The 72,089-nt window shown below is 45.3% G+C and overlaps 1 protein-coding gene across 2 annotated transcripts; it reads left to right on the forward strand.

Moving 5' to 3' along the window:
• The first annotated feature begins 36,430 nt into the window (after positions 1-36,430).
• Positions 36,431-46,531, forward strand: LOC125553257 (protein EXPORTIN 1A-like). Of its 2 annotated transcripts, none has more exons than XM_048717062.1 (31): positions 36,431-36,631; positions 37,109-37,225; positions 38,592-38,684; positions 38,792-38,863; positions 38,963-39,070; positions 39,144-39,226; positions 39,380-39,518; positions 39,609-39,677; positions 39,861-39,938; positions 40,036-40,140; positions 40,427-40,534; positions 40,607-40,705; positions 41,098-41,298; positions 41,384-41,443; positions 41,766-41,876; positions 41,967-42,064; positions 42,143-42,251; positions 42,541-42,606; positions 42,798-42,896; positions 43,030-43,110; positions 43,198-43,287; positions 43,820-43,905; positions 44,229-44,309; positions 44,385-44,567; positions 44,758-44,824; positions 44,902-45,012; positions 45,123-45,230; positions 45,309-45,446; positions 45,530-45,655; positions 45,732-45,836; positions 45,948-46,531. In XM_048717062.1, the coding sequence occupies exons 1-31, from the start codon at positions 36,536-36,538 to the stop codon at positions 46,068-46,070; spliced, it is 3,210 nt and encodes a 1,069-aa protein (XP_048573019.1). In that variant the 5' UTR covers positions 36,431-36,535; the 3' UTR covers positions 46,071-46,531. The 2 variants fall into 2 exon arrangements, with proteins under 2 accessions (XP_048573019.1, XP_048573020.1); XM_048717063.1 differs by having other exon boundaries at positions 36,432-36,631; positions 40,607-40,684.
• The last annotated feature ends 25,558 nt before the right edge of the window (positions 46,532-72,089 follow it).

The raw sequence follows: 72,089 nt of genomic DNA on the forward strand, positions 1-72,089 counted from the left end.
GAGGCCAGGCTAGTCGATAGAACATACAGAACAACAATCATACGATAGGCTAGCTTCTAGGGTTTAGCCTTTCTGATCTCGTGGTAGATCTACTCTTGTACTACCCATATCATCAATATTAATCAAGCAGGACGTAGGGTTTTACCTCCATCAAGAGGGCCCGAACCTGGGTAAAACATCGTGTCCCCTGCCTCCTGTTACCATCTGCCTAGACGCACAGTTCGGGACCCCCTACCTGAGATCCGCCAGTTTTGGCACCGACATTGGTGCTTTCATTGAGAGTTCCGCTGTGTGATCGACAAAAGGATCGATGGCTCGCCTGCAGATCAACTGCGACTTCGGCATCTTCGTCACCAGCTCGATTGGTCACCTTGGTTCGACCAAGGACTACGCCATATCTCCGATCATCATGTTCGGATGAGGGCCTTCATCAACGTCAACTCCGATCTCTATCAAGATCATGGAGGAATCATCCAGGGATCCCGAGGGCTCAACGTCAACATTTCCCTCGGGCGACCGTGCTGTTTTTCTGGACAGCGAACTTGTATCCGCCGCCACCGCCTCCTCAAGTGTCGTTTTAACGATTGCTTTGGTGGATTGTGCGGAATTGGGTCTACAACAACCTTGGAAAATTTCGTAGAGTTCCGATGGAGGAATCTCTGGCAATCCGCGATATACCGGAGCCCTGTCAAATCTGGATGGGAATCTGGACGAGTTTAGGGCGTGGTGTCCAGCTTCTAGCTCGGACGTCCTTTGGAAGATCCAACCATTGATCGGCTCCGGAATTCCTATATCTACCACCCCTCTGAATTTCAGCTCGATCCGACCGCCCAAACTCCGGGAACCTTCCGATTAGTGCATCACTTTTCGGATCTGTTTTCTGCGCGAAAATGAATCCGACCCGAGTTCGTCTTTTTTATGAACGGGATTTCGGACATCCTTTTTGAAGGATGGTTTGTATGGGGTATTGTGTTTTGTTCCCGAACATATCCCACTAACTTTAAAATCTTTTGAAGATGATCTTCAATATCATGCTGGTGTCAAACCAGTCCGGCAATATTGCTCCACGGTTGCCGACCTGCACTAGACACGTCGTCACTTTATTGAGCCGAGCTCAACTTCTTCGGATCATCACCTCGGCAAGCTGAACAACAGTTTGGCATCGCAAAGAATAAATCATCACCAACATCGCCGCCCCAGGGGTTACACGAAACGGGCACACCGGCATCGCCGCACGGTCACTTCATCAAGCCGGCATTGACCACTTCACGACCTGCATCGGCAGGGCCGCACTATTGCTCCTCCGAGCCGGTGTCCATCACGCCGACCTACTTCGACATCTCGGCTGGACCGGGGGCTTCATCATCTCTTCATCAACCTACTCCGGTAACGGGTATGCGGATCGAGTCCCAATTTTGGGAATCACCTTCCTTCGGATTGCTACAACAAATAAACCAGGTGCTATTAATCCTAGTATTTTTTGCTTGTTTGGGTTCAATTTTTCCCAAGGAATTATCACTCTGGTTTGTCCATCATATGTACACAGGTCTATCAAATGGTGGCCGCATTAACGACGGTCGCATGGTGGTCCGGTCAGTCTCCGTACATAGTCCGGCGAATGCCGCATCCGGAACTCGGACCGACTTGTAAATTTAGGCTTTGCCACGCCCTTACCGCATCACGCCGACGCCCTGCATCGACATTGACTTCGGCGCCCCGCATCATAATTGCACCCTATTGGATATGATGCATACCATGATGTCTCTTATCGAATTACCACAATAGTTTATGGGTTAGGCATTAGAGACAACCACATTCACTTTAAAAGGGGCACCACGTAATTCCGATGAGATGACACCGTATGAACTATGGTTTAGAGAAACCTAAGCTGTCATTTCTTAAAAGTTTGGGGCTGCAACGCTTATGTGAAAAAAGTTTCAAGCTAATAAGCTCGAACCCAAAGCGGATAAATGCATCTTCATAGGACACCCAAAATAGTTGGGTATACCTCCTGTCTCAGATCCGAAAGCAATAAGGGATTGTTTCTAGAATCGGGTCCTTTCTCGAGAAAAAGTTTCTCTCGAAGGAATCGGGTGGGAGGATGGTGGAGACTTGATGAGGTTATTGAACCGTCACTTCAACTAGTGTATAGCAGGGCACAAAGAGTTGTACCTGTGGCACCTACACCAATTGAAGTGGAAGCTTATGATATTGATCATGAGACTTCGGATCATGTCACTCCCAAACCTCGTAGGACGACAAGGATGCATACTACTTCAGAGCGGTACGTAATCCTGTCTTGGAAGACATGTTGCTAGACAACAATGAACCTACGAGCTATGGAGAAGCGATGGTGGGCCCGGATTCTGATAAATGGCTCGAGGCCATAAAATCCGAGAGAGGATCCATGTATGAAAACAAAGTGTAGATTTTGGCAGAACGGCTCGATGGTCGTAAGACTGTTGAGTACAGATGGATTTTTTAAAAGGAAGACGGACAATGATGGTAAGTATCACCATTAAGAAAGCTCGACTTGTCGTTAAGATTTTTTCCGACAAGTTCAAGGAGTTGACTATGATGAGACTTTCTCACTCATAGCGATGCTAAGAGTCTATTGGAATTATATTAGCGATTACTGCATTATTTATGAAATCTTGCAGATAGGATGTCAAAACATTGTTTCCTCGACGATTTTCTTGAGGTAAGGTTGTATGTGATACAGCCAGAAGGTTTTGTAAATCCTGAAAGACGCTAATAAGTATGCAAAGCTCCAGCAATCCTTCTAAGGACTGGAGTAAGCATCTCGGAGTTGGAATGTACGCTTTGATGAGATGATCAAAGATTTTGGGTTTGTACATAGTTTATGAGAAACTTGTATTTCCAAAGAAGTGAGTGGGAGCACTATAGAATTTCTGATGAGTATATGTTGTTGACATATTGTGGATCAGAAATGATGTAGAATTTCTGGAAAGCATATAGGGTTATTTGAAAAGTGTTTTTCAATAGAAAACCTGGATTAGGCTACTTGAACATTGAGCATCTAGATCTATGAGGATAGATCAAAAACGCTAAATGGTACTTTCAAATGAGCACATACCTTGACATGATCTTGAAAGTGTTCAAGATGGATCAGTCAAAGAAGGAGTTCTTGCCTGAGTTGTAAGGTATGAAGTTAAGACTTAAAGCTCGACCACGGCAGAAGAAAGAGAAAGGATGAATGTCGTCCCCTATGCTTTTGTCATAGGCTCTATACGGTATGCCATGCTGAGTACCGCACCTGATGTGTGCCTTGCCACATGTCTGGCAAGAGGGTACAAAGGTGATCCAGGAGTGGATCACTAGATAGCGGTCAAAATTGTCCTTGGGGTAATAAGGACATGTTTCTCGATTATGGAGGTGATAAAGAGTTCGGCGTAAAGGGTTACATCGATGCAAGCTTTAACACCTATCCGAATGACTCTGAGTAGCAAACCGGATACGTATAGTGGAGCAACCATTTGGAATAGCTCCAAGTGGAGCGTGGAAGCAGCATTTATAATATGACCTAGAGATTTGCGAAGTACATACGGATCTGAATGTTGCAGACCCGTTGACTAAAACCTCTCTCACAAGCAAAACATGATCAAACCCAGAACTCATTGAGTCTTAATCACATGATGATGTGAACTAGTTTAGCGACACTAGTAAACTCTTGGATGTTGGTCACATGGCCATGTGACCTGTGAGTGTTAATCACATGACGATGTGAACTAGATTATTGACTCTAGTGCAAGTGGGAGACTGTTGGAAATATGCCCTAGAGGCAATAATAAATTAGTTATTATTATATTTCCTTGTTCATGATAATCATCTATTATCCATGCTAGAATTGTATTGATAAGAAACTCAGATACATGTGTGGATACATAGACAACACCATGTCCCTAGTAAGCCTCTAGTTGACTAGCTCGTTGATCAATAGATGGTTACGGTTTCCTGACCATGGACATTGGATGTCGTTGATAACGGGATCACATCATTGGGAGAATGATGTGATGGACAAGACCCAATCCTAAGCCTAGCACAAAGATCGTGTAGTTCGTATGCTAAAGCTTTTCTAATGTCAAGTATCATTTCCTTAGACCATGAGATTGTGCAACTCCCGGATACCGTAGGAATACTTTGGGTGTGCCAAAGGTCACAACGTAACTGGGTGGCTATAAAGGTACACTACAGGTATCTCCGAAAGTGTCTGTTGGGTTGGCACGAATCGAGACTGGGATTTGTCACTCCGTGTAAACGGAGAGGTATCTCTGGGCCCACTCGGTAGGACATCATCATAATGTGCACAATGTGACCAAGGAGTTGATCACGGGATGATGTGTTACGGAACAAGTAAAAGAGACTTGCCGGTAACGAGATTGAACAAGGTATCGGGATACCGACGATCGAATCTCGGGCAAGTACGAATCTCGGGCAAGTACAATACCGCTAGACAAAGGGAATTGTATACGGGATTGATCGAATCCTCGACATCGTGGTTCATCCGATGAGATCATCGTGGAACATGTGGGAACACATGGGTATCCAGATCCCGCTGTTGGTTATTGATCGGAGAACGTCTCGGTCATGTCTGCATGGTTCCCGAACCCGTAGGGTCTACACACTTAAGGTTCGATGACGCTAGGGTTATAGGGAATAGATATACGTGGTTACCGAATGTTGTTAGGAGTCCCGGATGAGATCCCGGACATCACGAGGAGTTCCGGAATGGTCCGGAGGTAAAGATTTATATATGGGAAGTCCTGTTTTGGTCACCGGAAAAGTTTTGGGTTTTATCGGTAACGTACCGGGACCACCGGGAGGGTCCCGGGGGTCCACCAAGTGGGGCCACCAGCCCCGGAGGGCTGCATGGGCCAAGTGTGGGAGGGGACCAGCCCCAGGTGGGCTGGTGCGCCCCCCCACCAAGGCCCAAGGCGCAAGGGAGAGTGGAAGGGGGCAAACCCTAGGCTCAGATGGGCCTAAGGCCCACCTAGTGGTGCGCCTCCCTCTCTCCCCCCTCTTGGCCGCCCCCTATGGGACTCTAGGGCTGCCGCCCCCTAGGGGTGGGAACCCTAGAGGGGTGCACCCTCCCCTCCTCCTATATATACTTGAGGTTTGGGCTGCCCAAACACAGACGATTTGATCTCTTGGCGCAGCCCTACCTCTCTCCTCCTCGTCTCTTGCGGTGCTTGGCAAAGCCCTGCTGGAGTACCACGCTCCTCCACCACCACCACGCCGTTGTGCTGCTGCTGGATGGAGTCTTCCTCAACCTCTCCCTCTCTCCTTGCTGGATCAAGGCATGGGAGACGTCACCAGGGCTGTACGTGTGTTGAACGCGGAGGTGCCGTCCGTTCGGCACTAGGATCTCCGGTGATTTGGATCACGACGAGTACGACTCCTTCAACCCCGTTCTCTTGAACGCTTCCGCATAGCGATCTACAAGGGTATGTAGATGCACTCTCCTTCCCCTCGTTGCTGGTTCTCCATAGATAGATCTTGGTGACACGTAGGAAAATTTGAATTTCTGCTACGTTCCCCAACAGTATACGTTCCCCAACAGTATCATGTTAAAACACGACAGAAGCACTTCTTTTGCTAAGGCCAATTTTCGGATTGGCACCGAACACTTGATCTTGTTCGGACGTCAAGTTTTTACTGACGTTTCTTGGTTTTCGAAGCTTTTTGGCACTTTTAAACTATTTGTGCTTTTCCAGCATTAGTCTCGCAGTGCAACGCCGGACACCTTTAGGGATTCGGCAAAAACATTCTCAGATATTGCTATATATGCATCGGTTTTGAATTGTGTCTTCGGTCAATAGTTGGGTTGCCCGGCTCCTGCACTTGCTTCCTACGTTCCATTTTGTTCGGCTAGGCGTGCAAAGGGAGAACCATTGCGATTGTGCTTCCAGCTCACATGGTTAAGCACCTCAGTGGAGAAAGCCGAAAACTGACTGTCACAATAAGCGTAAACTGGTCAGCGATCCGATGACTATGTTAAATGACGGGCCGTTCATAACATTGGCTGAAGTGTTTACGGCTTGACCCCGAGTGTCGCCGAACACTACCGGGGGCTATTAACTGGCCTCCCAAACTAAATCCTCAATATTTTGCTCTTACATTAGAGCTGAGGTTTAATGATCATGCTTAGCATGACAACCCAAAGAAAGGAACCGATAGCGGGACTATTTTCTTTGGAAGACATTTCTTCTGTTAAACAGTAATATAACTCTCTGTGTACCTTTATTTATAAAACCGTATGGCCATATTGCCTTGTTTGTTGTAAATCTTTGCCCTCATAAAGGCTTTATAAAGTAGGACAAACACTCCTCGGCTACTGGCCGAGGAAGTGGAAGCCGATGGTCGGTCAACAAAGTTTTGTACAATGCGGATCCGAGCATTAATGACGTAAAGTACTTGGATACATAGAGTCATTACACATAATTTGTGATTTTACTATGGATATTGATCCTTAATTCGGCCACTCGTGCCCGCATTAAGGCTCGGGGGCTACTGGGCTTCGGGCTTATTATTTACAAATATTAAAGGGGCACATCGATCCCCTGATCTGGTGTTACCACCCGACCAGTGTCTCGGGGGCTACTACATTGCTTGTCCAATGCAGAAAATTTTATGTGCAATATAGTTTCCGAGGAGATTTTAATCCTCAGGTTGGTCGGCCGCACACAACCTGAGTCTCGAAGACTGAGAACGCCGCTTTTAGTGTCCTGAAGTATTCTGCCGAGCTTGGACTTGATCCTCAGGCCGATTTTGCAAATCAACCTGAGTCTCAGCGGCTACTGGGATCAGCGGTCTTACGTCATCCTTCAGGTGCATCTCAGGTTTTAGATCGATACACACCTTGAGGGATACTGGCTATATATCTCGGCAGAGAATAAATTGCACCAATAAAAAATATTCACAAAAATCGGCCCACATTCGGGGTGGTGCACCACCTCGGAAGCAGTCCGGCATAAAGCTCGGGCGCTAGTGGCTGGCTCCGTAGAGGGCATTTCCGGCGTTAAGCTCGGCTAAACTCCTTCAAACTTTTTTGAACCAAGGTGATATGACACCTCGGATATAGTCCGGCGTTGGAGCTCGGATACATAGTCCGGCGTTGGAGCTCGGATACATTCCGGCGTTAGAGCTGGGAAGCAGTCCGGCATTGGTGCTCGGCTGTAAAAGATACCTCGAATACAGTCCGACGTTAGAGCTCGAACGCAAGAGGACACTGCCTCCCGGGAACAACTTCAAACTTCTTTGAACCCGAGGTGTGGCATAAAAATAACAAGGCATTGATAAAGGCCGGAAACTTAAAGGGGCTCCTCGGATACCCGATGTGTAAACTCGCCGAATGCATTTCGGCGATCCTCAAGATCGAAGATGAGAAGATTTGTTGAACCAGTTTTCAAGACCGTCAACCGAAGATGAAGAACAGTTCGGAAGAATAAAGGAGCGTCCCTAACTTGAAGACCGGTTCAGGGGGCTACTGACGGTGTCCTGGACTAGGGGGTACTCATCACATCGTCTCCCGATCAGTTGGATTGGGCCGAGGACCCCCATGGCCGCATACTCATGGGCCAGTTCGGATAGCTGCCGCATACAAGGAAGATTCCACAAGACTTGGCGATCAAGACAAGGACTCCACCCCACCGGCGTATTCGGCTAGGACTCTTGTTATCCTAGGCCTCTGGTGCATTATATAAACCGAGGCCAGGCTAGTCGATAGAACATACAGAACAACAATCATACGATAGGCTAGCTTCTAGGGTTTAGCCTCTCTGATCTCGTGGTAGATCTACTCTTGTACTACCCATATCATCAATATTAATCAAGCAGGACGTAGGGTTTTACCTCCATCAAGAGGGCCCGAACCTGGATAAAACATCGTGTCCCCTGCCTCCTGTTACCATCCGCCTAGACGCACAGTTCGGGACCCCCTACCCGAGATCCGCCGGTTTTGATACCGACACCCGTCATCCATGGACCGTACTGATAGGCCGTCGTGGGCACAGGACTCCGCCCACTGTTGCTGATGTCAGGGATGGCATGGCAACAGTGCCGTGCCAGACGGAGATCTCCGTTGGTACAGCGCACTGTGGCCTAGCCATCTCCTGGAAAAGAGGAGGGAGTGGGCTTCACTGTTGCCACTCCTTGTCCCATCCCCCCTGACGAGGACATGGGCTTTGTTGATGCTGTGGGCCGTCTCCCCGTGGCCGGCTTCTCTGGAAGCCGCCAGGCGGGAGTCGGTTGGTCTTGACCTCGCCTCTAGGACTCGGCTGCATGCGGGCAGCCGACTGTTCCTTCGGCCGTCCTCCAGAAGGCGGCTCTTCATCTGGCGTCTCGAGGGGCACAGTCAGCCTTGATGTCTAGAAAGGTTTTGGGCCTCGGGTTAGCCTACCCGTGGCCCATTACTCTGACACTTGGCGGCTGTGGTAACGACGCAGATCTTACTGGTAAATCGCCGAACGAGCCGCCGCAAGGTCACGCTCCTCATCCAACAGGTCCAGTGCATGCTGGCGTGCTTTTTCATTATCAGCTTCAACATAAACCGCCACTCGGGGCGAGTCATGACGGATGTCACTAGGGAGAACCACCTCTGCCCCGTAAACCATGAAGAAAGGCGTGTAACCCGTCGATCTGTTGGGGGTAGTATTGGTACTCCATAACACCGATCTTGTCGGCGGGATCCGCCTCTCCGACGAGCCCGCATCTGACGTGGGCACAGGCGGCCCCGAGAGCCTCCTCGCGGGCCTCCTCGATCAACTCCACGTCGCCAGCGAGCCAGCTGGGGACTTGGAGTCTGTAGGCTCCACCGATCCGATGTTGGTCGACTCCGACACCGCATCGCTTGACACGTTCCTGATAACCCACAAGTATAGGGGATCGCCACAGTTTTCGATAAGTAAGAGTGTCGAACCCAACGAGGAGCTAAAGGTAGAACAAATATTCCCTCAAGTTCTATCGACCACCGATACAACTCTACGCACGCTTGACGTTCGCTTTACCTAGAACAAGTATGAAACTAGAAGTACTTTATAGGTGTTGTTGGATAGGTTTGCAAGATAATACAGAGTACGTAAATAAAAAGTAGGGGCTGTTTAGATAAAGAAACGATAAAGTAAATATAGCGAGTGTGGAAAAGTGGTGGTAGGAGTTGCGAAATTGTCCCTTAAGCAATTGACTACTTTACTAGACCGATAGCAAGTATCATGTGGGAGAGGCCACTGCTAGCATGTCATCCCTTACTTGGAATTCTATGCACTTATGATTGGAACTATTAGCAAGCATCTGCAACTACTAATGTTCATTAAGGTAAAACCCAACCATAGCATTAAGATATATTGGTCCCCCTTCAATCTCGTATGCATCAATTTCTATGCTAGGTTGAAGCTTCTGTCACTCTTGCCCTCCAATACATAGTCCAATCAACATACAACTAACCCTATGGTGTGATCCACGCGCGCGCTCATATGATGGGCACCAAAGGACAGCAACATAACCACAAGCAAATTAAATCAATCATAGCAATTCATCAACCACCGATAGGACAATGAAAATCTACTCAGACATCATAGGATGGCAATACATCACTGGATAATAATATGTAGCATAAAGCAGCATGTTCAAGTAGAGGGTACAGCGGGTTGCGGGAGAGTGGACCGCTGTAGATAGAGGGGGGAAGGTGATGGAGATGTTGGTGAAGATGGCGGAGGTGTTGGTGAAGATTGCGGTGATGATGATGATGGCCACGGCGGCGTTCCGGCGCCACCGGAGGAGAGGGGGAGAGGGGCCCCTTCTTCCTCTTCTTCCTTGACCTCCTCCCTAGATGGGAGAAGGGTTTCCCCTCTGGTCCTTGGCCTCCATGGCATGGGAGGGGCGAGAGCCCCTCCGAGATTGGATCTATATCTCTGTTTCTCTCTGGTTCTGCGTTCTGTTCTGGCTCTGTTTCACCGTTTCGTATATATATATATATAATATATATATATATATGGAGATCCGTAACTCCGATTGGCCAGAAACCTTCGCCGTGATTTTTTTTTCCGAATATTAGCTTTCTTGCGGCAAAAGAAGAGCGTCAACCGCCTTACGGTGGGCTCATGAGGGTAGGGGGCGCGCCCCCCTGCCTCGTGACCACCTCGGGCACTGGTTCGCGTTGATTTTCCTTCCGAATTTTCCATATTTTCCAAAAATAAGCTCCGTCCATTTTTATCCCGTTTGGACTCCGTTTGATATGGATATTCTGCGAAACCAAAAACATGCAACAGACAGGAACTGGCACTGGGCACTGGATCAATATGTTAGTCCCAAAAATAATATAAAAAGTTGCCAAAAAGTATATGAAAGTTGAATAATATTGGCATGGAACAATCAAAAATTATAGATACGACGGAGACGTATCAGCATCCCCAAGCTTAATTCCTGCTCGTCCTCGAGTAGGTAAATGATAAAAAAGATAATTTTTGATGTGGAATGCTACCTAGCATAATCTTGATCATATGTCTAATCATGGCATGAATATTAAGACACGAGTGATTCAAAGCAATAGTCTATCCTTTGATATTAAGACAATAATACTTCAAGCATACTAATAAAGCAATCATGTATTTTCAAAATAACATGGCCAGAGAAAGTTATCCCTACAAAATCATATAGTCTGGCTATGCTCCATCTTCACCACACAAAATATTCAAATCATGCACAACCCCGATGACAAGCCAAGCAATTGTTTCATACTTTTGACGTTCTCAAACCTTTTCAACTTTCACGCAATACATGAGCGTGAGCCATGGACATAGCACTATAGGTGGAATAGAATATGATGGTGGAGGAGACAAAAAGGAGAAGATAGTCTCACATCAACTAGGCGTATCAACGGGCTATGGAGATGCCCATTAATAGATATCAATGTGAGTGAGTAGGGATTGCCATGCGACGGATGCACTAGAGCTATAAGTGTATGAAAGCTCTAACTGAAACTAAGTGGGTGTGCATCCAACTTGCTTGCTCATGAAGACCTCGGGCATTTGAGGAAGCCCATCATCTGAATATACAAGCCAAGTTCTATAATGAATATTCCCACTAGTATATGAAAGTGATAACTCAAGAGACTCTCTATATGAAGAACATGGTGCTACTTTGAAGCACAAGTGTGGGAAAAGGATAGTAGCACTGCCCCTTCTCTCTTTTTCTCTCATTTTTTTGTTTTTATTTTTTTGGGTGGGCTTCTTTGGCCTCTTTTATTTTTTTGTAAAGTCCGGAGTCTCATCCCGACTTATGGGGGAATCATAGTCTCCATCATCCTTTCCTCACTGGGGCAATGCTCTAATAATGATGATCATCACACTTTTATTTACTTACAACTCAATATTACAACTCGATATCCAGAACAAAGATATGACTCTATATGAATGCCTCCGGCGGTGTACCGGGATGTGCAATGATCTAGCGTAGCAATGACATCAAAAACGGACAAGCCATGAAAACATCATGCTAGCTATCTTACGATCATGCAAAGCAATATGACGATGAATGCTCAAGTCATGAATATGATGATGATGGAAGTTGCATGGCAATATATCTCAGAATGGCTATGGAAATGTCATGATAGGTAGGTATGGTGGCTGTTTTGAGGAAGGTATATGGTGGGTTTATGGTACCGGCGAAAGTTGCGCGGTACTAGAGAGGCTAGCAATGGTGGAAGGGTGAGAGTGCGTATAATCCATGGACTCAACATTAGTCATAAAGAACTCACATACTTATTGCAAAAATCTATTAGTCATCGAAACAAAGTACTACGCGCATGCTCCTAGGGGATAGATTGGTAGGAAAAGACCATCGCTCGTCCCCGACCGCCATTCATAAGGAAGACAATCAATAAATAAATCATGCTCCGACTTCATCACATAACGGTTCACCATACGTGCATGCTACGGGAATCACAAACCTCAACCCAAGTATTTCTACAATCCACAACTACCCACTAGCATGACTCTAATATCACCATCTTTATATCGCAAAACTATTGCAAGGAATCAAACATATCATATTCAGTGATCTACAAGTTTTATTTAGGATTTTATGACTAACCATGTGAATGACCAGTTCCTGTCATCTCTCTAAATAGATATAAGTGAAGCAAGAGAGTTTAATTCTTTCTACAAAAGATATGCCCACGCTCTAACAAATATAAGTGAAGCAAAAGAGCATTCTACAAATGGCGGTTGTCTGTGTAAAGAGAAACAGGCAATCCAAACTTCAAATGATATAAGTGAAGCACATGAAGCATTCTATAAAGCCATACTCAAAAGATATAAGTGAAGTGTAAAGAGCATTCTATAAATCAACCAAGGACTATCTCATACCAGCATGGTGCATAAAAAGAAAAATAAAAACCTAAATGCAAAAGACACTCCCAGACTTGCACATATCGCATGAACGAAACGAATCCGAAAACATACCGATATTTGTTGAAGAAAGAGGGGATGCCTCCCCAGCATCCCCAAGCTTAGACGCTTGAGTCTCCTTGAATATTTACTTGGGGTGCCTCTGGCATCCCCAAGCTTGAGCTCTTGCCTCTCTTCCTTCTTCTCACATCGAGACCTTCTCAATCATCGTACACTTCATCCACACAAAACCTCAACAGAAAACTCGGTAAGATCCGTTAGTATAATAAAGCAAATCACTACTCTAAGTACTATTGAAAACCAATTCATATTTTGTTTTTGCACTGTGTCTACTTTAATATAACTTTTTCATGGCTTAATCCACTGATATCAATTGATAGTTTCATCAAAACAAGCAAACTATGCATCAAAAACAGAATCTGTCTAAAGCAAAACAGTCTGTAGTAATCTGAACATTCACCATACTTCTGATAGTTGAAAATTCTGCCAAAATTTGGAAAAATAAAAAATTTGTACAGCAAGACAGTGCAAAAAGAATCAGAACCATTTGACGTTCCAGCTAAAAATGTAAAATCGCGCACTACAGCCAAAGTTTTTGTCCTGCACCATACAAACCATCAAGCAAATGTAAACATCCTAAAGGCAAACCTTGGCACATTATTTTTATAATACAATGGAATTGTACAAGGGGATAATTATTTTTGTTGAAAAGTTTCTGTAATCAAGATTCACAAAGTTGCCGTGAGCATGAACAAAGTTCAAGGAGCTCTCCCACTTCAACAATGCTTGTCTTTCTCACTTTCGCTTTTCTTTTTGAAAAGTTTTGGGTTCCCCTCTTTATTTTTGTTGTTTTTAAACTATATGAAAGCACTCAACAGAAATAAATGACTCTCTAAAACTTCCGGGTTGTCTCCCTGGTAGCGCTTTCTTTAAAGCCATTAAGCTAGGCATATAGTGCTCAAGTAGTGAATCCACCCGGATCCCAAGGTATATCAAAGCCAATTTTAATTAACAATGATTTGTAATTTAGTAGTGAGCACAAAGCAACATATATCAAGCAATGACGAAGTCTAACTCTCTTCCTATGCATCGGCATGTCATAAAAGAACAATTCATGCACACCTAGTAAAGGCCAATGCATAGTATAAACAGTTTCTTGCAATTTTATCATGTTGGAAACATAGAGAGGTGGAGATATAGTTCCTCTCTCATAATAATTGCAAGTAGGAGCAGCAAGCACATGCATATTATATCTATCAAAATCATCATGTGTAATAGTAAAACGCAACCCATCAATGTAATCCTTAATAAGGGCAAACTTCTCCGATATAGTGTAGTCGGGAGAATTCAAAAAGATAATAGGACTTTCATGTGTGGGTGCAATAGCAACAATTTCATGTTTAACATAAGGAACTATAGCAAGTTCATCTCCATAAGCATAATTCATATTGGCATCTTGGCCACAAGCATAGCAAGCATCATCAAAAAGGGATATTTCAACAGAATCAATGGGATCATAACAGTCATCATAGCAATCATCCTTCAGTAAGCACGAAGGGGAATTAAACAATGTATGAGTTGAAGAGTTACTCTCATTAGAAGGTGGGCACGGGTGATCAATCTGTTCTTCCTCCCGCTCTCCTCCTCATCTTTTTCATCCAATGAGCTCACAGTTTCATCAATTTCTTCTTCCATAGACTCCTGCAAAATATTAGTCTCTTCTTTGATAGCGGAGTATTCCTCAAATATATTGTTTAACATAGGTATTAGAAGCAATAATTATCATAACAATATTTAAATATAGCAAAATTTTCAGATTTGTGAAAAGTAGCATCATACTTTTCAATCAAAGAATCAATTTCAAAAGCACCTAAAAGCAACAAATTCTTCAATTTGTTGAACATCATAGTAACTTATAAACACCCTTAGCATAGAAGATAAGATTCCATTATCAATAAACTCACATTGATAGGAAGGTGTTTCTTAGGGTTTTCAGAACAACAAGTAAAATCATATAATTTCACATTAATTCCAAGCATAGCATTGCAAACGTTGAATTTGATCCATAAAAGTTTCCCTTTTTCACATATTACGGTCTCACACATAACAAGCATGCTCATCTAAAGATTTGCCCTCAACTAAAGCTAGTTGGGTTTCAGGCACGAGCAACATAGGATCGAGATAATCCAAGTTAATAACTTCAGAGCAGTGTGATAAGATTTTGATTGGTCTTCAACATTGGTTCAGTAGGTACAACTAATTTTTTTGTATTTGCGTTCCTACCCATAACTAAAGTAGAAAACAACTAAGAACAACAAATAAAAAATTACTTAGTGAATAAAGCAAACAAAGCACACACGAGAATATTCACCCCACGCTATTGCTCCGGCAACGCGCCAGAAAAAGTCTTTTGATAACCCACAAGTATTAGGGATCGCAACAGTTTTCGATAAGTAAGAGTGTCAAACCCAGCGAGGAGCTAAAGGTAGAACAAATATTCCCTCAAGTTCTATCGACCATCGATACAACTCTACGCACGCTTGACGTTCGCTTTACCTAGAACAAATATGAAACTAGAAGTACTTTGTAGGTGTTGTTGGATAGGTTTGCAAGATAATACAGAGTACGTAAATAAAAAGTAGGGGCTGTTTAGATAAAGAAACGATAAAGTAAATATAGCGAGTGTGGAAAAGTGGTGGTAGGAGTTGCGAAATTGTCCCTTAAGCAATTGACTACTTTACTAGACCGATAGCAAGTATCATGTGGGAGAGGCCACTGCTAGCATGTCATCCCTTACTTGGAATTCTATGCACTTATGATTGGAACTATTAGCAAGCATCCGCAACTACTAATGTTCATTAAGGTAAAACCCAACCATAGCATTAAGATATATTGGTCCCCCTTCAATCCCGTATGCATCAATTTCTATGCTAGGTTGAAGCTTCTGTCACTCTTGCCCTCCAATACATAGTCCAATCAACATACAACTAACCCTATGGTGTGATCCACGCGCGCGCTCATATGATGGGCACCAAAGGACAGCAACATAACCACAAGCAAATTAAATCAATCATAGCAATTCATCAACCACCGATAGGACAACGAAAATCTACTCAGACATCATAGGATGGCAACACATCATTGGATAATAATATGAAGCATAAAGCACCATGTTCAAGTAGAGGGTACAGCGGGTTGCGGGAGAGTGGACCGCTGTAGATAGAGGGGGGAAGGTGATGGAGATGTTGGTGAAGATGGCGGAGGTGTTGGTGAAGATTGCGGTGATGATGATGATGGCCACGACGACGTTCCGGCGCCACCGGAGGAGAGGGGGAGAGGGGCCCCCTTCTTCCTCTTCTTCCTTGACCTCCTCCCTAGATGGGAGAAGGGTTTCCCCTCTGGTCCTTGGCCTCCATGGCATGGGAGGGGCGAGAGCCCCTCCGAGATTGGATCTATATCTCTGTTTCTCTCTAGTTCTGCGTTCTGTTCTGGCTCTGTTTCACCGTTTCGTATATATATGGAGATCCGTAACTCCGATTGGCCTGAAACCTTCGCCGTGATTTTTTTCCGAATATTAGCTTTCTTGCGGCAAAAGAAGAGCATCAACCGCCTTACGGTGGGCTCATGAGGGTAGGGGGCGCGCCCTAGGGGGGCGCCCCCTGCCTCGTGACCACCTCGGGCACTGGTTCGCGTTGATTTTCCTTCCGAATTTTTCATATTTTCCAAAAATAAGCTCCGTTCGTTTTTATCCCGTTTGGACTCCCTTTGATATGGATATTCTGTGAAACCAAAAACATGCAACAGACAGGAACTGGCACTGGGCACTGGATCAATATGTTAGTCCCAAAATAATATAAAAAGTTGCCAAAAAGTATATGAAAGTTTAATAATATTGGCATGGAACAATAAAAAATTATAGATACGACGGAGACGTATCAGTTCCCCACCAACGTGGTGGTCTACGACGAGCCGCTCCCTCGCACGGAGAGCGGCGGAAGCACTGTCACGGAAGTGCTTGTCATTAGTCATGGCAAGCACTCCGGCGGGGGTGATTATGACCCGCTCAGTGCGGCGCTGCAAGACCTGGTAGCGCCCATTCCCGAAGACGCCGACGCCGAGACGCTGGAGGCACGCCGCCTTCAGCTAGTCGAAGGCGCCAAGAAGCTGGCCAGCATGAGACGCATGTCAGAGGCCTACCAGCACGAGATGGACCGTGCTGTGGGCGGCACGCCGACTCTAGCTGGGCCTAGCGACTCCTTGACGTGGCTGTGGACCAGAACGAGGCCGGCTGCCGCGCTAATGCGCCGCATCGGCAGAATAACGACCTGCCTCCCCGCCGAGACCAAGGCGCGACATCTCAGACACCGACTAGTGGCGTCTGCGGAAGAAAGGACAAGGAGCCGGCTACCAGCCGCAGTCGGACTCGCATCACCATAGAGCGCGACCAAGACGGCCACCCAAGAACAGTGGAACGACGGGACGACTGTCCGCCTCCTCCCCCTCGCAGGGAAAGGCGAGTCTCCCCGCCGCCTGTTGATCACCCAACGCTCGTCGACCGCCTTGGCCGCCGAGAGGGAGTCGGAGAGAATGACGCCCGCCATCGGATCGACCTTCTCCACCGATCCTTGGCGCTTGAAGAAGAAGATGAGCTGGGTCTGCCGTGTTTCGGCCCCCACATTCGAGATGAGCCCTTCCCCAAAGGGTTCACGCTCCCCAGAGACACACACAAATACACCGGCTTCGTGAAGCCGGAAGACTGGCTAGTCGACTACTCCACGGCCGTCAGCATAGCAAATGGCAACAAGCGTGTTGCCGTAAAGTACGTTCCGCTCATGCTCCAGGGCACGGCCCGGACATGGCTGAAGAGCTTGAGGCCCCGCAGCATCAATAGTTGGGTCGACTTCACCGACGCCTTCGTCTGCAACTTCACCAGCACATACAAGCAGCCACCCAAACCTCGCCAGCTCTCCTTGTGCGTGCAAGGCCCCAACGAGTCAACTCGCGACTACCTCACGCGCTGGGCCGAGCTCCGCAACTCCTGCAAGGGCGTGCATGAGGTGTAGGCCATTGAGTACTTCACTGCGGGATGCCGAGAGGGCACCCTCCTCAAGCACAGGCTTCTCTGCGATGAGCCAGAGACCCTCGATGAGTTGCTGATCATAGCAGACAAATATGCCACGGCCGACTCCTCCATGAAGACGGAGATCCAAGTTAGTGCGACAGGCAAGGTGGCTCCTCAGGCTCCTCGAACCCCGGTTGGAGACACCAGTCTGCGCCAACAGCAGAACGACCACAAGCGCAAAGCCCACAGCCGGCTTCCACCAGTCGACAGGTGGCGACAGTCAAAGACCAGCAGCCGGAAGGGCAGCTTCCGCCCAAATGCCAGAAGGGCGGCAAGCCCAATTGGCAGCCGGCTTTCTCATATGAGCAGACTTTGGATGGACCCTGCAAATTCCATAGTGGCGCGAAGCCGTCCAACCACACCACTCAGAAGTGCCACTGGCTCACCAAGATCGCCAAGGGAGACGGCCTTTTGCCTCCCCCACCTGCTGGGCAGCCGCCTCCTCCTCCGCCCCAGCAACCGGCGGTCAGACCAGTCGATGCGATACAAGACGAGTACCCAGAAGAGCATGGATCCTATGTTGTGTTCACCAGCGTGGCCGATGATCGACGCAGCAGGCGGCTGCAGCAGCAGGAGGTGAATGCAGTAGCATCTGATACACCAAAGTTCATGCATTGGTCAGAGAAGCCCATCAGCTGGAGCAGAGCTGACCACCCGGAAGTAATGCCCAAACCCGGCTCCTATGCCTTGGTTTTGGACGCCACCTTTGCCATGGACAAGCGAGCTGCTCGCTTCTCCAGAGTCCTGATAGACGGCGGCAGCAGCATCAACATCCTGTACAAGGATACCATGGAGAAATTAGGAATCAGACAGAGGCAGCTTCAGTCCAGCCGGACACTGTTCCATGGCATAGTTCCTGGCCTTTCCTGCTCACCAATCGGCAAGATCTTGATTGACGTCCTCTTTGGAGACAAAGATCACTTCCGCTGAGAGTCAATTTGGTTCGAGGTGGTGGACCTTGAGAGCCCATACCATGCGCTACTTGGCCGGCCTGCCCTGGCCAAGTTCATGGCTGTCCCCCACTATGCCTACCTCAAGATGAAGATGCCGAGTTCCAAGGGGATTCTAACCATAACTGGGGACTACAAGAAGTCGTCCGCCTGCGCAGTAGAGAGCAGTCGGCTGGCCGAGTCCCTCGTGATCACAGCTGAGAAGTGGCTCCTTGACCGGGTTGCGGCGATGGCAAGCAAGTAGCCAGAGATGTCGCCTGATCCCAGGGAGTCAGAAGTTGAGGGCTCGTTCAAGCCGGCCAAAGAAATTAAGAAGATACCCTTGGATCCGGAGCACCTAGAGAGGTACGCTGTCGTAGGTGCCAACCTCGACAGCAAATAGGAAGGCGAGCTCGTCGATTTCCTCCGTGAGAATCGGGATATCTTCGCATGGTCCCCCAAAGACATGCCAGGTCTCCCAACGGATTTCGCCGAGCACAAATTACATGTCCGGTCCGATCCCAAGCCAGTCAGGCAGCCTTTGCGCCGCTTGTCATAAGAGAAAAGAAGAGTTGTTGGAGAAGAGATAGCCCGGCTGCTGGCAGCCGGCTTCATCATGGAAGTGTTCTTTCCAGAATGGCTAGCCAACCCTGTCCTGGTACTGAAGAAGAACAAGCAATGGCGAATGTGTATTGACTACACTAGCCTCAACAAAGCATGCCTCAAGGACCCGTTCGCTTTGTCAAGGATCGACCAAGTGATAGACTCCATAGCCGGATGCGAGCTGTTGAGTTTCTTGGATGCATATTCGGGATATCACCAAATCAAGTTGAACCCGGCTGATAGGTTGAAGACCGCCTTCATCACGCCGTTTGGAGCCTTCTGCTACCTGACCATGACGTTCGGCTTGAGGAACGCCGGCACCACCTTCCAATGTTGCATGCAGAAGTGCCTCCTCAAGCAACTCGGCAGAAATGCCCATGTTTATGTGGACGATGTGGTGGTGAAGACGGAGAAGCGTGGAACACTGCTGGAAGACCTCAAGGAGACCTTTGAGAACTTGCGCCGATTTCAAATCAAGCTCAACCCGGAGAAATGCGTCTTCGGAGTACCAGCCGGCCAGCTTCTTGGCTTCCTGGTCTCTGAATGCGACATAGAGTGCAACCCTATGAAGATCAAGGCCATTGAGAGGATGGAGGTACCCAGCCGACTGCTGGACGTACAAAAGTTCACCGGCTGTTTGGCGTCCATCAGCCGATTCATCAGTCGGCTGGGCGAGAAGGCTCCCCCCTATACCAACTCATGAAGAAGACCCCTTTTTTCGAGTGAAACCACAAGGCGGATGAAGCTTTTCTCCAACTAAAGAAGATGTTGACTACTCCACTTGTCTTGGCGGCTCCGACTCCTAAGGAACCCATGCTCCTCTACATCGCTGCCACCAGCCGAGTAGTCAGCACAGTCATCGTAGTAGAGCGCAAGGAGGAAGGCAAGGCACTACCAGTCCAGAGACCGGTATATTATTTGAGTGAAGTACTGTCGACCTCCAAGCAAAACTACCCCCACTACCAGAAGATGTGCTACGGCGTGCAATTTGCCGCCAAGAAATTGAAGCCTTACTTCCAATAACATCCAATCACTGTGGTTTGCACAGCTCCACTAGTCGAGATCATCGGGAGCCGGGATGCTTCGGGCCGAGTGGCTAAATGGGCCATAGATTTGGCCCCCTACACCATCTACTACCAGCCTCGCACCGCCATCAAGTCGCAAGCGCTGGCCGACTTCCTCGTCGACTGGGCCGAGACCCAGTATCTGCCGCCAGCGCCCGACTCCACCCATTGGCGAATGCATTTCGATGGCTCCAAGATGCGCACTGGCTTGGGAGCCAGCATCGTCCTCACCTCTCCCAAAGGCGACAAGCGCAAACGTGTGCTGCAAATCCATTTTGCCGCCTCCAACAACGTCGCCGAATACGAGGCACTCATTCACGGGCTTCGGCTGGCCAAAGAGCTCGGCATTCGCCGGATCCTGTGCTATGGTGACTCCGACTTGGTGGTCCAGCAGTCGTCAGGCGATTGGGACACCAAAGACGCAAACATGGCGAGCTACCGCTTCCTCATACAGAAACTCAGTGGATATTTTGAGGGGTGCGAGTTTCTCCATGTGCCAAGAAACGACAACGACCAAGCAGACGCCCTGGCACGAATCGGCTCCACCCGTCAAGCAATACCATCCGGCGTTGCCCTTCAGCGCCTCCTCAAGCCGTCTGTCAAGCCATCACCAGATTCAGACTCTATCTTCGTGCCAGCTCCTCCTGAAGCAGTCGGATTTGACTCAAGAGACCCCGCAGACGGCACGAGTATTCTGGTAGGCGGCGCGGGGATCATGGCAGTCGCACCCGGCCCGGGGACTGCGCCAATCGGCCCGGGGACTTCATCGACACAGCAAGCAGCTGCCGACTCCAACCCACCGCCTCCCGGCCCGGCCGCCCTCGTCCAAGTCGCAGTCCCGACGGTTGTAGAAATTGCAGCCCTTCATGGGCCCAGCCCATCCTCAAATTCCTGGTGAACAAAGAGCTGCCAACTGATGAGATCTTAGCTCAACAAGTGCAACGTCGGGCGGCAGCCTACACCATAGTCAACGGAGAGTTTGTAAGGCGCGGTGTCACTGGTGTCTACCAGCGCTGCGTGGAGCCGGAGCAAGGCCAAGCAATTCTCAAAGACATCCATCAAGGCGAGTGTGGCCACCACGCAGCTTCAAGAGCACTCGTCACCAAAGCCTTCCGCCATGGTTTCTTCTGGCCGACTGCTCTTGAAGACGCCAAGGCCTTGGTTCAAAAATGCAAGGGGTGCCAGAAGTTCCACTCCAAGCCACATCAGCTGGCTTCTGCACTCAAGACTATTCCCATTGCCTGGCCTTTTGCTGTTTGGGGCATGGACATGGTGGGACCATTCAAGACGGCACGAGGCGGCTTGACTCACTTACTTGTCGCAGTGGACAAGTTCACCAAGTGGATAGAAGCAAAACCAATCAAGAAGTTGAATGGTCCGACTGTTGTGACCTTCATCTCCGACATCACAATTCGGTACGGCATACCGCATAGCATCATCACCGACAACGACACAAACTTTGCCAAAGGTGCCTTGGCCCGTTTCTGCGCGACGCATGGCATCCGACTGGACTTAGCATTCATTGCCCACCCGCAGTCCAACGGCCAGGTAGAGCGAGCAAACGGCCTAATCATGTCCGGCATCAAGCCTCGACTGGTCGAGCCTCTGGAGCGCTCGGCCGACTGCTGGCTTGACGAGTTGCCAGCCATCCTCTGGAGCCTGCGCACAACTCCAAACAAGTCAACCGGCTTCACGCCCTTCTTCCTCGTCTACGGTGCCGAAGCCGTCATCCCAACGGACATAGAATTCAACTCCCCTCGAATCACCATGTACACCAAAGAGGAAGCAGAAGAAGCACGTCAAGACGGCGTCAATCTGCTAGAAGAGGGCCGGCTGTTGGCACTCAGCCGGTCCAGCATCTACCAGCAGAGCCTGCGCCGATACTACAACCGGAAGGTCAAGCCGAGATCTTTCCAAGAAGGAGACCTTGTGCTCCGGTTGATCCAGCGAACCGCCGGCCAGCACAAGCTCTCGGCACCTTGGGAAGGCCCTTTCATCATCAGCAAAGTGTTGGGCAACGACTCCTACTACCTAATCGACGCTCAGAAGCCCCGGGCACGCAAGAGGGACGACTCCGGCAAAGAGACGGAGCGGCCATGGAATGCAAATCTCCTCCGAAGATTTTACAGTTAATGTAGTATGTACCACGCTACCTTTTGTATTAAAGCACGAAGACTTCGGGGCCCCCGAGAAGAACTCGGGGACTGCCCTCTTTTATCTATATGATAAGAATTATGCCTATGAGTATGTTATTCTTTGTTATGACGTTAGGCACCGGGTTCGACTAGTCGGCCCGGGGACTCGCCGCCTTATACTATGAAATGACTTCCTGCAGCCGGACAAGTAGTGTGTGGCACCTAGGCCGTCTCCTGTCAGAAGCCGCAGCTCGCAGAGCGACTGTCTGGTGGGCAGGAGTAAGGTAGAATGGGTGTCCACATGAAAAATGGCTAAGGACTCAAAAGCATGTACATAGTTTAAGCCGGCTTCCAGCCTTTTACAAACCGACTCTCGAGCAGCCGGTTCGCCGTTTCTAATTAACTTTCTAAAAAACTCTAAATGGCTAAGTACTTGCCTTCCCAAATAAGCTAAGTACTTGATCCAGCAACAGTCCGCGGAGCGGCTGTCCGACTGGCAAGACAGCAACCAAGGGAAGGCGGCAAAGGAAAAAGCCAAAGAGCATTAAGCAAGAAGAAATAGAACACGGAGAAATATTTACATAGAAAAGGCCCTTGGCCGAATCTTCAAAACAGAAGTTCAAGATACACCCCGTGGGTGGAATTGTGCAAATTAACAAGTTCATTGAGACTATTAAGCAGATAAAAACAAAGACGAAGTGGCAGCCTAGGAAACTTCAGACGGATTCGGAGGACCGGAGGGGTCGGCGGTGCCAGTTGCTGGAGTGCCGGCTGGTTGGTCTCCGCTTAGCCACCTCTGGTAGCAGCTGGCTCGGTTGGGCGCGGCTCATTGCTAGAGGCGCGGTCGAGCTGGGGCTGGCCGTCTACTTCGACCTCTGGCGCCTCCTCCTCATCTCCTTCCTCCTCCTCGCCTTCTTCCTCGCCACTGGAGTCAATCACCTCCGCCAAGTCATCGCCGTCGTCTGGGTTCAGCCCGAACCACTCCGGCGGCGCCTCCTCGCCGTTCTCAGCCCGCTCTGGGACGAAGATGCTGGTGTCGGTATATTCGGCGATCGACGTGGCGCGCTTGACGAGATCGTCTTCCACAACCGCCAACTCCGCCTGAGCTTCTAGTCGGAACGTGGCTAGCTGGGCTAGACTCAGCCCAGGATACCATGCCTTGGCGAACTCTAAGGCCCGGCGCGCTCCAGCCCGGGTCGAAGAGCCCTTCCAGGCCTCAAGGCGGCCAGCCGCTACCTCCAGCCAGTCGGCAGTCCGACTGGGGGTGCGCGGCGCCTGCATATCCGGCCATAGGGCGGCGATTGCCTGGGCGCCGACACGTTGAAGCCGACACAGCATCCGGTGAGCCGGCCGAAGGCGGGCCTCGATGCTCAGGATCTGCTCGCCAAGAGTTCGGGGGGCGTCGGCAGCGATCTGTGCCCCATCCGCCCTCCGCCCTTCGCGATCCGCTTTGATGGCTTGGTTGGCACCGACCGAGTGGCCAGGGAAGAAGTCTGCCAAGGCAGAAGAACGAAGAACAAGATTAAAGACTAGAGGTCGAGTCAACTAGCAGTCAGCGGTTTAGAAAGGAAAATGAGGGGAAGCTCATCGTCGACGAGATCTTCGATCGCATGGAAGCCGGAAACCAGCGTCGTCTCCGTGTCGGTCCAGGAGGAGCGCTCGAACGCGAATTCGGCAAGGAGGGCGGTCTCCTTGTCCTCCGCCTCCTTCTGGGCCTTCTTGAGCAGCTCCTTCTGCTCTGCCAGCTGCGTAGCCAGCCGGTCACGCTCCTCCGCCAGCCGGCCGCACTCCTCCTCCTTGACACACAGCGCAGTGTTGGCCTCGCCCAGCTGCTGCTGCAGGGCGGCGTTGGCTTCTGAAGAAGGAGAAGAGAAGGTGTCAGTCGTCAACTAGGAAGAAAGGTCGCCGGGGAGATCCGGCCCGACTGCTCAGCAGTCGGCCCGAATCTCGGGGACTACAGCCCACGGGTGCGCCAGCGCGCCCCCGCAAAGAAAGGAATCATCAACAAAGAAGAATAGTCGCCGGAGAGATCCGGCCTGACTGCTCAGCAGTCGGCCCAAATCTCGGCGACTATAAAGAAGAAGACTCACCCCGGCTGTCCGACAAGTCGGCGGTCCGCTTGGCCAGCTCCTCAATGTTGGCGTTGAAGGCGGTCACGCGAAGATTGTGGTAATCCTGCAACAAAATTTCAGACAAAGTGTTGGTACTTGGAACTCGCCGATTAGAGTTCCGAGCCGCCTGCTCAGCAGCCGGCCCGAAACTCGGGGACTACACCCAGTGGGTGCGCTGGCGCGCCCCCACGAAGAAGAACAAGAAACAGAAACAAAGAAGGAAGGACGCGTACCCGGATGGCTGTTCGCGACGCCAGATACGCCTTGGTGCATTCCTTGATGGTGTCACCCTCGGCTCGGAGCTTGGCTTGGACGTCCAGAAGCGCCCGGTTCAACGGGCCCGTCCCACCTCCCCGCACCCACCCAGTGGGCGCGGTGCTCGTCGCCTCGGTGTCCGGGATCGTGGAGCTCGTGGCACCGGTCTCCAGAGGGCACGGCGCCGAGGCGTGCCAACCTCGAGAGCCAGGCCCGTCTCCACCACGTCTTCAGATGGCGACACCGGCAGGTCCGCCGGCTGCCCGCCTGGCGTGCTCCCGGAAAACGGCGGTGGATGCACAATTACGTCCGACGCGGCGACGTCGTCGCCGTCCCTCTCCATGATCGGGTTCTCGTCGTCGGCTTCCCCAGTCTGCGCCGTGAACTCCGGTGGTGGTGGCACAGAGTTCAAAGGGACAACGAACACCGTCGACTGGCGGTGCGCGGCTTCTTCAGCACGCTTCTTCTCCGCGTCGGTGGCCTCGGCTTCCGCCAGCTTCTTCAGGGCGGCAGCCTCCGCCTTGTCAGCTTTCGCCTTCTTCAAGCGGGTGGCTTCCCGCTTCTCGCACGCCTCCCGCGCGTTCCGCTCCGTCGCCTCCCGCAGGTCGGCGGCCGGATCAATCCGCCGGGTGGTGGAGGAGGTCAAAACGGAAAGTTTTTTCAAGATGTCGCTCAGAAGAGTGGGCGCTTGATTGGTTGGGGAGATAGTGGCTAGCGTGCGCTGAGCTTAAGTATATAGCTATTCAACAAGCGTGTATACGGCTTTGAGCTTCACAAGCATATCTTGACCAAGGTTACTGCTCCTAGGACATGTGTAACAGTTAAGGATCGATCAGAGACGGTTTGCAACATGAAAGATAAGACTCGGTTATGATACTGGCAATGTTACTTACCAAATATAGCAGAGACCATCTAGGATATATGGCGTTTTAAGCCGGTAAGCTCGGTGGTCATCTCTTGGAGAGAAGCTTCAGCTTTTTTAGCCCGCTGTATAAGAGCAGTTCTCTCTTCAGCCCAGGCGGTTCTTTCAGTGTTGAAACTGGTCTTCAGTTTTCCTATTTCATCCAGGCTAAATTTGAATTTTGAGTCAGCCATCCGGGTCTCAGATTCTTGATGCTCCAGTCAGGTTTTCACATCGGCCAATTGCGATTGAAGTTGAGCAGTGGCGTCCTGTATATGAACAGATTTGAATACATCTTCACAGTCGAGTCACAGGAATATAAGTCCCAAGTCCTTTGCAAGCAATAGCACTTGGCACTGGGGGCCAATGCATATTGCTCGTGTTTCACTACAACTCTATGATGACCCGGCTATGCTAAAGATGACCACAGCCGGTTCATGGGGCTACACAAGTAAGTTTTGATTTATGAACAATGATGAGCAGTCCCGGTTCATTCATGCTGATTAAACCGGCCCTTGGGGGCTACAGCTGCAATGTTAATCACTAGTAAGTTGAAGACCTAGTTTAACCCTGATAGTGAAAGCCGGCCCTTGAGGGATTTTACCAAGGATGCTCATTATATTCATGGCTATTCTAAGTCTACAACATATTCAGTTCTATTATACACAGTAGACTTGGGGGCTGACGGGATATGCATAACTTATCAAGCAGGAGTTCATACCTCATATTTTTTATGCATCTGTTTCACCATGTCAATTTCAAGATCGTGGCTGGTATGCACTTGGTTGAGATAACTAGAGAGTACTTCACTGATGCTTAGTTGAGAATAGTTGCGATGTCAAATCTAACTTTTCGCCTTTCAATAAGTTCCTCTTTGGCAAAGTGCTTGGCCAAGATAGTAGGATTTCCTGGTTCTCGGAAGCTAGTGCCAATAATCACAACATCTTCAGCATGTGTTTCTGATGGTTTAATTGGGCTTGGCAATTCAGTGTTCAAAGGGTTGACGTTTGTATGATCAGTGGAGAGGTCAGTAGTTTCTGGTGGCAGATCATTGACAAGTTCTTCTGGGTGTTGCACAGAGGCTTCAAGCACCGGTTTTTGTTGCTCCGGTTCATGGACTTTGGGGTCTTCAGCCATCTTGGTCACCTTTGCTTTCTTACTAGGCTTTGCCTTCCCACTGCAAGAATTGTGGGAGGTTAGTAAAAGTATAAAGGTACAAACTAGTAGGAAATAAAGATTGTTACCCAGGAGCAGTCTTGAAAGTCGGCAGTTGGGTTTACGATGAGACCAGAAGAGGAATGAGAAGTCCCCTGATAGTTTGAATCAGAAGAATTAAGTAGCTTGCGAATAAGATCCGACAGAGGATAAAAAGAGTTTAAATTTGGAGGGACCTCGTTTCGACGTTTCCGTGGTGCTGGAGTATTTGGTAAGCCGGAGGATAGTTTTCCACCTCCGCTGGTCCGAGTTTATCACCGGGTCTCATGCTGTTGTTGCTTCAAAAGAAAGTTGGGATCCAAATAAGCTAATGGGTGAGAAAATCTTACTTTCCGGGTTACTCGTCGAATTTTCTGTCTGGGCAAGGGCTCTGAGTCGGAGGAAATGATAGTTACCTCTTCATCGCCCGCTTGACTGGCTCCCATGTCATCTGTGTCAATAAGATAGTTGAAAAAAGAGCCAAGGGAATCAAGGGCTACCTCCGACTCAACGTCATCATACAATTCAAACAGTTCAGAAGTGCTTGATTTCGTCCTATTCTTCTTGGCGGCCTTGGCCTTGGCCCTGGCCTTCTTAGCAGCTTCGTAGTCGTACTTTTTCCAAAAAGCGGATCCAGCCTGCGAAGATTGTCAAGGTTAAGTTAATAGAACATACGAGTAATAAGGTAAAATGAATGGTTTGGAGACTCACAACCGGTGGCGGGTTAAGTGTGCAGAAGGGGTTTAACCCCACTTTGCTGCAACTTTCCAGGCTCTCATTGAGAAGGGTCTTTGTCATCTCATTAATTGCGTTATCAGTTAAACGCGTGGAGCAGTAGCATAATGGATCTTTTGTATCACTCGTATAAGTACACATTAAGCCGGACCGGTGGCTCAAGGGTATGATTCTCCAGGCTACCCAGCACCAGACCAAGTCAATTCTGGTTAACCCATTTCCTAGCAGGGCCCTAACTTTGGAAAAGGCAGGTGCAAGCTTTGCGCGTTTAGCAGTGGTAAGCCGTTCGGGAAGATGGCGTTTCGAGTTGAGCCGTTGGGTGCGATAACCCGGCAGTGGATTCTCGTTAGCCGGAGAAGTGTCTTGACAGTAGAACCATGTTTGATTCCAATCTTTGGGGTGACTTGGCAGGAGAGCATAGGGGAAGATAGCATCTCTTCTCCGTTGAATTGAGATCCCACCAAGTTCTAAGTTGGGCCCATCAGTAAACTCATTATGTTGATTCAGATAAAAATATTCCCTGAAGAGCTAAACACTAGGCTCCTCTTGAAGGTTTACTTCACAGAAGACTTGAAAATTGCAGATATTTGACACAGAATTGGGTTCGATGTCTTGAGGATGAAGTTGAAAGAAATGCAGAATGTCTCAGAAAAATTTGGATCCAGGTGGTGAGAAGCCCTGATTCATGTGATCAGTAAAAACAATAACCTCACCAATCTGTGGCTGAGGTCTTTCTTCGTTTGGTTTGGGAGCGCGCTAGTGCATGATGTTCTTTGCTGGTAAAAAGCCGACTTTGACAAAGTCCTCGAGCATTGTTTCGGTGACAATGGAGGGAACCCAATTACATGTGGTAACCGTCTTCGGCATCGTAAGGGAGAAAGCCTAAAAGGGGAGAAATATTGTCGGTTTAAGTTAATTTGTTAAGCCGGAGATGAATGTTGCAACATATATTCACATCGGCGGCTTAAAACGGGGCCTAATGTCATATGACTAGTTATAACTGGTGATATAAGCCGCCATGACAATACTAGTATTTAAGATCTATCAAGGGCGAATTCTGCTAAGTATTAGATAAACGGGTTTTATAGATTGATGAAGTCAATTCTGGATCTGACCCTATTCAGAAAAGAAAGTAAACTCAAAACCTAGTACCGCAACGGCTAAGGAACTAGCATATTGGCAAGATCTCTGCATCCAAGAAGCATATTCAGTGATTGAGGAAAAGTATAGAAACAGATTCCGCATGTTTTACACACTATCTTCGGATCAAAATAAGGATTATACAAAGGTATGGTGAAGAACGATGACGAACTCCTAAAAACTCTAGGAAACCCTAATGGAGATCTACAGTGGGGAAGATAAGGTACTTACCGGTCCTGCAGAGTAGCGGAGGTGTGCCGCAGTTTTCTGGTTCGCTCAGGTCGATGCAGCGGCCGGAGTTGAGGAAGTTGACGAGGACGGAGGCGGCGGCGCTCAAGCAGATGCGTTGCGAGAGAGAGAGAGAGAGAGAGAGAGAGAGAGGATGAAGACGAGAAGGCAAAGGGGGGAAATAGGAAAGACTTCCTGACCCTATTTATAAGGAAATGGATAACAGGCGCGCACGAGAATCGAGGAGGCCGAAAAATTATTATATAGCAGCTCGGACGCCTTGATTTTCGGGATGGTTATTAAAGATAAGGATCTGTGAAGATGCACTGGGCACCGTGCAAAATTAATGCGAGGTGACGTCACGATGGTTTAAAAGGATTCTGCGAGCTGACGTCATGGCGGTTTACAACGAATGTTTATCAAACAAAGAGAGGCGGGATTTTGACAAGTCAGGTATTGAAGATTGACATGAACAAGTTCAAATCAACCTGGGGCCTAATGTTGGAGATATAACTACTGGGTATGAACCGCCCAGGAGGGGCCGGGTCATACCACTGGCGACTTGTCAATGAAGATGGTAGGTCATTATAAGCCCATTGGCGGCCCAAGACTTAGAAGGGATTTGAGGCCTAAGAGGATGAACCGCCGCATGTATGACTTGTATTCTAAGGCAATAGTAGTTAGTCACCGAGCCGGACACGTTTGTATGAGCCGGCCGGGACTCTTTAAACTGTCGAGTGTCAACCTGTGTATATAAAGGGACGACCCAGCGGCGGTTCAAGGGCAAGAAACAACAGATCGAGAACTGGGTCAAGTGTATTCGCTCCCTGGTAATTGAAGCCCTAGTAATACAATCACAAACTGGAGTAGGCCTTTACCTTCATAGTAAGGGGCCGAACCATTATAAACTCTCTTCGTCCTTTGTCCCGTTTAACCCCTTTAAGCTAACCTAGTTGCGATGGCCCTGCGACTAAGTCCTTCCACTAGGGCATCCGCCGTGACAATTCCACGACACATTGTATGTGAACGTAGAGTCTATCACACCCGATCATCACGTGGTGTCTCCACGTGACGAACTGTCGCAATGGTGCATACTCAGGGAGAACACTTATACCTTGAAATTTAGTTAAGGGATTATCCTATAGCTACCGCCGTACTAAGCAAAATAAGATGCATAGAAGATAAACATCACATGTAATCAAAATATGTGACATGATATGGCCATCATCATCTCGTGCTTTTGATCTCCGTCTCCAAAGCATCGTCATGAGCTCCATCATCACCGGCTTGACACCTTGATCTCCATCATCGCGTCGTGGTCGTCTCGCCAACTATTGCTTCTACAACTATCGCTAACGCATAGTGATAAAGTAAAGCAATTACATGGCATTTGCATTTCATACAATAAAGATATAACCATAAGGCTCCTGCCGGTTGCCGATAACTTTTAGAAAACATGATCATCTCATGCAATAATGTATATCACATCATGTCTTGAGCATATTGCATCACAACATGCCCTGCAAAAACAAGTTAGACGTCCTCTACTTTGTTGTTGCAAGTTTTACATGGCTGCTACGGGCTTCTAGCAAGAACCGTTCTTACCTACGCATCAAAACCACAACGATGATTTATCAAGTTTGCTGTTTTAACCTTCAACATGGACCGACTGCAGTCAAATTTGATTCAATTAAAGTAGGAGAAACAGACACCCGCCAGCCACCTTTATGCAAAACTAGTTGCATGTCTGTCGGTGGAACCGGTCTCATGAACGTGGTCATGTAAGGTTGGTCCGGGCCGCTTCATCCAACAATACCGTCGAATCAAAATAAGACATTGGTGGTAAGCAGTATGACGATCACCGCCCACAACTCTTTGTGTTCTACTCGTGCAAATCATCTATGCATAGACCTGGCTCGGATGCCACTGTTGGGAAACGTAGCATGTAATTTCAAAAAAAATCCTACGCTCACGCAAGATCTATCTAGGAGATGCATAGCAACGAGAGGGGTAGAGTGTGTCCATGTACCCTCGTAGGCCGAAAGAAGAAGCATTTGACAACGCGGTTGATGTAGCCGAACTTCTTCTCGTTCTGACCAATCAAGCACCGAACGTATGACACCTCTGAGTTCTGCACACGTTCAACTCAATGACGTCCCTCGAACTCTTGATCCAACAAAGTGTCGAAGGAGAGTTCTGTCAACATGAGGCATGGTGACGGTGATGGTGAAGTGATCCGCGCAGGGCTTCGCCTAAGCACTACGAAGATATGACTGGAGGCGTAAACTGTGGAGGGGGCGCCACACATGGCTAACAATTGTTGGTGTGTGTTCTAGGCGCCCCCTCCCCACGTATATATAGGTGGGAGGGGGAGGGGCGGCCTTGGGGCGCCCCAAGTAGGAGGAATCCTACTTGGGACCCTAGTCCAATTTGCCCCCTTACCATGTTTACCGGAGGGGAAAGGAAGGAGGGGGGAAGAGGGAAGGAAGGGGGAGGCCGAATCCCTCCCCTTCCTTCTCTCTTCCCCTCTTTCCTTCCCCTCAGGTGAGGCCCATATGGGGGGGGGGGGGCGCGGCAGCCCCTGTTGGCTACTGCGTTTTCCCCTTTTGGCCCATTAGGCCCATATCTTTGTCGGGGGAGCTCGGAACCCCTTCCGGTGATGCGATATGTACCCGGTACCCTCCAGAGCACTTCCGGTGTCCAAATACTATCATCCTATATATCAATCTTTACCTCTCGACCATTTCGAGACTCCTCATCATGTCCGTGATCTCATCTGGGACTCCGAACAACATGTTGTCACCAAATCACATAACTCATGTAATACAAAATCATCATCGAACGTTAAGCGTGCGGACCCTACGGGTTCGAGAACTATGTAGACATGCCCGAGACACCTCTCCGGTCAATAACCAATAGCGAAACTTGGATGCTCATATTGGTTCCTACATATTCTACGAAGATCTTTATCGGTCGAACCGTAATTGTCGTGGAATTGTCACGGCAGATGTCCTAGTGTGAGGACTTAGTCATGAGGCCAACGCATCTATGTGGTAGCTTGAGAGGGGTTGAGCGGAATCGAGATATGCAACACAAGACAAGGATTTAGACAGCTTCGGGCCTTGGGAAACATCATGCGTAACAACCCTACGTGTTGTTTGGGGCTATCTTTCATTATGATCACGAGGAAGTCACCGTAAACCGGCTCTCCCAGTTAACCCTAACCCTTTAAGATTGTTTCTCCTTACTTGTCCCTCTTTGGGGAGCCCTACTCCTTCTTATATATGTTGAAGGGGCGGGTTACATGTAGAGTCCAACTCGGACTTAAGACTTAACTATTATGACTTCTCTTCTTGGGCTTCTTAACATCTTGGGCTTCATAACGTCTCGGGCTTTATAACTCATGGCAACCCAGTTACCACTGCCTGCCGGGAGTTAACTGGTGCCGGTTTAACATAGTCTGCCGGGAGTTAACTAGTGTCGGTTTAAGATGGTCTGCCGGTTTAAGAATGTCTGCTGAGTTATCATCTGACTTAACTCATGTCTTAACTGTCAGCCAGTTTAACAACCTGCCGGTTTACCGTCTGAGTTAACTGTCTATTTTACCTGTCTGTCTTAATTGTCAGCCGGTTTAACAACCTGCCAATTTACCGTCTGGCTTAACACCAACCGGTTTACCACCTGCCGGTTTACTAAGTCCCAGCCGGGTTATAACTCCGGCCGGATCATACCGCGGGGTATATCCCTGACAGTAATGACATCATACGTTATTCCTTTTGTCATCGGTATGTTACTTGCCCGAGATTCGATCGTCGGTATCTACATACCTAGTTCAATCTCGTTACCGTCAAGTCTCTTTACTCATTCCGCAATACATCATCCTGCAACCAACCCATTAGTCACTTTGTTGCAAGGCTTCTTATGATGTGCATTACCGAGAGGGCCCAGAGATACCTCTCCGTTACTCGGAGTGACAAATCCTAATCTCGATCTATGCCAGCCCAACAAACACCTTCGAAGATACCCGTGGAGCATCTTTATAACCACTCAATTATGTTGTAACGTTTGATAACACACAAGGCATTCCTCTAGTATCCCGGAGTTGCATAATCTCATAGTCGAAGGAATATGTATTTGACATGAAGAAAGCAATAACAATAAAACTGAACGACCATTATGCTAAGCTAATGGATGGGTGTTGTCCATCACATCACTCTCCTAATGATGTGATCCCATTCATCAAATGACAACACATGTCCATGGTTAGGAAACTTAACCATCTTTGATTAACGAGCTAGTCTAGTAGGGGCTTACTAGGGACACGGTGTTTTGTCTATGTATCTACACATGTATCAAGTTTCCGGTTAATACAATTCAGCATGAATAATAAACATTTACCAAGAATAAGGAAATATAAAATAACAACTTTATTATTGCTTCTAGGGCATATTTTCTTCACGGGGCTCCCTAGGAAGCCTCCTCTCCCCTCCACCTATATATATGTGAGGAGGGGAGGGGGCAACACATACCACGATTTCCCAAGCCGTGTGTGGTGCCCCTATCCCTGTAGTTCTAGTTCCTCCTCCGTCCACATCTGTAGTGCTTGGCGAAGCCCTACAGAATAGTTTCACCACCATCGTCACCACACCGTCGTGCTGCCGAAACTCATCTATTACTTCGCCTCTCTTGCTGGATCGAGAAGGCGAGGACGTCATCGAGCTGAACGTGTGATGAACGCGGAGGTGTCGTACGTTCGGTACTTGATCGGGACGGGTCGTGAAGGTGTATGACTACATCAACCGCGCTGATAAACGCTTCTGCTTAGCGATCTACAAGGGTATGCAGATGCTCTCCCCCTCTCGTAGCTATGCATCTCCATGTATAGATCTTGCGTGTGCGTAGAATTTGTTTTGTTTTCCATGCAACGTTCCCCAACAATCTTGAGGGGCAGTCTTCTCCAAATCTCAAGAAGAGATGTAGGTCTTGAATCCAAGATGTATCTTCTCCAAAGGAGGCCTTGATCTCCATTATAGTGATAGATGAGCAAAGCCCTCTCAAGTATTTTCTATTATGCTTTGCTAACCCTAGGAGGAAGTGAGGAAGGAGTATTTATAGTCTAGATGATAAATAGGGTAGGTGGGAGAGGCGATACAAGGCCACTTATTCAAATTAGCACATATACCAGCGTCTAGCTAGCTAGCCAGATGTCCGACTGTTGAAGGGTCCGATGTCTGAATTGTTGTCCGGATGTTTCGGCAGGTCCTAGGGCTCGGGCTCCATAGGGATGCGCTCCAGGTGTCGGATGTCCGGACAGTAGGTCGGATGTCCGGCTTGAGTGCCAAGGCTTTTGTTGCCTAGCCAGATGTCCGGGTTGAGTCCAGACATAAATACCGGTCGACTATCAAGGGAGCCATTTCATTTGGGCTTAGCCTGGACGTTTGTCTAGCAGTACAGATGTTCGGCTGTAGCGCAAGGACAACCTTCTCTTCTTCTTTTCCTTGCTCCTCTTCCACCATGGCTCATCCTTGTCCCCTTGCTTCTCCATGGCTGCTCCCTTGCTACCTGAGTATGCATAGGTTCTCAGTATGAGGTAATAGCCATGTCTCATATGAATGTAAGGGTAGTTTAAAGAGGAGCGAGTTAACCTCAGCTTCAATGGCAGGTGCGCGTCCTCTAGTCATCGGTCCACTTGGCACTTAGGGTGTTGGTGTAGGATCCATGGTGATGTCCATGGGGTGCTCAACACAAAAGAGATTCCATCTCCACCCTTCATTTTGCTTGCGTTGGGAGGTGGGGAGGGACCCAAATAAAAAGAGGAAAGTATGGGGGGCTCAATGGGCATGGGAACGTCGTTGTTGTACTAACACACAGTTGATCAAATTTAATGCGTACATAACATAATTGTCATTAAACTCCACATTAATTTAATTATGCATGAACTTAGACTTTGACAATCAGTATGCCCAAAATGACTGGAATGCCCATGGCAATGGTCGGTTACAGACTAACACGAGAAGGTGATCAATGTCTGGATTAACAAAGACTAATATGATCAAATATTTTATAAATAAATACCTGATTTGTGCCATTTATTTTGTTTAATACGGATCATCTTACACTCCACAAAAAGACCGATTTGTCACGCCATCCATGTCTGATACGAAAACCGTTGTCAACCTCGATACATGGTTGCAACTAACTTGGACACTAAGTCCATGACAAAGTAACTCCTTCAAACTTTTATGGGGGTAGGTCACCGGGCTTGGCGGGAGGGTGATAAATGCACCCCTAACTAGCTCGGGAGGCTAGTCTGACTTTTTAAAACATGATGATTGAAACCAACGTGTTGCTCTTATGTATGGTGAAAGCCAGATAACTCTCAGATAATGTGAGTGGTTCGGGCACTTTCACGCAAATACACACACGCGTTGCACAATCGGCGCAACACGATCAAGGAGAAGTTCACAAAAGCATATCAAAATCAATGCTGAGATAATCTTAGCACATGTGCGACCAAGCATTAAAAACTTGAGCCTAAAGGTTTCAGAGATAAACACAGAGGTTCAAAAGGAAAGAGAAAAAAGAAAAAAGAAAAAAGAAAAAGGGATATCATTGAGTGAGGAGGTGTTCCATCCCCGACATCCATTTTGAATTGAGTTTGCGCATGGATGGAGGGATGGACTCGATCAGAAATAGGAAAGACCGCATGGGGCTAAGCATGAGTGTGCATGGGCTAGGCAGACGAGGTCCGTTTGCAAATGACTCATCTCACGCTCAAAAAAAAAAGACCCGACTTGTCAACATCGTCCGCATCTGATACGAAACCGTCTTCGACCTCGAGGCATGGTTTCATTACGGTTGCCGCTAGCTTGGATGTCGAGTCCAGACAAAGTAACCCCTTCTCCAAATTTTGAACGGGCAAGCCACCGGATTTGGCGGGAGGGCGATAAATGCACCTTTTGACCGGCTCGGGCGGCCAGTTTGTCCGTCCTTCAAAACACGACAAAGATCAACAAACCGCTCCTACGCAAGGGCCTAAAGGGCAACTCTCAGATAACGCGAGCAATCCGAGCACCTTCACGTAAACACACACACACACACACTACATAGTACAACGAGTACATCGGGACATACTCAATGCGAAGTTGAAAAAACACACCGAGATCAGTGCCGAAGATGATCTAAATCTAAGTACACGAGCCTCGGTCAAGCATCGAGGACTCGAGCCCAGAAGGTATCCTCAAAGATGAACCTATGGGTTCATTTTTTCAACCAAAAGAAAAAAGAAAAGGTAAAAAGAAGGAAAAGGATAGAGTGCACTGACCGAGGGAGGAGGGAGGTTCCCATCCCCACCCTCCATTTTTGAATCGGGTCAGCGCAGGAACGGAGGGAGGGACCCGATCGCAAATAGGAAACCGCCCAGGGGCCTAGCCGCGCAGTCCGCTGGGCAGGGGAGAGGTTCGCGTGGTTTGTCAGCAACCCTGCTCCCTCTTAAACCCCCCGAAACCAAAAATCCAAAATAAAAATCCTCCCCCCCTTTCCTCCTCCCCATCCCCCTCGCCGCCGCCGCTCCCTCGCCACCGCCGACGCGCTAGGGTTCCGCCCCCCCGCCCCCTCCCGCCGCCCCGGCTCCCCCCTGCTCCGCCCCCCACCCGACCCCCGACACACCGGTGCGCTCCCCCCGCCCGCCGCCATGGCGGAGAAGCTGAGGGATCTGAGCCAGCCGATAGATGTCCCCGTGCTCGACGCCACCGTCGCCGCCTTCTATGGCACCGGATCTAAGGAGGAGGTAACCGCGTCCAACCCCGCCGCCGGCCCCCCCTCCCCCCAGCGCACGCGTTTGCTAGTCTGTTTCGGTCGGCCGAGCGCCGCCCGCCTCCCCGCCGAGACCTAGGGTTTGGTCCGTCCAGGCTTCCGGGCCACGCGCTAGATGCTAGTTGCTAGTCCGCTCTCTAGAGAAGGGGGTCCTCTATGGGCTCGGGGTTCAGGACTGGACGGCAGCGGTAAGTTTCGTAGCGAGATAGGGTTTGGTCGGTGGAGAAGACTTAGCGGTGATCATCTGACCGAAATGGCTGAATACACCACAGGGGGCCGATGCTTGCTGCCGCTGCATGTTTGTTGTATCTTCTACTATTTCTGGTTCCCCAACCTGGAAACCGATTGCATGCTAGGCGTAGATGCAGCGCTGGGGTTATGCTACTACTGCTGTGGTTTATGCGCTTGTTTTCACCTTTGCTGATTGATGAAACGGTCTGCTTTGTTTCAGAGGAGCGCCGCTGATCTGATACTGCGGGATCTGCAAAACAACCCTGACATGTGGCTGCAAGTGGTGCACATCCTGCAGAACTCCCAGAACCTCAACACCAAGTTCTTTGCCCTCCAAGTAAGTCTCTGCTCCTGAATGCCTTATTGCAAAAGTTTAGAAGGTAGTTCACACTTGAACAAAGGTTGATTGATGCCGTGGCTGCTGCTGGTATTGTATTAGATCATGCATGTTTTACATTCAGTACTGCTAGCACTGGCTATTAATTACACTTGCTACTGTTGTTCACCGGTTATATTAGGAAATGGCGCTGCTAATATTTTCCTTGTCGAACTCGTAACCGTATTTAAGCAGTTAAAATGCCTAGTCGCTTGGCTTTCAGGGTTCCAACACATTTGAACATGCAGTATGCTTCATGAAAATCCCATGGTGTAGAAAAGATGGATGTCTAATAGGATTCTGCTTTGGCGTGTGAGCTCAAGCGCCATTGCCGTATGTGTAATTTTGTATGATACTAATTTGATTGGCTAGTTACTGCCAGCTGTTGTGCATCTCACTATATGACTAGAATGCACTTGATTGGTTTTCCTGTAGGAGATAAAGAACGTTTATATAGTTTGTTATATTATTAGTACTAAGTTAGAATGATCCAAAAGATACCTGGTTTGTCTGCGAGCGGAGAAACATACTTTAGGTTGTTTTCTGGGATAGACGCCATGTCTTCTCTTGTTTTCCTTCTGCCTCTTTTGGGCCTATTTTAAATCTGGTCAGGATAGTTGTCCTTCGATATTTGCGCAATTCTTCCATCATTTTTATTTTTGACTTGAAACTGAACTCAAAAAACATGGGTGATGACGCCATGACAGCAGATGTAGAGGGGGTGAAATGGGCCAGGATAAATGTTGATGGTCCATAAGCAAGTTATGTAGCTAGTAGCGTTTATTTTTCTCCTGTCATTCCTAAGTATACTACTATTATATCTAATCGTTCTGGGTGCCATTTTTGCATGAGATTTAGTTACTCGCATTTCAGTTCACATTACCCTGCACTGTTCTGTTTCCGTACAAAATCTGCGCACAAGATGGACAAAATAAGTAGGAACATTAACCATCTGTCGTGTTGTTAATACTGACAAATGTACGCTATTGGTACTAAACCTTGTATGGGTTGATGTTGGTTGGTGTCCTTTTCGTGCATGGCGGGTAGTCTACTGTAAATATTTAAAATTGACATATATGGTTGTAGTGTCTGCTATTAGAGCAGTGATAATTTTGAGCCTTTAGGGCAGTGATGATTTTGAACATTTAAGGGAACACAAGATATTATAATGATCACCAAATTTTGTTGTTTGACTTTCTTTTGCTGTGTGCAGTTGAGGTTATTGGATCCATATGATATGATTATGTAGGTGCATGCAGCTGCTTGCTGCATATGCTATTGCGTTTAGTTCTTGTCATGTATTGATTATTTTACAAATATATTTTAGGTACTTGAAAGTGTTATCAAGTACAGGTGGAACGCATTGCCGGTTGAACAACGTGACGGCATAAAGAATTACATATCTGATGTGATTGTTCAGGCAAGGATTAACTTCTTAGTTAGATACGGCAAACCTTTGTCATTTCTCTCATGAAATAAATCTGATTCACGCACTCTTTTCGCTGTTCACTTTTGGCACTCTACCAGCTCTCAAGTAATGAGGTTTCCTTTCGACAAGAGAGGCTTTATGTTAATAAGCTCAACATTATATTGGTGCAGGTAAGTACTGCTTGATCCATTTAACTCATTCACTTTTTTTGATTACCTGAATAAATGCATTTGACAACCACTTTTTCTGAATTGTGGCCAACGTAATAGGTTCTGAAGCATGAGTGGCCAGCCAGGTGGACATCCTTCATTCCTGACCTTGTTGCAGCAGCAAAGAGCAGTGAAACCATATGTGAAAACTGCATGGCTATACTGAAGGCAAGCTGTGTTTCTATTCGCATCTGCTTAATTGATGTATCAGAACAATTATTAACCATGAAATAATTTGCAGCTTTTAAGTGAAGAAATTTTTGATTTTTCAAGAGGTGAAATGACACAACAGAAGATTAAAGAACTCAAGTCCTCACTCAACAGGTTCGTTTGTGGCCATCTGTCATTTGTGTCTGCCTAACAGCTTTTATTTGATAGAGTAGAAGTAGACTCCGTTACTTTTTTTATCTCTTCTTTACTCTTTAGTTGGACTACTATTTTAGCTCTTCTGTCCTAATTTTCCTTCTTGTGAAACAGTGAATTTCGACTCATCCACGAGCTGTGTTTGTATGTCCTATCTGCAACACAAAGTTCTGAGCTGATCCGTGCTACATTGGCTACGCTTCATGCTTTCTTATCATGGATTCCTGTTGGATTCATATTTGAGTCGCCATTGGTACTTTGCTTTTTTCTACATTCCTCCAGATTTTTTATCTCAGCATTATCTTTGAAAAGCCGTCTTAATTTTTCCCTTGATGGTTATTAGCTGGAGACGCTGCTGAAGTTCTTTCCTATGGCTGCCTATCGGAACCTTACACTTCAGTGTCTAACAGAGGTAAAGAAAACATACTGTTAGCTATGTTTAGTTTCGTGTTGTTTCCAACTATTCTGTTGGATTAATGCAATGACATTCTGTCTTTTAGTTTGATTATTAGGCTGCACTGTGTTGCGTCACATAATAGTGGCAGAAAAGTGACCCTGAGATTGACACAACATTGTTTTGACTTCTTCTTTGCAGGTTGCTGCTCTTCAGTTCGGTGATTTTTATAATGTGCAGTATGTGAAGATGTACACATTTTTCATGTTGCAGCTGCAGGTGAATGATGTATTTCAGGGAAAAAAACTATGTTTTTATTCTTTCTAAAGCTTTTCGTTTGAACACTTATTAATGAATTTCTCTCTCCATTGTTTAGGCTATTCTTCCTCCTGGAACAATTCCCAATGCGTATGCTAATGGTTCCAATGAAGAACAAGCATTCATACAAAATCTGGCACTCTTCTTCACTGCCTTCTTCAAGGTCAGATCCATCACATTATGGATGTACCCTTGTTAAATGGTATAGATGAACTTTGACATGTAGATGATGTAAGGATCCTAATTCTGTTATCACCACGTTCCCAGCTGTAACACAAAATGGATTTTTATAACAATATTTGTCATTGTTTTGCATGTTCAAACTCCATGATCTACAAACAGAGACATGCTAGTTGGTAATATAAGTAATAATGATACAAAAGAAGGAAATCTGTTCTTTGGTGTGATCCATTGTTTTGTGGTAATCTCTTTCTTTCTGGTGCATGCAGAATCATATACGCATACTGGAGGCTTCTGCAGAAAATAGAGCTGCATTACTTGTTGGTCTCGAGTACCTCATCGGAATATCATATGTTGATGACACTGAAGTTTTCAAGGTAATAAATTAGACTTGATTTAGCATGCATATACATTAAACATGGCGTAATTCTCATGATGGTTATTTACAGGTGTGTTTGGATTACTGGAATGTATTTGTCTTGGAGCTTTTTGAAGCACACAATCAAATGGAGCCTGCAATACCAGCTGTAAGCATGATTGGGCTTCAGGTGCTTTTAATTTGTTTCTGTTAGGAAAGCTGTCCACGTGATTTTCTAATGATTTAGATATATATCCAGCTTTCAGTTTAAGCATTCTGTCAAAAAACTATCATGTATGCTACTTCCTCCGTTTTGAATTATTAGATCTTCTAACTTCTTTCTAAATCGTATATATATAGATGTGTTTTAGTGTGTTTATTCACTCATCTTAGTCCGTATGTACCCCATATTAAAATATCCAAAATGTTTATAATTCGGAACAGAGGTGATATTTTCTTATGTTGTTGTGATATATTTCCATCCATGTGCTGCATTTTGTTCTATGTCTGTTTCTTGCTTTCTGAACTCTTTCCGTAGTCAAGTTATAAATCCTTCTGGTCACACCAATGTTTAACTTGTAGGCCCAGATGATTCCTGGAGTTGATGGTACTGGTACAGCTGTTCACCAAAGGAGGCAGCTTTATGCAAGTCCACTATCAAAGTTACGAATGTTGATGATTTGTCGGATGGCAAAGCCTGAAGAGGTATTGATTGTGGAAGATGAAAATGGCAATATTGTACGGGAAACAATGAAGGACAATGATGTCCTTGTCCAATATAAGGTTGGTAACAAATTGCGAAGTTGCTGTGGTGCTTTATGAGGTCTATCATAAAACTGATGTGACACTTCTTTAACTCTAATACTAGATCATGAGGGAAACGTTGATCTATTTGTCCCATCTTGATCATGAGGATACAGAGCAACAGGTATGCCATTCATGTTTTCCGCATTATTTCATTATAGTTTCAGAAATTATGCAACACATAGTATACACTACTGTGAGCTGGTATGCAGTATATGTGGTACAATTGCACTCCTTTGTCTTTTTGTTTAAATGCCATAAGATCTAGCCAAAACACTAATACAATTAATGACAATGAACACGATTATTCATTTGAGACTGTTCAGTCTGTGTATCTAGGGTGCAAATATCTATTTTGTTTATACATTTGATGCCCTGCTTATGTTTTCTATTTACTGCCCTTTTGAATTTAAGCCGCAACTCTGACACTTCTTTTGTTATTCCAGATGTTGAAGAAATTGACTAAGCAATTGAATGGAGAAGACTGGAGTTGGAATAACCTCAATACTCTATGCTGGGCTATTGGATCAATATCTGGTTCTATGGTGGAGGAACAGGTTTGTTCCCTGTCATTATCCTCATTTATTTGGTTTCGATAAATGCTCGTGGAGGACTTGGCGCTTTACTAACTTCACTTCACATTGCAGGAGAACAGATTCTTGGTGATGGTTATTCGTGATTTGCTAAATCTCTGTGAAATCACGAAGGGGAAAGACAACAAAGCTGTTATTGCGAGTAACATCATGTGCGCGTTTGCTTCAATTCTCTCATGTTTGGAATTATCAAAAGAATATCTTTGCTGATCCAATGTTTGAATTAATAGGTATGTGGTCGGTCAGTACCCAAGATTTCTCAGGGCTCATTGGAAGTTTCTGAAGACAGTAGTCAACAAATTATTTGAGTTCATGCATGAGATGCATCCTGGAGTTCAGGTCAGTGATGCACATGTAGTTTCTTCAGTTGGAACAGGAAAATTCTTGTAGTGTGAAACACATACTCCCTTCGGTCCATATTACTATGTACTAAAGCTGCAACAAGTAATATGGCTCGTAGGGAGTATATTATTAGTATTTGTGGTCACCTACAGTCCGCTGCTTCTGTTTTTGTTGCTGTGCATAGTTGTGCTTCTCTCTGCATTTGCAGAAAGTTTTAAGTACCTCTTCAACTGCTACATTTCCTATCCTACTGTATGTAATGTGTGTAACACACTGCTTGTTGCAGGATATGGCGTGTGATACATTCCTGAAAATTGTTCAGAAATGCAAGCGCAAGTTTGTGACACAACAGGTAGATTCATTAATCACATTGCTTTTGTCTTCAATTCTGTATTTGAATTGATGGACTTTTGATTTATTTCTAGTTATGTATTACTTAAACGCATGTGGGTAACTCAATTTAGACACACATCATCACATTTATACTATACCATACTCACCACTTACGTGCCCATTTGTTTTGTATTTCCTGCTATTTCCCAGGTGGGCGAGAACGAACCATTTGTTTCTGAACTGCTCACCAACCTTGCTACGACAATTCTTGATCTTGAGCCGCATCAGATTCATACGTTTTATGAATCGGTATGTTGAACAAATTGAGCCAGGATAGGCTATCACTTGCACTACCATTTGTCCCTTTTGTGCTCAATGTTCAGGCTAGCACATGATTCAAGCCGAACCTGATATTATTTGTGCCTTTGTGCTCACTGTTCAGGTTGGTCACATGATTCAAGCTGAATCTGATAATACTAAGAGGGACGAATACCTGAAGAGATTGATGAGCCTTCCTAATCAGGTTTGGTTTTACCATTAACTTTTGCATTCTTCATGCTTTCTTTTAAAGATAGTATTTACAATGTTATCTTGTGATTTGATTTGACAGAAATGGGCAGAAATAATTGGACAAGCAGGCCAAAGCATTGATATCCTGAAGAACCAAGATGTTATCAGATCTGTTCTTAACATCTTGCAGGTAATAGTCGAGGCTGTATTTGATCATTGTGGCTTTACAAGTGTAAACTACAATGATGTTGGCTGTTTATTGCTTTGAAGTTCTTTACGTAGTTTATAAATTCACTATAAGATTGTGATTGGTATACTTCAAGAAATGATATTTGTTAGACGACCAAACTCAGTTGCATGTCATTCCTCAAAAAGATCAGTCTCCTGAACACTTGGTTTGTGCACAGAATAGTTATCTGGACTTGCCAAATGCACCATAAACACACTTGATAGCTGAACTCACAGGCTTGCTAGAGTGTTTTTATCGTAGAAAATTATAGTGCTTTTAGTTGACATTTTTACCAACCAGCCTGTATGGAGACTATGAATTAGCACCAGTATGGTATATGCTGTTCTTAGTGACACCTTCACAAATTTGCTAATAGTAGTTTGTTGCTAAAGGTGACAATGATGTTTGCAATTGCTCCCTGGGTGGTATGGACGTAATGTTATTTGTGATTGCTCACTTGGTACTAACATGATGTTGCTATTTGCAATTGCAGACAAACACAAGTGTTGCGACTTCGCTTGGACCACACTTTTTCCCACAAATTTCACTGATCTTCCTCGACATGCTGACAGTTTACAGGTATTTTCTTTAGCATCCACATGATGTTTATAGTATTATAGGGTGTTGGTTAGCATCTTCCAAAGTTTTGAGAAGTAAAAATAACCTCTTCCGTTGGACTAGTCCTGCCTGGTGTCACCTGGTCCTGTAAACTTGGGCAGCCTAGTATGGAGTACATGATAATTTTAAGCTGGGGCAAGCCAATCTTGTCGAAATTTGCTTGTATACTAGTCCAAAATGCTACTCATTGTGCCTCCCCATTTTGTTTTCATAGTTTGAGGTTGTGCAAAGTTACGAGCAATGTGTCACAATCTAATGCATCCTTTGTGTTATATTTGTATCAGAATGTACAGCGAGCTAGTATCAAGCACTATTGCTGAAGGGGGGCCTTATGCCTCAAAGTCGTCATTTGTAAAACTCTTAAGGTATTAATCGTTGATATCTATCCTTCTCTTTTCATTTATCTGTCTTACTGAATAATAATATAATACTTCAAACAGATCTATCAAGAGGGAAACATTGAAATTGATTGAGACATTTGTGGACAAAGCTGAAGACCTACCGCACCTTGGGAAGCAGTTTGTTCCTCCAATGATGGATCCTATTCTTGGTGATTATGCTAGAAATGTGCCTGATGCAAGGGAATCTGAAGTCCTGTCCCTGTTTGCAACAATTATAAACAAGTATTGCCTTGAATTTGATACCCATTTTTTCTCTAGCTGGGAACTAAAATGTTCTCTACTTAGTGAGTTTTAGCTTGTATGAAGATTCTTCTGTCAGTCATCTAGGTTTCATATTCAGTTATTTGTTGTTAATACTTAACTACTCTGCTGTTATTGTCCATCATTTCTAATCTTTGTATTTATACTGAAGGTACAAAGCTGAAATGCTTGATGATGTGCCTCGTATATTCGAGGCTGTTTTCCAGTGTACTCTTGAGGTAGGAATTGCAACCTTGTTTTTACTGTTCATACTCAGTTACACGTCCAGATTTCGCTGATTGTTCGGTCTGGCCAGATGATTACTAAAAACTTTGAAGATTATCCTGAGCACCGCCTCAAGTTTTTCTCTTTACTTCGTGCTATCGGCACCCATTGCTTCAAAGCTTTAATTCAGCTTTCCAGCCAGGTTTGTGGTAACTTTTTTTAATTATTACTATTTGCCCTGTTGATGGTATCTATTAATACAGCAACCCAAATTCCTTCTCTTTAATTTGATTATCGGACTGTTTGTTTCAGCAATTGAAGCTTGTGATTGATTCGATCAACTGGGCATTTAGACATACAGAGAGAAACATTGCCGAGACTGGTCTTAGTCTTTTATTGGAAATTCTGAAGAATTTTCAGGCAAGAACATCTGGTCCATCCTTTCTTTGCTGTATGTAATTCTTTGGAAGCTAACTCTTTGATACGGCTGCCTTGCAGGCTTCAGAATTCACGAATCAGTTCTACAAAACATATTTTTTGACTATAGAGCAGGAGATTTTTGCAGTTCTCACAGATTCATTTCATAAGCCTGGCTTCAAACTTCATGTTTTGGTGCTACAACACTTGTTTTGTGTGGTATGTTTCTTGTGCATGATTAATATCATGACATCTAGTGTTTGTATGTGTGCGTCTGCTTGATTAGGTTTGATAATATGTAGGTTGATGGCCTAACTGAACCTCTATGGGATGCATCCACGGCATCATATCCATCTAATGCCATGTTTGTACGGGACTACACAATCAAACTTCTTGGAGCATCATTTCCTAACATGACGGCAGCTGAGGTATGATCATCCTAATATAGAGCTATACTGTCATTGACTTGGTGCCATTATGAGCCTGGCAAATTTTCTTGCGCAGGTGACCAAGTTTGTTGATGGGCTCCTTGGTTCGAGACATGACCTCCCAAGCTTCAAAAACCATATTAGGGACTTCCTGGTGCAATCAAAGGAGTTCTCAGCCCAGGTAAATTTCGTTATGCCATCATAAGGTTGATGACAATCCTATACTGCTTTGGTAACAAGTTCTTTGTGCAAGCTCCTCTTCTGATGGTTTAACTGTGGCTGGCTTATTTAGGATAACAAGGATCTGTATGCGGAAGAGGCTGCGGTACAAAGAGAAAAGGAAAGGCAACGGATGCTTGCCATCCCAGGGCTGATTGCCCCAAGCGAATTGCAAGATGAGATGGTAGACTCATAGTGCTCTGTGATTGTGCACTGCATTGCTAATCCAGTTTGATGGTCGATTAGGCCTCCAGAGGCCTCCATGTCCCGGAGCCTGAGTTTTCTTCCAGGGTGGTGGTGGTGGTGAAAGGAGGGTGATGCCTGCTGTAATTTTATTTCCGGTTTGGCGATTCCAAGATTTGTGCTGCTAGTTGATGATAGGGGAGAATTTTGCCGCAAGAGGTGCTCGGGTGAGCCTTGCGGGCTGTTTGGTTGGCTAGATGGATGTGTTTTAGTGCTCGGTGAAACATTTTGTGCGTGTGCTGAGCATGATATAGTATGGATGTTGATCCTTAATTGTTAGTTTAGTCTATAGATTTGATGACTGTATTATGATGGTGATGATGTATCAAGTGACTGAATTTGGTCCGGGCTGAGCTGGTAGGAAAGCTGATAATCCTCCTAGTGCTTGTTTATGTGAAATATGTTTCTTCTGAATTTTTGAGCTTTGGGTTGCATCTTATCTGTTTTGCATCTGTGCTTTAAATCATCAAGTTTCTTAGTTTGAGTTGTTACAAATTATTGAGTTTTGTTTTTGATCTAAATAAATTATGGAATTACCATATATTGCATCAACTTACACGCAACTGCTTGGCGGGGAGCGATGCAAGTAAATATTTGATGTGGTAGTGAGTTTTGCTATCCACGTGAATGTTGATTAGTTTGTAGGTGGTGCGGTGCTGTGCTGACGGACGGAAGGGGTGGTGTGCAGTCTCTCTCGGTCCAAAGACTCAACTTTCACGAGCAAAGCAAACATCTCTCTTTCCTCGGTTTGTTGGTCTTTATGTGGACTAGTCCAGACCCCACACATGTATCTATCTATCATCTGCGTAGTGTGGGGAAAGTCCCATTCACCATAAAGCAGCGGTGCAGTTGCTGTGAGCGGCTTTGCTACGCCCGTTGCTGGACAAGAGGCCACGTCTCAATACCATCTCCATCTTTCTAGTAGGTGTTGACTGGACCAGGGCACAGTGCTAGCTCCTGTAAGGCCAACTTCACTGCACGACCCCATTCTGTTCGCGCGCGTCCGTTTGAGATAAAACGAACAAACCAGACGGTCCAGACAGGTCTGATATAGCTTTTTCCCCCTTAATAATGGTTCATTTTGTTGGCTCAAACTGAAGCATGAAGAGGATGCAAACAAAATGAGGACACGTCCGGACTTTGCATATATAGGTTACACACATTCAGTATTAGTACATTCACATAAAAACACGTTAGTAAATAGTAAATCATACAGTAGTATATAAGAGAAAATCTATGCGTAGTGATGAGATCCGTCACAGCAAACGCACGCACGTGGTGCTCTGCTATTGCTTCAGCAGGCTGTACTGTATTCTACAGTATTTTTTAGCATAAGTACAGACACAAGCGCTTATATACACGTGCATATACTCATCCCTATGAATGCACACACATATATCCTACCCCTATGTGCATCTTCGAGAGACTGAACCGGCATATCATCTTAAGATTTAGGAAGTCACCGTAGGCGCCTCGTCGTCGACGAAAACGTCACCTCTCATTGAAAACACATCGCCGAAAATCCTGAAATAAATCTAGAAATAATGCGAGTATCAGGATTTGAACTCTGATGAATTAGGATACCACTGTTCACCTAGTCCTTAGCGCGGTTATTAAATAGTAGTAAGGCAAGTTGGCCATCTCAAGTTCTGCACGTCCATTTCAGGGAGCTACCCGCTCTCTCGACTTGATCTCAATAATAAAGATGCATCTCGACGATCCGAGTATATTCATGTTCCCATGCGGCCATGCGTCCCAGGAAATTGCACCTACACCCGATTAAAGTATATGGATCCACCCATCCATCAATGCATGTTCTAACTTTTTTTTTGGCGCAAAAATGCATGTTCTAACTTGTGGCCGATTCCTTCAACCCATGCAATTTCACGGGTGGAAATATCTCCGTTTCCACTAATCAACCTGTTGGTGTAACGATTGACCCCTTATGTTTTGGAGTTTGTTGACATAAAACAATGTGAGACTTATGTGTTTGTTAGTGCACACAGAGTAACAGGTCCCTGGAATCAAGAGGAGTTTTCATTCAAACGCCAAAGATAATTCCCCTGCGTAGCAGTGAAGATTATCCCCGAAGATTATGATAACAAGAGTGACCCCTCACAATTGCTGACGTGGAGCAATTGGTTCGGTGCACGCCTGAAGGAAGTGACTGCGACCGAGGAGATTGAAGACGAAGTGAAGACGTAGCATTTCTTCCGTTGTTTCTCTTCTCTTTATTGAGTGACAGAACCACCGTACTATTAAGAGGGGTCTTACAGTCGAAACTTTGATTCTCTGATGCTAAACCCAAATCCTATGAAAGTCGCGAGAGAAATCTCTTTGTGTTCCGAGCAAACTACTTGCCAGCAAGAGACTGTGATCTTCTTTGCTGCGAGAGATTTGTCTCTGATCGAGGAGTTAGCATTACTTGTTCTTCAAATAATGTTACCGTTGCTCTTTGAAATCCGACCATTGAGAACGTAGCGGTTGGCCATTGGCTGGACCGAGTATCCAAAATGGTCATTTTTCATCATGGGAAGGCTGCGGCTATAAATAGCCACCCCGCGCCGGCTTTGTCCGATGGCTGCTCCATTTGATTCTGAGAAGATCAACCTCCTCTCCGAGTGATTTGAGTTTAAAATCCACCGAGAGAAAACTCCTATAGCTGAAAATTTAGATACTGGTTCAACATCACTCGAATCTAAGTCCAGTATGCTCCCCCTATTACTCTTGAGAGCTGCAAACTCTCTAGACGGTTAGGTGTCAATTTCTTCAGAGACCAAGAGTCATTGTGGTTCTCGAAGAAGAACTCTGTAAAGGTTCGGAGATCGCCTCAAGTATCTACCACAAGTGATCGACATTGGTTGACGAACCAATTGTCGAGGAGAATAGGGCGAAGAGAGTTTATCTTCCGTGTTAAGTCACAACCCCTCCAACCAGATGTAGACCTTGTGCAGAAGGACGAACTGGTCTACCAAATACCTTGCTGCCATCGAGCATCACCGGTTATCTCTGTCACACCAATTTACATTCGAACTGTTTCTATCATGTGATTTCTCTCGATGCATGTTGTAGTTTCCATTCGACAGTTTGTCTTAGCTCGCTATACTTTGTTTTTCATTCGCTCCGCTGCTGGGTTTCAAGAGTTTTGAGATTTTCGAAGAAATTTTAAAACTCCCATTCACCCCCCTCTGGTAGACATAATTCGTTCCTACAATTGGTATCAGAGCAAGGTACTCCTTGACTCTGCTCATTTTCGTCTAACCACCTTAGAGTTTAAGTATGTCTTCAGTGAGCTACAAGTTGCATCTCAAGATTCCCATCTTCGATGGGACGGACTATTCCTTGTGGAAAGAGAAGATGAAGATACGTCTCTGAGCTATTGATGATGACATGTGGAATGTGGTGCAGTTTGGATTCACGGTTGAAGTGCCTTAAGCCCCCACTGATCTCGAGAAGAAACTCATTCAGATGGACGCTCAAGCTAAAGATGAAATAGTTGGCCATCTCTCCTGTGCTCAATTTCTTCGCTATCGTCAGTGTGAAACTACGAAGGAATTGTGGGACATTCTCAAGAACATAAATGAGGGTGTTTCAACTCAGAAAGAAGCTTGCATTGATACTCTTGACAGTTCATTCTCGAGCAAAGTTTAATTGGAAATGAAAGCTGTCAGCAAACTTTCAATCGTCCGAGTGACATCGCAAATGAGCTACAAGGTCTCAGTGCCAAAGACATCACTGACCATGAAGTTGTGAAGAAACTGCTCCGATCTCTTGACAGTTCATTCGACACTCTAGTTCTGATGACCAGGGAACGAGCTGATTTCAAAGTTCTCGACTCTTCTGATACCATGGAAACGCTGAACACCCATGAGGAACAAGAAGAAGAGAAGAGAGATCTCTATGGTTCAAGTCATCGCAAAAGCCATGCTCTCAAGGCTGTGGCTGATTCTTCCTCCGAAGGAAATGCTGAAGAAGATTCAGATGACCCAGAGAGGATCATTAAAGATCTCACACTAATCACGAAAAGATTCCAGCATCTTCACAGGAAGAACCAGTTCCAGAAGAAAGGCTCAAGCAAATCTGGTAGTTCAAAATCTTCATCAAAACCTACTGGAGATTACACCTGCTTCAAGTGCAAAAAGCCGGGACATTTCATTTCGTACTGCCCTCTCTGGGAAGCTAAAATCCATGCTAGTGGAAGATATGATACAGGCAACTATCGAGGCAAAAGCAAGAGCAAGACCTACGACTCCGGTGATGAGAAGAAAACGAAGAAGTTCTTCAAGAAGAAGGACAGCTCCACCTTCAAGTCTTCGTCTAGATCTTCCTCAAGGAACCCTTCCAAGTCCTCCTCCAACCGCAAGAATACCTCTCGCAAGGCCAAGGCATAATCGGCAAGGAAATGGATTCAGATGAAGAAGAGTCATCTGACTCCGAAGAAGTTGATGAATCCGATGAAGATTCCAACTCCGGCATGGCTGGCATAGCATGTCCCTCCTCCCCTGCATCAAACTTCTTTGACAAACATTCAAGCGACGACAAATCTCGTGCCTTCTGCTTCATGGCCAAAGCTTCAAAAGAAAAGGTATCCTCCAAACATTATAAGGTTCACACTAGTGATCAATATTCTTTGAATGAGGATGACCATGCTAAACTGATCAAAATTGCCAATATACAACAAAACTCTCTTGAGAAAATTGAGAAAACCCTCCGGAAATCTGAATGGTTGTTGGTTGAGTAGATAGGGAAAAATCAGTCGTTGACCGAAGAGTATTCCACTCTCAAGTCACGAATGGATGAACTTTCAAATCGTCATGATTTTCTCTCGGCTGACCACGAGAGATTGACTTATGATTACCTGAAAAGGAAACAAGAACTCGAGTCGCTGAGAGAGGGTCATGAGGATTTGATCAGAGAAAATTCTCTTCTCACCCAACAACTCAAAGAGAAATCTGAAGTGTTTGTTCTAGCTTGCTTAAAATGCCTTGAACGTAGTAATGCTGAATCTTCTTTGAATGCTAACCCCTCTGCCGAGGAAAATGATTCTGTGTCTGATGAGAATGCTAGGTTGAAGGATCTTATTCAGATAGGAATGTTCAAATCTTCAAAGGGCATCAAACCCTATGTGATGTTTTGAACAAATCCATTCTTCACAAAAATCCCAGGAAAACAGGTATCGGTTTCGAAAGGAAACTGAATGAAAATGGCACCTACTGGGAACCTGATCAGTATCCTCGCACTGTGTGGGTGCCAGCCAAGAGCAAAATGCTCGATCCAGCTTTGCTTTCGGGATATGACTCTCCTATTCCTGAATACTCTTATGATGATTCTCTGGACAACTATAAGCTGTTCAAAAACCAACGTGGCGAGATTGTTGCTCGCTATGTTGGACCAAATAACAGAAATGCCCCCCCAAAGGGCTATCTGGGTGCCCAGGAAAACTATCAATGCATTGCCTATCTCTCCTTTATTAACCATGCAGGCTGAAAATGCTCGACAGAATGAGTACATGCATACCTCATTCAACCACTATACTCATTCACCTGGAAAGAATTTCAATGCCTATCCTTACAATTATGCTCGCACTGCTTCGAGTTATAATTATGTTATCGAAAGAAATCATATCCTGCTCGCTCATTTGTTCCAAAGCCACCTGCAAAGCTGTGGGTGGTTAAGAAAGCCTAATTCTTCTACAGGACTATGTCTCCTAGTGTACCGAATGGATAATGGATAGTGGATGGACTAGTCATATGACCGGAGACAATTCGTTGTTTGTCGATCCCAACTTAACCACTTCATCTCTAAAGTATATTACTTTTGGCGACAACAACAAGGGAAAGGTAATTGGCTTAGGTAAAATTGATATGCCAAGGACAAAAGCATTGATGATGTTTTACTTGTTCAGTCTCTTGGATTCAATCTTATGTCAGTTGGCAAGCTATGTGATCTAGGCATGCTAGTTCTATTCTCAATATCCAAATGCATTGTCTTTATGGCCTCTAACAATTCCTTCATCTTCGAGGGAATTAGAAAGGTGATTTATATATTATGGATTTCTCTAAAGGTCCCTCAGTTCGAACTTGTTTGCTTGCAAAAGCAACCAAAGGTTGGTTGTGGCACCAAAGGCTTAGTCATACAGGTATGAGAAATTTGCAGACTCTAGTGAAGAAAAACCATCTCCGTGGTATTCCTAATGTAAAATTCGACAAGGATCGTCTTTGTCCTGCATGTGAGGCTGGTAAATTGGCCAAGAAGCATCATTCATCAAAGACTGTCATGACCACTACAAGACCTCTGGAAATTCTTCATATGGACTTATTCGGACCTCAAAACTATGCAAGCTTCGGTGGCAGCATTATGGTCTGGTTATTGTTGATGATTTTTCTAGTTATACTTGGGTATTTTTTCTCGAAGACAAAACCTGCACCCAAGAAATCTTCAAAAGATTCGCCAAGAAGGCCCAGGATGAATATGATGTGCTAATTAAGCATGTCAGAAGTGACAATGGCAGTGAGTTCAAAAATACTCACATCGAAGATTTTCTCGACGAAAATGGTATTACTCATGAGTTCTCAGCCGCATACACTCCCCAACAGAATGGAGTGGTCGAGCAAAAGAATAGAACTCTCATCGAGATGGCTAGAACAATGCTCAGTGAGTATAAAACTCCTATTCGCTTATGGGCTGATGCTATTAACATTGCCTATCTTGTTATCAATCGTGTTTATCACAAATTCCTTAATAAAACTTCATATGAGCTTATCACTGGCAATAAACCAAATGTTTCTTATTTATGTGTTTTTGGTGCACCCTGTTACATTCGTGACATGAATCATAATTCCAAGTTTGCACCTAAGGCACATGAATGTTTTCTTCTTGGTTATGGCTGGGACTCGCATACTTATCGTGTCTATAACTCTCACCATGGGAAAGTTATGGAAACGGTAAATGTGCGGTTTGATGAATCTAACGGCTCCCAAAAGGACCACCCGCCTAATGTGATAGATGAACCACCGATTTCAGATGCTATTCGTCAAATGGCCATTGGGAGCGTCAAGCCAGTTGAAGGAAATGTACCTGATTCTTCCGATGATGATGCGCCCGTGACTCGAAGCAGAACACGCCAAGCTATTGCCAAACAAAATGCTACTCCGAACACAAATGGCAACTCCGGCGAGAATGGTGAAATAAATTCTAATCCCGATGTTGATGCTGGCGAAAATGAAAATGATCATCAAGATGAAAATCCTCTCCCTCAAGTGGCTAATCGAGTTGATCCTACTTTAATTCTCGAAGATCTTGAGAATCCAGGTTATCGACCCACAACTTGTTCTCGCACTCGTTTTTCTAACTATTGTGGAAGTTTCTCCTTTGTCTCATTGGCAGAACCTACCAAGTATGAGGAAGCCATGAATGATCCCGATTGGATGAATGCAATGCAAGAAGAGTTTGTGCAATTCAAACTGAATGATGTATGGGAGTTGGTTGACAAACCGAATCCTAAGAAGCACAATATCATCGGCACCAATTGTATATTCAGGAATAAGCAAGATGAAAATGGCATTGTTGTGAGAAACAAAGCACGTCTTGTCGCTCAAGGGTATACACATGTAGAAGGTATTGATTTTGGTGAAACATATGCTCCCGTTGCTCGTCTTGAGGCAATTCGTATTCTTCTCGCTTATGCAAACTTACAATAATATTCTACTTTATCAAATGGATGTGAAAAGTGCTTTCCTTAATGGTGTTATCGACGAGGAAGTATATGTTAGGCAGCCACCTGGCTTTGAACACCCTCAATTTCCTAACAAAGTTTTCAGGTTGAAAAAGGCTTTATATGGGCTGAAGCAAGCCCCTCGAGATTGGTATGACACCTCTAAGAGGTTTTTGCTCGACAAAGGGTTCAAGCCATGATCCACTGATTCCACTCTTTTCACACGTGCTATTGATGGTGATCTTTTCGCGTGTCAAATTTATGTGGATGATATTATTTTTCGCTGTACTAACAATGCTTGCAGCATGGAGTTCGGGTGAATGATGTCCAAGAAATATCAAATGTCTATGATGGGTAAACTTAAGTTCATTCTTGGACTGCAAATATGTCAACATGACAATGGAATTTTCATATCTTAGGAGAAATACACGAGAGACTGTCTAAAGAAGTTCAAAAATGCAAGATTGCAAACTGAAGGGCTACAAAACTCCTATGCCCACGAATGGTAATCCGGACGCATATGTGTATGGTAAGGATTATGATCAAAAGGCTTATCGTTTGATGATTGGCTCTCTTCTTTACCTATGTGCTTCCAGACCTGATATTATGTTGAGTGTTTGTATGTGTGCCCGCTATCAATTGCACCGAAAGAATCGCATCACCAAGCGGTCAAGCATATTCTGAGATATTTGGCTCACACCCCGACCTTAGGTTTATAGTATCCTATGGGAGCACCATTTGATCTCATTGGATATTTAGACTTAGATTACACAGGTGACCTGGTTGACAGGAAATCTACTTCAGGGACATAACATTTCCTCGGTAGATCATTGGTATGTTTGTCATCAAGGAAGAAGAATTGTGTATCTCTCTCTACAGCTGAGGCCGAATATATTGCTGCTGGCGCTTGTTACACTCAGTTATTGTAGATGAAGCAGACTCTGAAGGATTATGGCATCAAGGTCAAGAAGATTCCTCTATATTGTGACAATGAGAATACGTTCAAAATTGCACACAACCTTATGCAACATTCTTGCATGAAGCATATTGCCATCAGACATCATTCCATTCGCGATCATGTTGCTCGAGGAGATCTTGTTATTGATCACATCAGTACTGAAGATAATCTCGCCGACATCTTCACAAAGCCTCTCAATGAGAAAAGATTCTGTGCATTATGGTGTGAGCTAAATATCCTAGATTCCGCAAACATGCAGTAAGCTAGACTCGACACCTGTAACAACACTTCCACATCTTAGAAGGAATGGATGCACACTACTCGAAGAGTTTGAAAATTTTGACAAAGTGAAAATTTCTTTCTGAGAGTGAATATATTAACGAAGAACTAGACTAACCGGGTGCCACGATAATTGTGCGATGCTCGGGGTCATATAGTTCTTATATGTTGGGTCATGCCACCATAATTTCTCTTGGCTATTGCCTTCCGGTTGAAGGATTTTGTGTTTGTCCGAATGTATTTCACTCATAGTCTTTCGTTCGGGCATTTGTGTTTCTTTGTCTGAGTGAAATGCCTAGGACCCTATTTTCCCTATACTCTATCTCTTCCAATATATGTTGTTCCATTATGAATGCTCAATTTTATCTGGTAACGAAAATTTATCTGGTGTTCGTGACCATGTTAAAGGTTCGGTCCGAAATTAAATCGTATTGGTGAAAGCCGTCCAAAATTTGGGGTTTCCCGCCCAAGTCAGGACCACGATCTCTAATGACGGTTGCCACGTGCTATCCATCAACTGCCTCGATATCCTGTCTGTTGAATTGCAATAGTCATTCGACTATGGCCGTTCGATCGGATTCACTTGTTGCGGTTATTTCTCCTCGCATATAAATGCTGCATCGCCACCGCTCCCCCATACACTTCTTCTCCACCTCGTCACCATCACCTTCGAAGCCCTACTGCTCTGCTCCTCCTAGAGCTCGACATCATCGATCCCTTCACTGCTTTGCTGCCTGCCGGAGTCCTTCCTCCCCGCCGCGGACCATCTTCTTCTCCGCAACACCGTAGTTGCTGCACATCACCGAGCCAGAGTATGTGTAGTGTGAACTCAGTCTTTCATTCTTCCCGTTCATGTTCGTCCGCGGTTGAAATTACCTGTTTTTACCGCAATTCTCAGATCTTATCGGTTAGGTAACTTGTGCGGATGTGGTTTGTACTAGTCCCTCGCATTCGAAAATTCCAGATCTAGGGTTTGTGTTACGTCTCAAACGAATGGAATGCCTAGCACGCTAACTAGTATATTATTCGAACCTACTAGTTCGTTCTACACATTCTTTTGTTCAAAACATTTCTCAAAGTATGCATCTAATTCTTCTTCAAAACTTCTTCGTTCGCAAAATCTTTGTTGTGAGCATTCGTAACCCTGTCCCCATTTTCCCTCGCATCTATCTTAATTCACAGGTACATGCAATCAGTTGAGGACTCTGCTCGACCAATGAGCATGGCTGATGGAGAAGATATTATTTTGGGCACAACTGATGAATCAAAAGCTCCGAATGCAAAGGACCCAACGGTAGGCCCATCAGCCAACAACAGAAAAAGAACCGAGAAAGATGCTGACGAGCAAGAAGAAGATGCTCCGAAGAAGAAGAAGGGTGGTAGACAACCCTATACAAACACAACTGAATACATTTCCCATGATAATTATAACACCATTCCAGGAGAAACAAAGCATTAAAGAGACAAATGCCCACATGGATTCGACATCACTGGTGCGCAAGTACAATTATGAAGTTGTTCATCCTCGGTTTGCCTAGAACCTTGCATTTCATCCTCCATGGGGTGACTGCCATGAAATTTACATGGCTGCTACGGGCTTCTAGCAAGAATCATTCTTACCTACGCAACAAAACCACAACGATTTTTCGTCAAGTGTGTTGTTTTAACCTTCAACAAGGACCAGGCGTAGTCAAACTCGATTCAACTAAAGTTGGAGAAACAGACACCCGCCAGCCGCCTGTGTGCAAAGCACGACGGTAGAACCAGTCTCATGAACATGGTCATGTAATGTCGGTCCGGGCCGCTTCATCCAACAATACCGCCGAATCAAAGTAAGACGTTGCTGGTAAGCAGTATGACTATTATCGCCCACAACTCTTTGTGTTCTACTCATGCATACAACATCTACACATAGACCTGGCTCGGATGCCACCGTTGGAGAACACAGTATTTGAAAAATTTCCTACAATCACGCAAGATCTATCTAGGAGATGCATAGAAATGATAGGGGAGAGTGTGTCTACGTACCCTTGTAGACCGAAAGCGGAAGCGTTAGGTTAACGCGTTTGATGTAGTCGAACGTCTTCACGATCCAACTGATCAAGTACCGAACGTACGGTGCTACCTCTTGAGCACTGCGTTGGTTTTCCCTTGAAGAGGAAAGGGTGATGCAGCAAAGTAGCGTAAGTATTTCCCTCAGTTTTTGAGAACCAAGGTATCAATCCAGTAGGAGGCCACACGCAAGTCCCTCGTACCTACACAAACAAATAAGAACCTCGCAACCAATGCGATAAAGGGGTTGTCAATCTCTTCACGATCACTTACGAGAGTGAGATTTGATAGAGATAATAATGATAAGATAAATATTTTTGGTATTTTTATGATATAGATTGAAAGTAAAGATTGCAAAGTAAAAATAGATTGGAAACTTATATGATGAAAGATAGACCCGGGGCCATAGGTTTCACTAGTGGCTTCTCTCAAGATAGCATAAGTATTACGGTGGGTGAACGAATTACTGTCGAGAAATTGATAGAAAAGCGAATAATTATGAGAATATCTAGGCATGATCATGTATATAGGCATCACGTCCGTGACAAGTAGACCGACTCCTGCCTGCATCTACTACTATTACTCCACACATCGACCGCTATCGAGCATGCATCTAGAGTATTAAGTTCATAAGAACAGAGTAACGCATTAGGTAAGATGACATGATAGAGAGTGATAAGCTCAAGCAATATGATATAAACCCCATATTTTTATCCTCGATGGCAACAATACAATACGTGTCGTTTCCCTTTCTGTCACTGGGATCGAGCACCACAAGATTGAACCCAAAGCTAAGCACTTCTCCCATTGCAAGAAAAATCAATCTAGTAGGCCAAACCAAACTAATAATTTGACGAGACTTGCAAAGATAACCAATCATGCATAAAATATTTCAGAGAAGAATCAAATATTATTCATAGATAGACTTGATCATAAACCCACAATTCATCGGATCTCGACAAACACACCGCAAAAAGAGTTACATCGAATAGATCTCCAAGAAGATCGAGGAGAACTTTGTATTGAGATTCAAAGAGAGAGAAGAAGCCATCTAGCTAATAACTATGGACCCAAAGGTCTGAAGTAAACTACTCACACATCATCGGAGGGGCCATGGAGTTGATGTAGAGGCCCTCCATGATCGATGCGCCCTTCGGCAGAGCTCCGGAAAAGGCCCCAAGATGGGATATCTTGGGTACAGAAGGTTGCGGCGGTGGAAATAGGGTTTCGTGGTGCTGCTGGATGTTTTTGGGGTCTGTGAACATATATAGGAGGAAGAAGTAAGTCGGTTGAGCCACGAGGGGCCCAGGAGGGGGGAGGGTGTGCCCAGGGGGGTAGGCACGCCCCTGCCTCGTGGACACCTCGTTTGTTTCTTGACGTCCACTCCAAGTCCTCTGGATCACGTTTCTTCCAAAAATCACGCCCCCGAAGGTTTCATTCTGTTTGGACTCCGTTTGATATTCCTTTTCTGCGAAACACTGAAATAGGCAAAAAAAACAGCAATTTGCACTAGGCCTTGGGTTAATAGGTTAGTCCCAAAAATAATATAAAAGTGTAAAATAAAGCCCATTAACATCCAAAATAGATAATATAATAGCATGGAACAATCAAAAATTATAGATACATTGGAGACGTTTTTGGGGAACGTAGTAATTTCAAAAATTTTCCTACGCACACGCAAGATCATGGTGATGCATAGCAACGAGAGGGGAGAGTGTGATCTACGTACCCTTGTAGATCGACAACGGAAGCGTTTGGTTGATGTAGTCATACGTCTCCACGGCCCGACCGATCAAGTACCGAAACTACGGCACCTCCGAGTTCGAGCACACGTTCAGCTCGATGACGATCCCCGGGCTCCGATCCAGCAAAGCGTCGGGGAGGAGTTCCGTCAGCACGACGGCGTGGTGACGATCTTGATGTTCTACCCTCGCAGGGCTTCGCCTAAGCACCGCTACAATATGACCGAGGTGGAATATGGTGGAGGGGGCCACCGCACACGGTTAAGGAACGATCACGAAGATCAACTTGTGTCTAGGGGTGCCCCCCTGCCCCCGTATATAAAGGAGCAAGGGGAGGAGGCCGGCCAGCCCCTATAGGCGCGCTAGGAGGAGTCCTCCTCCTAGTAGGAGTAGGACTCCTACTAGGAGGGGGAAAGAAGTGGGGAGGGAGAGGGAAAGGGGGGGCGCCCCCCCTCTCCTAGTCCAACTCGGACCAGGGGGAGGAGGCGTGCAGCCCACCTCTGGCTGCCCCTCTCTCTTTCCACTAAGGCCCATATGGCCCATTACTTCTCCCGGGGGGGGTTCCGGTAACCCTCCGGCTCTCCGGTTTTTTCCGAAATCACCCGGAACACTTCCGGTGTCCGAATATAGCCGTCCAATATATCAATCTTTATGTCTCGACCATTTCGAGACTCCTCGTCATGTCCGTGGTCACATCCGGGACTCCGAACTAACTTCGGTACATCAAAACTCATAAACTCATAATATAACTGTCATCAAAACCTTAAGCGTGCGGACCCTACGGGTTCGAGAACAATGTAGACATGACCGAGACACGTCTCCGGTCAATAGCCAATAGCGGAACCTGGATGCTCATATTGGCTCCTACATATTATACGAAGATCTTTATCGGTCAGACCGCATAACAACATACGTTGTTCCCTTTGTCATCGGTATGTTACTTGCCCGAGATTCGATCGTCGGTATCTCAATACCTAGTTCAATATCGTTACCGGCAAGTCTCTTTACTCGTTCCGTAATACATCATCTCGCAACTAACTCATTAGTTGCAATGCTTGCAAGGCTTTATGTGATGTGTATTACCGAGAGGGCCCAGAGATACCTCTCCAACAATCGGAGTGACAAATCCTAATTTCGAAATACGCCAACCCAACATGTACCTTTGGAGACACCTGTAGAGCACCTTTATAATCACCCATTTACGTTGTGACGTTTGGTAGCACACAAAGTGTTCCTCCGGTAAACGGGAGTTGCATAATCTGATAGTCATAGGAACATGTATAAGTCATGAAGAAAGCAATAGCAACATACTAAACGATCGGGTGCTAAACTAATGGAATGGGTCATGTCAATCAGATCATTCACCTAATGATGTGATCCCGTTAATCAAATAACAACTCTTTGTTCATGGTTAGGAAACATAACCATCTTTGATTAACGAGCTAGTCAAGTAGAGGCATACTAGTGACACTCTGTTTGTCTATGTATTCACACATGTATTATGTTTCCGGTTAATATAATTCTAGCATGAATAATAAACATTTATCATGATATAAGGAAATAAATAATAACTTTATTATTGCCTCTAGGGCATATTTCCTTCAGTCTCCCACTTGCACTAGAGTCAATAATCTAGATTACACAGTAATGATTCTAACACCCATGGAGCCTTGGTGCTGATCATGTTTTGCTCGTGGAAGAGGCTTAGTCAACGGGTCTGCAACATTCAGATCCGTATGTATCTTGCAAATCTCTATGTCTCCCACCTGGACTAGATCCCGGATGGAATTGAAGTGTCTCTTGATGTGCTTGGTTCTCTTGTGAAATCTGGATTCCTTTGCCAAGGCAATTGCACCAGTATTGTCACAAAAGATTTTCATTGGACCCGATGCACTAGGTATGACACCTAGATCGGATTTGAACTCCTTCATCCAGACTCCTTCATTTGCTGCTTCCAAAGCAGCTATGTACTCCGCTTCACATGTAGATCCCGCTACAACGCTTTGTTTAGAACTGCACCAACTTACAGCTCCACCGTTTAATGTAAACACGTATCCGGTTTGCGATTTAGAATCGTCTGGATCAGTGTCAAAGCTTGCATCAACGTAACCTTTTACAATGAGCTCTTTGTCACCTCCATATATGAGAAACATATCCTTAGTCCTTTTCAGGTATTTCAGGATGTTCTTGACCGCTGTCCAGTGATCCACTCCTGGATTATTTTGGTACCTCCCTGCTAGACTTATAGCAAGGCACACATCAGGTCTAGTACACAGCATTGCATACATGATAGTGAAGGAAATATGCCCTAGAGGCAATAATAAAGTTATTATTTATTTCCTTATATCATGATAAATGTTTATTATTCATGCTAGAATTGTATTAACCGGAAACATAATACATGTGTGAATACATAGACAAACAGAGTGTCACTAGTATGCCTCTACTTGACTAGCTCGTTAATCAAAGATGGTTATGTTTCCTAACCATGGACAAAGAGTTGTTATTTGATTAACGGGATCACATCATTAGGTGAATGATCTGATTGACATGACCCATTCCATTAGCTTAGCACTAGCTTAGCACCCGATCGTTTAGTATGTTGCTATTGCTTTCTTCATGACTTATACATGTTCCTATGACTATGAGATTATGCAACTCCCGTTTGCCGGAGGAACACTTTGTGTGCTACCAAACGTCACAACGTAACTGGGTGATTATAAAGGAGCTCTACAGGTGTCTCCAAAGGTACATGTTGGGTTGGCGTATTTCGAGATTAGGATTTGTCACTCCGATTGTCGGAGAGGTATCTCTGGGCCCTCTCGGTAATGCACATCACATAAGCCTTGCAAGCATGCAACTAATGAGTTAGTTGCGAGATGATGTATTATGAAACGAGTAAAGAGACTTGCCGGTAACGAGATTGAACTAGGTATTGAGATACCGACGATCGAATCTCGGGCAAGTAACATACCGATGACAAAGGGAACAACGTATGTTGTTATGCGGTCTGACCGATAAAGATCTTCGTAGAATATGTAGGAGCCAATATGAGCATCCAGGTTCCGCTATTGGTTATTGACCGGAGACGTGTCTCGGTCATGTCTACATTGTTCTCGAACCCGTAGGGTCCGCACGCTTAAGGTTTCGATGACAGTTATATTATGAGTTTATGATTTTGATGTACCGAAGGAGTTCGGAGTCCCGGATGAGATCGGGGACATGACGAGGAGTCTCGAAATGGTCGAGACGTAAATATCGATATATTGGACGACTATATTCGGACATCGGAAAGGTTCCGAGTGTTCGGGTATTTTTCGGAGTACCGGGAGTTACGGGAATACGGGAGAAGTATATGGGCCTTATTGGGCTTTAGGGGAGAGGGAGAGGCAGGCCGCGCGCCCCCCCACTAGTCCGAATTGGACTAGGGGGAGGGGCTGCGCCCCCTCCTTCCTTCTCTTCCCTCTTCCCCTTCCTTGTCTCCTACTCCTACTACATGGAAGGACTCCTAGTTGGACTAGGAAAGGGGGAATCCTACTCCCGGTGGGAGTAGGACTCCCCTAGGGCGCGCCATAGAGAGGGCCGGCCCTCCCCTCCTCCACTCCTTTATATACGGGGGCAGGGGGCACCCCATAGACACACAAGTTGATCTTCGTGATCGTTCTCTTAGCCGTGTGCGGTGCCCCCTTCCACCATAATCCTCGATAATATTGTAGCGGTGCTTAGGCGAAGCCCTGCGACGGTAGAACATCAAGATCGTCACCACGCCGTCGTGCTGACGGAACTCTTCCCCGACACTTTGCTGGATCGGAGTCCGGGGATCGTCATCGAGCTGAACGTGTGCTAGAACTCGGAGGTGCCGTAGTTTCGGTGCTTGATCGGTCGGGCCGTGAAGACGTACGACTACATCAACCGCGTTGTCATAACGCTTCCGCTGTCGGTCTACAAGGGTACGTAGATCACACTCTCCCCTCTCGTTGCTATGCATCACCATGATCTTGCGTGTGCGTAGGAATTTTTTGAAATTACTACGTTCCCCAACAGTGTTCCCCAACAGTGGCATCCGAGCCTAGGTTTTATGTGTTGATGTTATATGCACGAGTAGAACACAAGTGAGTTGTGGGCGATATAAGTCATACTGCTTACCAGCATGTCATACTTTGGTTCGGCGGTATTGTTGGATGAAGCGGCCCGGACCGACATTACGCGTACGCTTACGCGAGACTGGTTCTACCGACGTGCTTTGCACGCAGGTGGCTGGCGGGTGTCAGTTTCTCCAACTTTAGTTGAACCGAGTGTGGCTATGCCCGGTCCTTGCGAAGGTTAAAACAGCACCAACTTGACAAACTATCATTGTGGTTTTGATGCGTAGGTAAGATTGGTTCTTGCTAAGCCCGTAGCAGCCACGTAAAACTTGCAACAACAAAGTAGAGGACGTCTAACTTGTTTTTGCAGGGCATGTTGTGATGTGATATGGTCAAGACGTGATGAGATATAAGTTGTTGTATGAGATGATCATGTTTTGTTGAAGTTATCGGCAACTGGCAAAATCCTTATGGTTGTCTCTCTATTGCATAAGATGCAAGCGCCCAATAATTGCTTTACTTTATCGCTATGCGATAACAATAGTTGCAAGAGCAATTGTTGGCGAGACGACCACGTGACGACACATTGATATAGATCAAGATGATGGAGATCATGGTGTCATGCCGGTGACGATAGAGACCATGACAGTACTTTGGAGATGGAAATCAAAGGCGCAAGATGATGATGGCCATATCATGTCACATATTTTGATTGCATATGATGTTTATCTTTTATACATCTTATTTTGCTTAGTTTGACGGTAGCATTTTAAGATGATCTCTCACTAATTATCAAGAAGTGTTCTCCCTGAGTATGCACCGTTGCGAAAGTTCTTCATGCTGAGACACCACGTGATGATCTGGTGTGATAGGCTCTACGTTCAAATACAACGGGTGCAAAACAGTTGCACACGCGGAATACTCAGGTTAAACTTGACAAGCCTAGCATATACAGATATGGCCTCGGAACACGGAGACCGAAAGGTCGAACGTGAATCATATAGTAGATATGATCAACATAGTGATGTTCACCATTGAAAATTGCTCCATCTCACGTGATGATCGGACATGGTTTAGTTGATTTGGATCACGTGATCACTTAGATGACTAGAGAGATGTCTGTCTAAGTGGGAGTCTTTAAGTAATATGATTAATTGAACTTAAATTTATCATGAAATTAGTCCTGGTAGTATTTTGCAAATCATGTTGTAGATCAATAGCTCGCGTTGTTGCTTCCCTGTGTTTATTTTGATATGTTCCTAGAGAAAATTGTGTTGAAAGATGTTAGTAGCAATGATGCGGATTGGATCCGTGATCTGAGGTTTATCCTCATTGCTGCACAGAAGAATTATGTCCTTGATGCACCGCTAGGTGACATACCTATTGCAGGAGCAGATGCAGACGTTATGACCGTTTGGCTAGCTCAATATGATGACTACTTGATAGTTTAGTGCACCATGCTTAACGGCTTAGAATCGGGACTTCAAAGACGTTTTGAACGTCATGGATCATATGAGATGTTACAGGAGTTGAAGTTAATATTTCAAGCAAATACCCGAGTTGAGAGATATGAAGTCTTCAACAAGTTCTATAGCTAAAAGATGGAGGAGAATCGCTCAACTAGTGAGCATGTGCTCAGATTGTCTGGGTACTACAATCGCTTGAATCAAGTGGGAGTTAATCTTCCAGATAAGATAGTGATTGACCGAATTCTCTAGTCACCATCACCAAGTTAGTATAACTTCGTGATGAACTATAATATGCAAGGGATAACGGAAACAACTCCCAAGCTCTTCGTGATGCTGAAATCGACGACGGTAGAAATCAAGAAAAACATCAAGTGTTGATGGTTAACAAGACCACTAGTTTCAAGAAAAGGGCAAAAGAAAGAAGGGGAACTTCAAGAAGAACGGCAAGCAAGTTGCTGCTCAAGTGAAGAAGCCCAAGTCTGGTCCTAAGCCTGAGACTAAGTGCTTCTACTGCAAAGGGACTGGTCACTGGAAGCGGAACTACCCCAAGTGATTGGCGGATAAGAAGGATGGCAAAGTGAACATAAGTATATTTGATATACATGTTATTGATGTGTGCTTTACTAGTGTTCATAGCAACCCCTCAGTATTTGATACTAGTTCAGTTGCTAAGATTAGTAACTCGAAACGAGAGTTGCAGAATAAACAGAGACTAGTTAAGGGTGAAGTGACGATGTGTGTTGGAAGTGGTTCTAAGATTGATATGATCATCATCGCACACCCCCTATACTTTCGGGATTAGTGTTGAACCTGAATAAGTGTTATTTGGTGTTTGCGTTGAGCATGAATATGATTTCATCATGTTTATTGCAATACGATTATTCATTTAGGTTAGAGAACAATTGTTGTTCTGTTTACATGAATAAAACCTTATATGGTTACACACCCAATGAAAATAGTTCGTTGGATCTCGATCGTAGTGATACACATATTCATAATATTGAAACCAAAAGATGCAAAGTTAATAATGATAGTGCAACTTATTTGTGGCACTGCCGTTTAGGTCATATTGGTGTAAAGCGCATGAAGAAACTCCATGCTGATGGGTTTTTGGAATCACTTGATTATGAATCACTTGATGCTTGCGAACCATGCCTCATGGGCAAGATGACTAAAACGCCGTTCTCCGGAACAATGGAGCGATCAACTGACTTATTGGAAATAATACATACTGATGTATGCGATCCGATGAGTGTTGAGGCTCGCGACGGGTATCGTTATTTTCTGACCTTCACAGATGATTTAAGTAGATATGGGTATATCTACTTGATGAAACATAAGTCTGAAACATTTGAACAGTTCAAAGAATTTCAGAGTGAAGTGGAAAATCATCATGACAAGAAGATAAGGTTTCCACGATCTGATCGCGGAGACGAATATTTGAGTTACGAGTTTGGTCTTCAATTAAAACAATGTGGAATAGTTTCACAAATTCATGCCACCTGGAACACCACAGCATAATGGTGTGTCCGAACGTCATAACCGTACTTTATTGGATATAGTGCAATCTATGATGTTTCTTACCGATTTACCACTATAGTTTTGGGGTTATGCATTAGAGACAGCTGCATTCACATAAAAAAGGGCACCATCTAAATATGTTGAGACGACACCGTATGAACTGTGGTTTGGCAAGAAACCAAAGTTGTCGTTTCTTAAAGTTTGGGGTTGCGATGCTTATATGAAAAGTTTCATCCTGATAAGCTCAAACCCAAATCGGAGAAGTGCGTCTTCATAGGATACCCAAAAGAAAATGTTGGGTACACCTTCTATCACAGATCCGAAGGCAAGATATTCGTTGCTGAGAATGGATCCTTTCCAGAGAAGGAGTTTCTCTTGAAAGAAGTGAGTGGGAGGAAAGTAGAAAACTTGATAAGGTAATTGTACCTTCTCCCTTATTGGAAAGTAGTTCATCACAAAAATCTGTTCTTGTGACTACTACACCAATTAGTGTGGAAGCTAATGATGATGATCATGTAAATTCAGATCAAGTTACTACCGAATCTCGTAGGTAAACCAGAGTGAGATCCGCACCAGAGTGGTACGGTAATCCTGTTCTAGAAGTCAGGTTACTAGACCATGCCGAACTAGCGAACTATGAGGAAGCGATGATGAGCCCAGATTCCGCGAAATGGTTTGAGGCCATGAAATCTGAGATATGATCCATGTATGAAAACAAAGTATGGACTTTGATGGATTTGCCCGATGATCGACAAGCCATAGAAAATAAATGGATCTTCAAGAGGAAGACAGACGCTGATAAAAGTGTTACTATCTACAAAGCTAGAATTGTCACAAAAGGTTTTCGACAAGTTCAAGGTGCTGACTACGATGAGAGTTCCTCACTCGTATCTATGCTTAAGTCTGTCCGAATCATGTTAGCAATTGTCGCATTTTATGAAATCTGGCAAATGGATAAACAAAACTGCATTCCTTAATGGATTTATTAAAGAAGAGTTGTATACGATGCAACTAGAAGGTTTTGTCAATCCTAAAGGTGTTAACAAAATATGCAAGCTCCAGCGATCCATCTATGGACTGGTGCAAGCATCTTGGAGTTGGAATATATGCTTTGATAAGTTGATCAAAGCATATAGTTTTATACAGACTTGCGGTGAAGCCTGTATTTACAAGAAAGTGAGTGGGAGCACTACATCATTTCTGATAAGTATATGTGAGTGACATATTGTTGATCGGAAATAATGTAGAATTATTCTGTAAAGCATAAAGAAGTATTTGAAAGGAGTTTTTCAAAGAAAGACCTTGGTGAAGCTGCTTACATATTGAGCATCAAGATCTATAGAGATAGATCAAGACGCTTGATAAGTTTTTTCAATGAGTACATACCTTGACAAGATTTTGAAGTAGTTCAAAATGGAACAGTCAAAGAAAGAGTTCTTGCATGTGTTACAAGGTGTGAAATTGAGTAAGACTCAAAGCCCGACCATGGCAGAAGATAGAAAGAGAATGAAAGTCATTCCCTATGCCTCAGCCATAGGTTCTATAAAGTATGCCATGCTATGTACCAGATCTATTGTATACCCTACACTGATTTTGGCAAGGGAGTACAATAGTGATCTAGGAGTAGATCACCGGACATCGGTCAAAGTTATCCTTAGTGGAATAAGGATATGTTTCTTGATTATGGAGGTGACAAAAGGTTCGTCGTAAAAGGATTACGTCGATACAAGTTTTTGGCACTGATCCGGATGACTATAAGTCTTCATCTGGATACATATTGAAAGTGGGAGCAATTAGCTAAAGTAGCTCCGTGTAGAGCATTGTAGACATAGAAATTTGCAAAATACATACGGATCTGAATTTTGGCAGACTCGTTGACTAAGCTTCTCTCACAAGCAAAACATGATCACACCTTAGTACTCTTTGGGTGTTAATCACATATAGATGTGAACTAGATTACTGATTCTAGTAAACCCTTTGAGTGTTGGTCACATGATGATGTGAACTATGGGTGTTAATCACATGGTGATGTGAACTATTGATGTTAAATCACATGGCGATGTGATCTAGATTATTGACTCTAGTGCAAGTGGGAGACTGAAGGAAATATGCCCTAGAGGCAATAATAAAGTTATTATTTATTTCCTTATATCATGATAAATGTTTATTATTCATGCTAGAATTGTATTAACCGGAAACATAATACATGTGTGAATACATAGACAAACAGAGTGTCACTAGTATGCCTCTACTTGACTAGCTCGTTAATCAAAGATGGTTATGTTTCCTAACCATGGACAAAGAGTTGTTATTTGATTAACGGGATCACATCATTAGGTGAATGATCTGATTGACATGACCCATTCCATTAGCTTAGCACCCGATCGTTTAGTATGTTGCTATTGCTTTCTTCATGACTTATACATGTTCCTATGACTATGAGATTATGCAACTCCCGTTTGTCGGAGGAACACTTTGTGTGCTACCAAACGTCACAACGTAACTGGGTGATTATAAAGGAGCTCTACAGGTGTCTCCAAAGGTACATGTTGGGTTGGCGTATTTCGAGATTAGGATTTGTCACTCCGATTGTCGGAGAGGTATCTCTGGGCCCTCTCGGTAATGCACATCACATAAGCCTTGCAAGCATTGCAACTAATGAGTTAGTTGCGAGATGATGTATTATGAAACGAGTAAATAGACTTGCCGGTAACGAGATTGAACTAGGTATTGAGATACCGACGATCGAACCTCGGGCAAGTAACATACCGATGACAAAGGGAACAACGTATGTTGTTATGCGGTCTAACCGATAAAGATCTTCGTAGAATATGTAGGAACCAATATGAGCATCCAGGTTCCGCTATTGGTTATTGACCGGAGACGTGTCTCAGTCATGTCTACATTGTTCTCGAACCCGTAGGGTCCGCACGCTTAAGGTTTCGATGACAGTTATATTATGAGTTTATGAGTTTTGATGTACCGAAGGAGTTCGGAGTCCCGGATGAGATCGGGACATGACGAGGAGTCTCGAAATGGTCGAGACGTAAATATCGATATATTGGACGACTATATTCGGACACCGGAAAGGTTCCGAGTGATTCGGGTATTTTTCGGAGTACCGGAGAGTTACGGGAATACGGGGGAAGAAGTATATGGGCCTTATTGGGCTTTAGGGGAGAGGGAGAGGCAGGCCGCGCGCCCCCCTTTGACTAGTCCGAATTGGACTAGGGGGAGGGGCGGCGCCCCCTCCTTCCTTCTCTTCCCTCTTCCCCTTCCTTGTCTCCTACTCCTACTACATGGAAGGACTCCTAGTTGGACTAGGGAAGGGGGAATCCTACTCCCGGTGGGAGTAGGACTCCCCTAGGGCGCGCCATAGAGAGGGCCGGCCCTCCCCTCCTCCACTCCTTTATATACGGGGGCATGGGGCACCCCATAGACACACAAGTTGATCTTCGTGATCGTTCTCTTAGCCGTGTGCGGTGCCCCCTTCCACCATAATCCTTGATAATATTGTAGCGGTGCTTAGGCGAAGCCCTGCAACGGTAGAACATCAAGATCGTCACCACGCCGTCGTGCTGACGGGACTCTTCCCCGACACTTTGCTGGATCGGAGTCCGGGGATCGTCATCGAGCTGAACGTGTGCTAGAACTCGGAGGTGCCGTAGTTTCGGTGCTTGATCGGTCGGGCCGTGAAGACGTACGACTACATCAACCGCGTTGTCATAACGCTTCCGCTGTCGGTCTACAAGGGTACGTAGACAACACTCTTCCCTCTCGTTGCTATGCATCACCATGATCTTGCATGTGCGTAGGAATTTTTTTGAAATTACTACGTTCCCCAACAGAATAGAGCCTATGGCTGAAGCATAGGGAACATCTTTCATATTCTCTCTATCTTCTGCAGTGGTCGGGCATTGAGTCTTACTCAACTTCACACCTTGTAACACAGGCAAGAACCCTTTCTTTGCTTGATCCATTTTGAACTTCTTCAAAACTTTGTCAAGGTATGTGGTTTGTGAAAGTCCAATTAAGCGTCTTGATCTATCTCTATAGATCTTAATGCCTAATATGTAAGCAGCTTCACCGAGGTCTTTCATTGAAAAACTCTTATTCAAGTATCCCTTTATGCTATCCAGAAATTCTATATCATTTCCAATTAGTAATATGTCATCCACATATAATATCAGAAATGCTACAGAGCTCCCACTCACTTTCTTGTAAATACAAGCTTCTCCAAAAGTCTGTATAAAACCAAATGCTTTGATCACACTATCAAAGCATTTATTCCAACTCTGAGAGGCTTGCACCAGTCCATAAATGGATCGCTGGAGCTTGCACACTTTGTTAGCTCCCTTTGGATCGACAAAACCTTCTGGTTGCATCATATACAACTCTTCTTCCAGAAATCCATTCAGGAATGCAGTTTTTGACATCCATCTACCAAATTTCATAATCATAAAATGCGGCAATTGCTAACATGATTTGGACAGACTTAAGCATTGCTACGGGTGAGAAGGTCTCATCATAGTCAATCCCTTGAACTTGCCGAAAACCTTTTGCGACAAGTCGAGCTTTGTAGACAGTAATATTACCGTCAGCGTCAGTCTTCTTTTTGAAGATCCATTTATTCTCAATTGCTTGCCGATCATCGGGCAAGTCAACCAAAGTCCATACTTTGTTCTCATACATGGATCCCATCTCAGATTTCATGGCTTCAATCCATTTTGCGGAATCTAGGCTCACCATCGCTTCTTCATAGTTCGTAGGTTCATCATGATCTAGTAGCATGACTTCTAGAACAGGATTACCATACCACTCTGGCGCGGATTTCACTCTGGTTGATCTACGAGGTTCAGTAGTATCTTGTTCTGAAGTTTCATGATCATCATCATTAGCTTCCTCACTAACTGGTGTAGGTGTCACTGAAACAGTTTTCTATGATGCACTACTTTACAATAAGGGAGCAGGTACAGTTACCTCGTCAAGTTCTACTTTCCTCCCACTCACTTCTTTCGAGAGAAACTCCTTCTCCAGAAAGTTTCCGAACTTAGCAACAAAATTCTTACCTTCGGATCTGTGATAGAAGGTGTATCCAATAGTCTCCTTTGGATATCCTATGAAGACACATTTCTCCGATTTGGGTTCGAGCTTATCAGGTTGAAGCTTTTTCACATAAGCATCGCAGCCCCAAACTTTCAGAAACGACAACTTTGGTTTCTTGCCAAACCACAGTTCATAAGGCGTCGTCTCAACGGATTTTGATGGTGCCCTATTTAACGTGAATGCGGCTGTCTCTAGAGCGTATCCCCAAAACGATAGCGGTAAATCAGTAAGAGACATCATAGATCGCACCATATCTAGTAAAGTATGATTACGACGTTCGGACACACCATTGCGCTGTGGTGTTCCGGGTGGCGTGAGTTGCGAAACTATTCCGCATTGTTTCAAATGTACACCAAACTCGTAACTCAAATATTCTCCTCCACGATCAGATCGTAGAAACTTTATTTTCTTGTTATGATGATTTTCAACTTCACTCTGAAATTCTTTGAACTTTTCAAACGTTTCAGACTTATGTTTTATTAAGTAGATATACCCATATCTGCTTAAGTCATCTGTGAAGGTGAGAAAATAACGATATCCGCCACGAGCCTCAATATTCATCGGGCCACATACATCTGTATGTATGATTTCCAACAAATCTGTTGCTCTCTCCATAGTATCGGAGAACAGTGTTTTAGTCATCTTGCCCATGGGGCATGGTTCGCAAGTACCAAGTGATTCATAATCAAGTGGTTCCAAAAGTCCATCAGTATGGAGTTTCTTCATGTGCTTTACACCGATATGACCTAAACGGCAGTGCCACAAATAAGTTGCACTATCATTATCAACTCTGCATCTTTTGGCTTCAACACTATGAATATGTGTGTCACTACTATCGAGATTCAATAAAAATAGACCACTCTTTAAGGGTGCATGACCATAAAAGATATTACTCATATAAATAGAACAACCATTATTCTCAGATTTAAATGAATAACTGTCTCGCATCAAACAAGATCCAGATATAATGTTCATGCTTAACGCTGGCACCAAATAACAATTATTTAGGTCTAATATTAATCCCGAAGGTAGATGTAGAGGTAGCG

This window comes from Triticum urartu, chromosome 4 (genome assembly GCF_003073215.2).
Source record: "Triticum urartu cultivar G1812 chromosome 4, Tu2.1, whole genome shotgun sequence".
NCBI classification, from domain to species: domain Eukaryota; kingdom Viridiplantae; phylum Streptophyta; class Magnoliopsida; order Poales; family Poaceae; genus Triticum; species Triticum urartu.

What these genes read in the sequence shown, in the direction of transcription:
- LOC125553257 (XM_048717062.1), top strand. Translation starts at nt 36,536, where the DNA reads ATGGCGGAGAAGCTGAGGGATCTGAGCCAGCCGATAGATGTCCCCGTG. An exon ending in TTTTCATGTTGCAGCTGCAG is followed by an intron (nt 39,939 to 40,035) that starts GTGAATGATGTA and finishes TCCATTGTTTAG; the next exon opens with GCTATTCTTCCTCCTGGAAC. An exon ending in AGATGCATCCTGGAGTTCAG is followed by an intron (nt 42,252 to 42,540) that starts GTCAGTGATGCA and finishes TGCTTGTTGCAG; the next exon opens with GATATGGCGTGTGATACATT.